Source organism: Schistocerca nitens, chromosome 8, assembly GCF_023898315.1.
Source record: "Schistocerca nitens isolate TAMUIC-IGC-003100 chromosome 8, iqSchNite1.1, whole genome shotgun sequence".
NCBI classification, from domain to species: domain Eukaryota; kingdom Metazoa; phylum Arthropoda; class Insecta; order Orthoptera; family Acrididae; genus Schistocerca; species Schistocerca nitens.
In genome coordinates this window covers 219,539,930-219,612,018 of record NC_064621.1, presented here as the reverse complement: position 1 = coordinate 219,612,018, position 72,089 = coordinate 219,539,930, and positions in this window count along the sequence as shown.

Genomic DNA, 72,089 nt, shown 5'->3' with positions numbered 1-72,089 from the left:
GGGCACCAGTTCTGCTTCCACAATGAACCGGCCCGTAATTTACGAGAATTGCGTGACCTAAGCGTGGACATCTGCTGCCACGTAGCTCCGGAAACCTAACCACGTCACGCAGAACTGCTGTTGTATCGCATGCAACAAGTGGACTAACACACTGCAATTCACGCTGCCATGATCTTCTGGATCATAAGTGTACACCCTGTACAAGAACTTTTGTTGAAAATTTTATCTGTTATTTGGTGCAGCAATTAAACATGCTAGTTCGAGAGAAGCCCAGTTGCAATATTTAACCTTAGGACGAAGATTTTCTGCATAGACATTAGTGCCCGAAGATTGGGCACCATTCCTGAAATAATTAGTCACCAACACTTCAACTTGAGTCGACTAAAGTCTATTCAAAATGGTGTACGATCATGGAGTACTTGAATTTCGACATGTTGCAGGAAGTCATAATACGTTGCTTTATTAATACTTGTACTTCGAAATTTATTCGATTAGCGCTAGGGCTTCAGACTAAGCACAAGGAACATATTAGGTTTTTGAGCAGTGCCTGCAAATTTTCTGGCACCCAACCTTGTGACAAGCTGGCTAGTAAGTTAGTGCTATGTTCTAAGGATCATTTGCACACTGAATCGTACTCTTTCTTTAATTTCTGTTATTTATTTTAATTATTATTTAATATACAGTTAGTAATTCCTCCCAACCACCTTTTACACATTTCAGTAAGAAAAATTCTCCTTCAGAATAGGAGTTTTCAAGGAGAAACTTATTCACTTTGTTTTCAAATTTTTCTTCGCATTTTATATCACTGGATAAGTGATCAAAAATTTTAGTTACATGCATTATCCACTCTTTTTCGTGCTAAAGACAATCTTAATGGTGATTAATGAATGTTAGATTTCCTTGCGGTATTTTAATTATGTACGTCATTGTTCCTTTTGAACTGCAGTGGATTATTTACAACAAACTTCATGAGGGAATTTAATATGCTGTGTAGCTGTAGTGCCCAATTCCTTAGTAGATGTCTTCAAGATGACCATCGGTGAGCATCACATACTTTTTGAGAAATCAAGACTTTCCTTTTTAAAAATAAGTTAACCCAGAACATTATTCCACATGACATCACTGAGTGAAAGTATGCATAATGCCTCAACTTACTGATTTGTCTCTCCCCAAGACTTGCAATGATTCTCCGCCAAAATGCTGCTGAACTAAGTTGTTTAATGAGTCCCAAAATGCGCTGTTATCAGGTTAAAATCTGACCAGTATGGACACCTAAAAACTGTGAAGTTTCCATCCTATTTATTATTTCCTCGCCGTGCGTTACACGTATCATTGGTGCAGTACCTATAGATGTGCAAAACTGAATACCTCGCTTCTTCTTATAATTGAGAAAGAGGTTATTCGCAGAAAATCAGTGACTGACACTGTTAAGAACATTATTTACCATTTCTTCTGTTGCTACATGTATTACTTACAATACACCCTTGCTGGATTTAAAAAGAATATCTACGAATGTACGGACACCTGACAGATAGTTACTTACCAAGTACAAAAGCAGCTTCAAAAAAACACAGACATCATTCCCATCCGACTGAAGGACGTTATGTCAGGAGTCGTTTCATGCGCATTATCAGTGGGAACACGAGTTTTATTTGCTAATCCGAAGAGATGTGAAGAAACACGGGAAAGCGACGTGAATGTGAAACTAACTGGGGAAGTCTGTGGTGCTTCCAGAACGAACAGTGAAAGGGTACGTCGGTTCGCTGACCAAGATTAGTCGCGGTAGCTAGGGAATACGCTTTTACCGCAAAGCACTTGCTCCTAAGCGGCAATAAAGAGAAATCCAGTCCAATTAAGAGAGGTTTAACGAGACTCAATAACCAACAGAGTGGCCACGATATCCCCCTTGCGGCACAGTGAAAGCTCTGCGGAAGCCCTGGTTTATGCTCCTACAGACCCATGCTTGAATACTTCGCTCGGCGTAGACAGGGGCAATAACCTTTACCCTTTTTATTTGCAGGATATTTTTCGTGCTGTAGGAAGTTCCCATTGCAATTCACGTTAAATTTTCTGGGTATCATACAGTGTCGTTATAATTAATCTTTTGATATTTGATCCACTGCACACGGAAAACTATGTACCGTATGAGTACCCAACTGTATAGGAATGATGTTCAGGCTGTGCATTGGGGTGTTGCGTTGTTAAGTGTTAGTGTTATGACTTTCCATTAGGCGCCAGTACCGGTACGGCGACGTAAGGTTAAAAAACGATCATCAGTGTTCAAGTTGCAGACAGTCAGGGTGAGGCTGGACAATGTGAGCAGGACTTTACTCGTAAGGCTGTTTTATCAAAACAGCAGTAACAACGCCAGTGCTCTTCGCGACGAGTATTGACGCTTTCCGTGTTGATGAACGTGATTTGGAAGTTTGAATGAACTGGCGATTTGTGAATTGGTCCTACGAGAGGCTGATGGCCCATCGCGTCACTAATTGAAGCGTTGAGATCAAAAAGGGGATATGTCACTCAACTGATGTTCTGAGATATACTGAAAAAACTGTATAATTCTGAATGGCGTTATTCCCAAACCTTATAGTTAGTCCCAAAGATTCGTGAGGAAGCATGCAATGTCATACCAACAATCTGTAATCAAAGGATGAAGACAACTAATGGAAAATGGTAATAGAAAATGACTGACACATCCCCTTTTAGATTTAAACAACAGTCATTGTATTGAAATATTGACTTAAGCGGCACACTCGACGTTTTGATATGCCATGGAGTGCAATAATTAAGCTTTCTTGCATACCACAGTTTCCTTGAAGCTAACTTTAACCTGCAGATACAAGTGAATTAGTATCATAAAACAAAAATTTACATAATCGTAATACTGTAACCCTATTAAATATATGCCTTAACTATTTGCCTTAAAGACTTTACAAAACGTGGAATAAAGATGTACATAATTCGGGAACGAAATTATTAATAAAATAATATCACAATTGTCATGCCAGTTACCTTATAATAATAATTTGCTGTCCTTACACGACTGGTAATGGAATTTGGGAGTGATCTCGTTGCTTTTGGAAAGAAGGGAAGAATATGAGCACTCAAGTACCCATCCTGTCTATCTTTGTTGGGCATATTGTAGAATTCTGTCAACAATAGTTCCTTCTCAACAAATGAGAACTTCTCAAAACATTTACGCCGGCATCTGTAAACAGATATTAGCGTATTATTAACCTATATACTTGGCGAATAACATTTTTACCGATTTCCTGCATTACAACTCAAACATATATTTCAACTTTGCGTCCATGAAAGGAATTTAGTCTAGTGTTTCTACACAACTTGCCTCTGCTACAGAATATTACATTATGTACAGGGAATTCAAACAATGAACATTGTATGACTATTTACCTGCAGTCTGCGCCTGTTTCCCTCCTAGGAACAATGTTTCCTTTTTTAGTTCGCATGCTCCAAACCCTTGACCTTCTTTTGTTTAATCACGTTCCTCTTCCACAATTCTGGGCGTCTTTTCTTCCTTCTAAATTCATGTAGATCGTCTTCAGACTCGTCTGACGGTTCCGTCACCGAATCCATTTGGAAATCTCACAGCTGATTACTGCAAACCGCTACAGTGATGCCCTCACGCCTCACGTTCTTTCGCGTAATATAGGGACTTGCCTCTGTGACAAGTCCTCTTTCTGCATGAAACGTAATTTCAACACTCATTTTGACAGGGAGAAATCACTGAACAAGTCCCATTTTAGAACCAACAGACGCGGAATCGTGTGAAAACACCAACTACAGTAATAACTCATTTACCCCAAAAATGGTCCCGTTTCTGATCTCAGCGCCTCATTTTTTGAAGAAGTTACTGTTGGCATGGCTGAATATGCTGGACGCAATAAGCGATCTTCAAGCGGTGCACGAGCTATGGCACGACATCTGAACATTCCATGGTCCACCGTTCGGAAAGTCATGTGAACAATTGTTAAATGGTATCTATACTGCGCAGTTGGTCGTCACATTGAGCAACGTGTGTAGCTGTGGATGTAAACATGGATCACAATTAACAAATGTTACCCCCTTCATGAGGAAATTAAAATCTATTTCTTTCAAAAGTTGATTCGTTATTTCTCTTTCGCATCTCCCTACAAATGTTTTCACAAAGTTTCATTGACATATGATCACTCGTTTTTCATGCGAGCCGTTTCAAGTATCGAAAGCTTAATTATAACCACTCTTTATATCAGTACCATTCTATAATCTATATCAGTTAGAGCAGCTGACGTTCGCGGAATCGTAACGCCTACTCCGTTCGCAGCCACCACCTACCATCATGGTATGACGTCTCGAGATGGTGAAAAACAGACCGAAACCGCTAACAACAAAACAAGGTTTCTTGCGGTCGAGGCTGTTAATGTTCATTTTAAAGTACTAAACAGACCGCTGTTCTCCACGAGAAATGTTCTCAAAAATTACTGTGTCAGTTAATTTCATCTCCAGAGGCAGGTATGGTTCTTTTTCTGTTGAATTTGTTCCAGATCCAATTTATGCAGACGATGAAATATGAGTCTATACTCTGCTTCTTGTGTTTGTTGAGCTAGTATTAAGTGCTTAAGGGCCTACTACTTTTGTTACTGCGGACTTCAAAATTTTGTTTGTTTCTGTTTTGGATAATCTTTCACTTAAAATTAAACTATAGTTTTCAGCAAGGAATTTCAAAGACCTACACTGGTCACATATGGAATTAGTACCAAATGAGGTACATATACTGCGAAATAAAAATGTATCTCACTTAGTCAAAAGTTTCAGTAGCTACCCATTTATAAGTTAAAAATAGTAGCCGCTTTGCGAAAAGTCAGGTATATGCAAGAAGCTGATGCAGTACACACGTAGTACTTATGAGACTAGACTAAAAAGATGTAGATGCCTTACCTGTGAGCAACCAACCTAAATCCACATGTGCAGGCCATACCGTAGCTCTAAACATACACTATGTGATAAAAAGTATCAGTACACCCCCGAAAATATACGTTTTTCATGTTAGGTGCATTGTGCAGGCATCTACTGCCAGGTACCCCATATCAGCGATCTCAGTAGTCATTAGACATCGTGAGAGAGCAGAATGGGGCGCTCCGCGGAACTCACGGACTTTGAACGTGGTCAGGTGATTGGGCGTCACTTGTGTCATACGTGTGTACACGAGATTTCAACACTCCTAAACATCCATAGGTCCACTGTTTCCGATGTGATAGTGAAGTGGAAACGTGAAGGGACACGTACAGTACAAAAGCGTACAGACCGCCGACAGTTGAAGAGGGTCGTAATGTGTAATAGGCAGACATCTATGCAGACCATCACACAGAAATTCCAAATTGCATCAGGATCCATTGCAAGTACTATGACAGGCGAGATGTGAGAAAACTTGGATTTTATGGTCGAGTGGATGCTCATAAGCCATACATCACGCCGGTAAATGCCAAACGACGCCTCGCGTGGTGTTAGGAGCGTAAAAGTTTGAGGACTAAACAGTGGAAAAACGTTGTGTGGAGTGACGAATCACGGTACACAACGTGGCGATCCGATGGCAGGGTGTATGTGTGGCGAATGCCAAGTGAACGTCACCTGCCAGCATGTGTAGTGCCAACAGTAAAATTCGGAGGCAGTGGTGTTATGGTGTGGTTATGTTGTCATGGAGGGGGCTTGCAGCCTTTGTTGCTTTGCGTGGCACTATCACAGCACAGTTCTACATTGATGTTTTAAGCACGTTGTTCCTTCCCACTGTTGAAGAGCAACAGTGATTGCATCTTCAACACGATCGAGCACCTGTTCATAACGCACGTATTGTGGCGGAGTGGTTACACGACAATAACATCCTTGTAATGGATTGACCGGCATAGAGTCCTGATCTGAATTCTGTAAAGCACCTTTGGGATGTTTTGGAATGACGACTTCGCGCCAGGCCTCACCGACAGACACCGATTCCTCTCCTCAGTGCAGCATTCCGTGAAGAATGGGCTGCTATTCCCCAAGAAACCTTCCAGCATCTGACTGAACGTATGCCTGTGGGAGTGGAAGCTGTCATCAAGGCCAATGGTGGTCCAATTCCATATTGAATTCCAGCATTATCGATGGAGGGCTCCACGAACTTGTAAGTCATTTTCAGCCAGGTGTCCGTATACTTTTGATCACATAGTGTATCTGCAATGGTCGCATCCGGTAAAAGAGGGTAGGGCAATGACAGCAGGCTTAATTGTAAATTTACCTAAGTAGATTTACATGGCAGTGTTCGCCTGCATTCGTGGATTTTATGTCAATATAGCAACTGAATCCAGAAAGATTTTCACAGTAATAAGTCATCCTTTTGTGGAAAGCAGCTTGACGTAGTCTAGTAATCATTTAAGAGCAGTCGAGAACACAACAAAAGGAGAATTATTGTCGACGTTAAGTGCAATTTGGCCAGGCCTACTCTTTGCGATCACAGACTGACTCTTGCTATTAGTTTCCTTAGCCTGCAGCAGGCATAACGCGGGAGCACATGGCCAATGACAAACACAGGCCCGAGCGCACGTTTGTGCGACGTCAGCATTGTTGCGTTCCCATTTCTTCTGGACTGTGGGCATGAGGCCAAGTCTACTTGTAATGTAGTTTTTACCCGTGGGTGCATATCCTACCACTGAGATGGAGTTGTGGGTGGGATGGACAAATACTCATGAAAGTTTAAAAAAAAGGCCTTGAAGGCCCTACGGTACTGACTGGCCGCCGTGTCATGCTCAGCTCATAGACGTCACTGGATGCGGATATGGAGGGGCATGTGGTCAGCACACCGCTCTTCCGGCCGTATGTCAGTTTCCGAGACCGGAGCCGCTACTTCTCAACCACGTAGCTCCTCAGTTTGCCTCACAAGGGCTGAGTGCATCCCGCTTGCCAACAGCGCTCGGCAGACCGGATGGTCACCCATCCAAGTGCTAGCCCAGGCCGAAAGCGCCTAACTTCGGTAATCTGGTGGGAACCGGTGTCACCACTTTTTTTTATTACTAATCTCATTTTGTTCGGTTTTGTTCGTTGTATCTGCTCGGGGTGGACGTCGCAAGACACCCGTTTCAGTTCGTTGTTGATCCATTAACTCAGTATTTTATTACAGAGGGCAGCTAACCCTCCCACCGAACACGCTGAGTAACCGTGCCGGCAACCACGGTGGCAAATCCGTTGTCACTTGTAAATGTCCTGAGGTCAAGTCTTTGACGGTGTAGTAGGGTAGCTCTTAGCAAAGATCTTTGATAAAAGTTAGAGCGAGGGTCATTGTTTATATAGCGCCCCACTTACTAAATGTATTTAAGCTATAGAATGACGAAGTATATTTGCTGCGTGGCTACTATCGTCTTCAGCGATGAGAGTCGCTTCTGCCTTGGTGCCAATGATGGACGTATGCGTGTTTGGCGCCGTGCAGGTGAGCGCCACAATCAGGACTGCATACGATCGAGGCACACAGGGCCAACACCCGGCATCATGGTGTGGGGAGCGATCTCCTACACTGGCCGTACACCACTGGTGATCGTCGAGGGGACACTGAATAGTGCACGGTACATCCAAACCGTCATCGAACCCATCGTTCTACCATTCCTAGACCGGCAAGGGAACTTGCTGTTCCAACAGGACAATGGACGTCTGCATGTATCCCGTGCCACCCAACGTGCTCTACAAGGTGTAAGTCAACTACCCTGGCCAGCAAGATCTCCGGATCTGTCCCCCATTGAGCATGTTTGGGACTGGATGAAGCGTCGTCTCACGCGGTCTGCACGTCCGGCACGAACGCTGGTCCAACTGAGGCGCCAGGTGGAAATGGCATGGCAAGCCGTTCCACAGGACTACATCCAGCATCTCTACGATCGTCTCCATGGGAGAATAGCAGCCTGCATTGCTGCGAAAGGTGGATATACACTGTACTAGTGCCGACATTGTGCATGCTCTGTTGCCTGTGTCTATGTGCCTGTGGTTCTGTCAGTGTGATCATGTGATGTATCTGACCCCAGGAATGTGTCAATAAAGTTTCGCCTTCCTGGGACAATGAATTCACGGTGTTCTTATTTCAATTTCCAGGAGTGTGTATAAATGCGCGGTGTCTGTTCTGTCGAACTTGTTCGAAAGAACAGAAACTATACATTCATATAACTGATTCGTTTGGATGGGCATAGGATCCACCTTCTTCAGTGCGGATGGACAAGTATGTTCGACCTCCTGCGGGAATCTCAGAGTAGCGAGTATGGAGGAAATAGACGGGGGCTGAGGATAGATAGCACTAGGTGGGGATTAGTGTCGGCCGTGAGGCGTGGCGAGATAGTTGTCATAACACTGGGTCCCGGATGGCGTAGTGGTTAATGCACCTGTCTAATGAGAAGGAGATCTCTGGGTCCGGTACACATTTTCCCTCGTCGCCGCTGATTCCGCGTAATGTCCCAGGGCAGCTAACATCAGTGATCCATTCCCTTTCCTTTCCTTTCTGTCCACCCTCCCCCCCCCCCCCTTCCACATTCAATTTACATATACTTAAATCATGAATGATACCAATTGCAGGCTTTCCAGAAACACCGATTGCGATGAATGAAATTAAGAAACAGCGTTTCTTAAATGAGTATCGTGTATGCAGATAGTTAAGTCCACTTTCATGAGAGAAACTGTTTGTTCACCCGTTCTCAAATAATTTTCGTTGTTCTATATGTTCTCCCACTATAGCTAACGAAGAAAATTCTAGTGAACATTTTGAGCTTCTCCTCTCGCTATCCAAGGTTTCACTCATAGTCATTTCCATTTCTCTTTCTTTTCAGACAACGCATTCGCCACCAACATATGCTGTTGTAAACTGTTTGGCATCCATTCCTGAACATTTGTGACGAAAAATTTTACGATAGTATAATAGCGCCAGCAAAGCAGTTTGGCCAAAGAAGTTTGACGAAATCTTTGATAAAGCATTTTTCATGTCAGCTGGCTGTTAACACTACATTTCTGACGTCACAAAGACATACGCTCAGGCCTGTATTTATTGTAGCGCAAGGGTGCAGAAGTAGTGATCTCATTTATGTTCCATGCGGAGGACATTTCTTGCCAGGAAAATGCTACGGTTCACCACAGGCTCTGAAATGAAATGATCGTACGGCATTGTTGGCCGGGAGACTCCATGCGGGGTGTTCGACCGCCGAATTGCAAGTCCTAAAAAGCTGACGCCACTTTTTTTTTAATCTAATGAACCGCTGCAGGAGCAGGACGACGGGTAGGGCAGGGGTCGACACCCGAAGCCTGGCCATCCCGCCGCCACGCCCAAGCAACGTGTTCGAGTTCGAGGATCGAAGGATCAGGAAGAGGATGTAGTGGGTTTGTCGATGTTGTTTTATTTATTTATTTCTTTAATTTTTATAACATTTTTTTGTATTATAGATTTATTTTTGTTTCATTACAAAGAAAGAACCTACAACTGCCGTAGCCGAGCGTCCGAGTCGTCTTCTCGCCTGTTGGGAGGGGTTCCCCCCTATTCCGTCCGTAGAGGATCAATATGCTCCAGGATTCTTCTTCATTTTCAGCGTCTCATACCCGGAACGCCCCAGTGAGCAGGAGGATCCGCAAATAATGAACCTAAATAATTTGCGAAACGAGTTCTGTACTTCGGGTGGCGGCTGAAAGCTGCATGTGTCGTCATCAAAAGGGACCAAAAGTCGAGTGTGCCTTTGGGAGCATCGCAAAATATGTAGTAAACGGTCATGCCTTTTAGCCAGTTAACGGTGTTCGTTCTCGTTGATGGAAAGTATACGCCGTCGGGGCGCAAAACGTCATCAGGGGAGATAGACTCCGGCAATCGCCGCAAGAGTAACGCCAGCATGCGCTGCGTCAGTAGCCAGCACTCGCCGGTCGCGGCACACGTCAGACGGTGTGCATCCGAGTTAGCGACTGAGCGTGTCGGACACAAGGGGTCGTCCGTCAGATGTATGGAATATAGCCTCTGACGAGTAGCGAACTTCCCATTCACAACCACGTACCACAATGAAAGCACCGTCGTAGGTAGAAAAGGCGTGTGTACCGCTCGCCACACCGTGTTCCAGGCAACTTCAGGATGTCTGTGGGTGCAAACTTCGGCGACTTGCGAGTCACTGACGATGAAATTATGATGAAAGACACATAACACCCAGTTATCACGTGGCAGAGAAATCCCTGACCCCGCCGGGAATTGAACTCGGGACGCCGTGCGCGGGAAGCGAGAAACGTTACCGCAAGACCAAGAGCTGCGTACGCAACAGGTTCTAATGCTATGGGTAACAAACAGGATGATGGTTGAGTGGGGAAAAACGGTGGCTGGAAGTGGCTGACAACAAGCTGTTCCATCCAGCGTGCATGATGCATCCCTGATGCTATCTCCATAACTTATTTCCAGGCAAATGAAAAATATCTCTGTACATCGTGCACAGCTAGTTAGTGGATGCTTTCTCCTCCACGTTTAAATAACTATCAAGGATATTCTCTTCCAGCATACTTATTCACCCTCTCAGACGTGGCTTGTCCTTACTGACGAGGCACCCTGTGATTGATTACTGCTTCAGTACTACACTCTCATTTGCATGTCCCTGAGTCCACTTTTACCAACGCCACAGATAGATACTTGCCCTTCGTGATCTCCTGTTTATGAATGTCAGCCTCTCCCATTCCGTTGTTCCTATTGTCAATCTGCATACTCGTTCCTCCAGAGGCAATTCTGTTAGTCTTGTTCATGTCTCTCGCTCTCACTTTTTAATGACTCTCCAGCAATGCCTGTCGCCTGCTTGTGCTGCAAGTCGACAGTTTGCTTTCTGTCGCCATTAGTGTTGGCATTTCTACGCGTGGTTCGCTTAGCACCCAAGCCTGTTCCGTAAGAGTCTTTTCTTTCCTGCACTGTGCGAAGACTACAAACTTGCTCCGTCTTCATTTCGATCCGTTCCCTCACATCCATAGACTTTTGGTGTGTAATTACTTACGTCTTCATTGTCCTTGACTAAATCTCTGCCCACCACTCCATCACGTCTTCCCCGGCTACGTCGAAACAATGCCTCACTTTCATTACGCTTCTCGTTCGTAATTCGAAGGTTACAGTTCCCTCTGTCTTCACAAGCCCATTACCAGGTCCCTGAATCCTAAGACCTTCAGGCGGATTACGCCTCCCGCCATATTTCAAGCTGCTTCTTCGCACTGGGCTTCTTCGCACTCGGTTGTCCACAAGATTCTCGTGCAGTTCTTTGGGTCTTCCTGGTACTCCAGCTCTACAAATTCATTTCAGTTTTCGCAGTCGTTTGTCAATACGTTTCCCGGAAGGCGTAAGGTGGCTCCTTTCTCATGCCCTTAGTTTCCTTGCAATATTCTGTTTCTCTGTGCTTGGCAGGCGGACTCCGTGCAGTCCTTCGCGTACTAACCAGTTCGCTTACATTTGAAACTTGTCACAGGCTTCAGTCAGCACACGCACCTCTGTGTCTACGCACGTTACTCTACGAACACCTCACTACCTGCAGTCTGCCATTTTTTCCCTTTTTTTAAATTTTTAACATATACCAGCAGCTTATTAATTTCACATAAATATAGAATAACTTAAGTGAACTGAGGCTACTTCCTTTGTGCACTGAATCGTGCTGTCGCAAGTCAAACTATTCACGTTGAACTACCAGTGGAAGTATCTAGATTGCTCACACTCACATTTTAAAACATCGCAGGATTGTTTTGATACAGATTTCATATAAATTCCGACTGAGTTAGCCAACTATGTTGTTGTTGTTGCTGCTGCCTTCAGTCCTGAGACTGGTTTGATGCAGCTCTCCATGCTAATCTATCCTGTGCAAGCTCCTTCGTCTCCCAGTACTTACTGCAACCTACATCCTTCTGAATCTGCTTAGTGCATTCATCTCTTGGTCTCCCTCTACGATTTTTACCCTCCACGCTGCCCTCCAATGCTAAATTTGTGACCCCTTGATGCCTCAGAACATGTCCTACCAACCGGTCCCTTCTTCTTGTCACGTTGTGCCACAAACTCCTCTTCTCCCCAATTCTATTCAATACCTCCTCATTAGTTATGTGATCTACCCGTCCAATCTTCATCATTCTTCTGTAGCACCACATTTCGAAAGCTTCTATTCTCTTGTTGTCCAAACTATTTATCGTCCATGTTTCACTTCCATTCATGGCTACACTCCATACAAATACTTTCAGAAACGACTTCCTGACACTTAAATCTATACTCGATGTTAACAAATTTCTTTTCTTCAGAAACGCTTTCCTTGCCATTGCCAGTCTACATTTTATATCTTCTCTACTTCGACCATCATCAGTTATTTTGCCCCCCCAAATAGCAAAACTCCTTTACTACTTTAAGTGTCTCATTTCCTAATCTAATTCCCTCAGCATCACCCGACTTAATTCGACTACATTCCATTATCCTCGTTTTGCTTTCATTGATGTTCGTCTTATATCCTCCTTTCAAGACATTGTCCATTCCGTTCAACAGCTCTTCCAAGTCCTTTGCGGTCTCTGACAGAACTGCAATGCCATCGGCGAACCTCAACGTTTTCATTTCTTCTCCATGGACTTTAATACCTACTCCGAATTTTTCTTTTGTTTCCTTTACTGCTTGCTCAATATACAGATTGAATAACATCGGGGACAGGCTACAACCCTGTCTCACTCCCTTCCCAACCGCTGCTTCCCTTTCATGCCCCTCGACTCTTATAACTGCCATCTGGTTTCTGTACAAATTGTAAATAGCCTTTCGCTCCCTGTATTTTACCCCTGCCACCTTTAGAATTTGAAAGAGAGTATTCCAGTCAACATTGTCAAAAGCTTTCTCTAAGTCTACAAATGCTAGAAATGTATGTTTGCCTTTCCTTAATCTATTCTCTAAGATAGATTAAGGAAAGGCAAACCTACATTTCTAGCATTTGTAGACTTAGAGAAAGCTTTTGACAATGTTGACTGGAATATTCTCTTTCAAATTCTATGTACCATTCATTAAAATAATTTAGCCTCTTGGCCATTGCACCAATTTCATTTTATCTATACAGATTATCCAATGTAATTGATGACTTATTTTATTGTTGTAAACAGTTAATTATGTTGCCCCTGTTCTTCTTTGGTGGCTCTGGTTGTCAGCAGGAATGCACTGTCGCCCCACCTAGTGACCATGCGTTGTACCTCTCTGTACTCATAGTGTGAATTCTGTCAGCCTACTCATGTTCGATGCAAGACAACAACGTAACTATGTAATCCTGTAGTTTTTATCGGAACCAGGAGGTATTCTTTCGTAAAATTGCGGATGTTTCTAGTTTTCATGTATAGTGTCGTTCCATTTTCCTACATGTGACTCATCTGTAATTATTTGACATAATAGAAGCTTTCGAAATGTGGTGATACATAAGAATGCTGAAGATTAGATGGGTACATCACATAACTAATGAGGGGGTATTGAATAGAAATGGGGAGAAGAGAAATTTGTGGCACAACTTGACTAGAAGAAGGGATCGGTTGGTAGGACATATTCTGAGGCATCAAGGGATCATCAATTTAGTACTGGAGGGCAGCGCGGAGGGTAAAAATCGAAGAGGGAGACCAAGAGATGAATACACTAAACAGATTCAGAAGGATGTAGGTTGCAGCAGGTACTGGGAGATGAAGAAGCTTGCACCGGATAGAGTAGCAAGGAGAGCTGCATCAAGCCAGTCTTCGCACTGAAGACCACAACAACAACAACCTTTTATTTACCATATGCTAGACCTGACTGCCGCCACATATTTGTATTACATATGCATAAATTATTTATGTACAGATTCTGATGATGGCTAACGTCGAAAACCGTAAAAATGGATTAATAAATGAATGAATACACTTTTCTAGTTTTGTCTGCAGTACAAAACCCTCATTTGCGACCAGTTCAGCAAATTGCTGACTACGCAAAATATTGACCATGGTCGCCCCCTCCTGCGTGCCTGTATGGCATACCTTGGCTCATGCCACTTATTTTGTGCGTTCAGCCATGTGCTGTAGTTCAGTCTGGGCTGTATCAGGTTACGAGTACAGTTTTCGTAACACATGGGTGCCATATATTTTGTTTCACGTGTTTCTCTATTATTTAGTAGCTTCATTATTTAAAGCTATCGCACCTGATTAAGAAGTGGAGTTGACTAATACATCTCAAATCCACATCTCAAACACGTATTCTGCTACTCTGAGTAGTACGATGTGTTTTTCACCACAAATTTATTGCTAACAGCATGCTTTTTTTCGATTAATGAACATCATGTCATTGAAGTTCTGCTCCTAGTATACTGCATCACAAGTTCGAAGTATGAAACATAAGTCATCCGTGCAATAAATGTCATAACACCTCATTATTCCATAGCAGACCGACTAATACCTACTGCACTTTACTGATAATGATTAATTAACTGAATTGCTAAGAAGTTCGCTTACCAGTCCTGTTTGTCAGGACAACTCTAAATTCTTAAAAACGGGCTTCTTACGTAAATGGTGACTCTTGCCAAGGATTCTGGCAAATGTTCAGAGAGTGCCACAGCAAGGTTATTTGTACTATATAACAGTCGACTTTTGAGGACTCGAAGCTTGATTAGTGGCACAACCTGATTTGTTATTTTTGATAATACTTTTTCGTTAAACAATTCCATATCACGCGCAACTAAACAACTGATTTACAGCAAATCAGCTTTTCTACGAACATTTACAAGTAGCATACTATAGAAGATTGTTCTAACATCTAAACAAGAGAGTGTCAGACCACGACAACAGTCAGAGAAACTTTACACAAGAGAACCCGAACAGAAGTGGTACTGGTGTGCAGCGCTAGTATTTTTCACCTGTAGTTTCCTCCATTGTCTATCCAACAGCAGTTACTTCCTTAATTTTGATACAAATGAACGTTCTGTGCTCTATTACGATTGAGATTACTGAGCTACATTTCTTACATTTCTCCACAGCAATACATTTAATATTTTGAATTCGTTTTTTTGGTATAATGAATTTAAAAATAGTAATACAAAAATACTACTAAAACTGCAGAGTAGGTACTTACATAATTTGTAAATATTTATGAAAATTATTAATTTGTTTCCAGAATTATAGGAGAGATTACCATTCATACACAAAAAAGTATATAAACACATCACACAAAAACCTTAATACCTACTGTAAATAACTGTAAATATTACGAATTACTTTCTCTATATGCATTTCATCCACATTTTTGGAATAGTCAAAAATGTATAAAATACATTATCTTTCTTGTGTCCATTCTGCCTTTATTTCTTTTGGATGTACAAAGGCACTCAAATATTCAGATATTTATTCTCCTATTTATACACAGACAGCATAGATTCAAATGAAAATGTTACTTTCACTTTATGCAAATATCCAAACGAAAATGCAATAATTACATTTACATTATTCTCAGTATGCATAAGCACCTGTATTTGTTCATTAGACTCGATACAGTATGTATATTAACAAAACACTTTTTCACTCGTTACAAACTTCACATTCTTTCAGTGTTCAAGAATATACATCGTATCTTTAGAAAAACTGCCACCAATTGCGAGCTATCATTCAAACTTGGCGAATGAAATAAAATTTAATTTATTTACGTTCAGTCCTTATCGTGAGTAAGTAAGAAACGTCTCTGCTGTTCACTACACTTGCACTTAATGCCACTTGACTCCTACATAGGTTCAAAAAAAAATACAAAACAAATTAAGTAAATGGCATATGTTGACAAACTACTAGGAAGCAAATGTAATATACTGAAAGAGAAACATATATTACATATATTGTACAGCATTATAGCCACGTCGTTTTGTTTTTGTTTCATTTTTATTTCATTTTATTTATTTATTATGACAAGTTGATATCCTTAACACCTATACACTTCATCTGAAAGTAATAAATAAAAAATGCTCTAATTTTTATTCTTCCTAATAATTCTACTCACTGTCACCTCAAATGTAAAGTTTTTGACGTCAATATTGCTAAGAAGGACTACTGTATCCTCAAATTAAAGGGCACAGGGGACATCGTGCGTACACTGGCAACATAACTCGTGTGCTTTCTTGAAAATCACGTTGCTTGTGAAGCTTCACCGCTCCCTTCATTCCCCACAAGGCACTGCAGATACGTCGTAGTCGTGCATGTGAAATGTGACGACGCTGCCATACCTCGTAACAGCTCTGCATTCTGACAACTTGTAAAGTACCTGCCCGCGTGTGTCCGAATATTTTTGTCATACCTACCTTAAGTACTCACCCTCACAACAATATAAAACAAAGTGCTCTGGTCCTTGCCCAGTCTTTTTTTTTTTTTTTTTTTTTGTGGTGGTGCTGAAGTCTGATCAACTTCGTTGATTTTTACTTCTGTAGGGAATGGAAGGGGTAAAAATTTTCTCTTTATTTATTTATTCTTCTTTCAGCTTTAGTTTGGGCACACAGAAGGGTCCTTTAACTCGCTGCTTTTGGTGTGTGTTTGAAAACATGTGTGTAGAAGTGCTAAAGGACGATATGTCCTTAAATTATGGAGAATTCCGTAGGGATATCATTTACGGAGGCTCAAATACTATCGCCTTCGGTACTTTATATTTGTGGTTGCGTAAGGGTTCTACTGCACCTACTGTGGTGAGTTGTGGTGTACTGTCACGTATCATGTCCAACTTCCGAAATAAGGTTCGTGCCTTCTCCTTGACCTTGTCTGAGAGGTAAGATTCGCTTAAGGCTCGATGAATGTCATGGTTCCGGATCCACCATTGGGCTCCTGTGATCCATCGTAGGCATCTGCTTTGTACAACCTGTAACTTCTTGTAGTTAGTGGCACACGTAGTACCGCAAGAGGTCGATCCACACAAAATAGATGGTTCGACTGTGGCATGGTACAACTGGAGTTTCGTGCGTTGGCTGAGGTACGAGCTCTTCAGAAAGGGGAGGAGAGCTCCCAGCATTTTGAGGCCAGACGTCTTCTTCTCCATAATGTGATGACTATACAATAGTTTGGCGCCTAGATGCACTCCCAGGTATTTTACAGTTGTTGCCCAGGGGAGTGGCTAGTCTGATATCCGCAGGCGGTCATTGACGATGGGTCTCCGACGTGTGAAGACAATAACTTTGGTTTTTTCTGCATTGACCGTTATTTTGTTCATGTGGGTCCAGTGGTCCACTAAATCTAGTTGGCGCTGCATCCTTGTGACGAGGTGGTCCATTCTGGTGCCTGCAGTCAGGAGCGCTGTGTCGTCGGCATAGAAACTGGCAGTAACATGTGGCACCGTCGGGAGGTCGTTAATATATAAATTAAACAGCAGTGGAGAGATGACCGATCCTTGTGGAAGTCCTTCAAGGACAGGCCGTGTTGTTGAATTCTTGTCATCAATACGAACATATAATCTGCGATCCTGAAGAAAATTGTCAAGAAGTTTTAAATAGCAGTCTGGTAGGGGAGTGGTACGTCGGAGCTTGACGATCAAGTTGCGTCGCCATACTTTATCGTAAGCCTTCTCTATATCGAGAAAGACTCCAATAGTATGTCGTTTCTTGTTGAAATTGTCTTGGATAGATTCCGTGATGCGCAGTAGTTGTAACTCAGCCGATAGCTTCGCCTGGAAGCCAAACTGCTCCGGTCGGATGATGTTGTGTGCCACAAGTATGTCCAGCATGCGTTTCAGTAGGACACGTTCCAGTACCTTTCCCAGCGTCGGCAGTAAACTTACGGGTCTGTAGCTGTCAGGGTGTGAGAGATCCTTGCCCTGTTTTGGTATTGGCACTATTCTGGCAATCTTCCATGCCTCTGGGAAGTATTCAGTCCTGAGGCAGCTAATCACTATCCGTGTGAGAAGCACAACAGGCTTTCTCGGGAGGTGTTTCACCTCGCCCAGTCTGTGAAATAACTAAAACATCACAGAAGTGCAGCAGTTCATAGTATAACTATGGTGAGCCCTGGACACTCCTCGGTGCTTATATATGTTGTGTATCGTGCCCGGTACCGTATCCATTACGTCCCATATACAATTTGCCTACATGTAGGAGAAAGAGAGAGAGGCAAGATGCTTTGTCAGCAGAAAGCACGCAGTTTCGTCTGCAAAAATTCCACCTCCTCATTGAATTTCCTCTGCGCCCCTCTCCCTCATACAAGCACACTACACGCATGCGCACACGCACGCACACACACACACACACACACACACACACTCGTATTACTTATCAAGAATATGTAAACTTTTCCAACAACACACACTCTCTCTCTCTCTCTCTCACACACACACACACACATACACACACACACACACACACACACACACACACACAGTATTTATGTCAGCTGTCACGAAGTCGCTTTCATGTCTAAGATGACAGAATTAAAAAAAAAAAAAAAGTTCGCATCGTCAGACAAACACACACATTGTTTATATCAAGTGTTCAGAATGTTATTTCGACTTCTAAACTGTCAGTATCATAAAAAAATATGTAAAGATATTGACAATATTGGTCTAATTTATAATATTCCCACGTTCAAAATGTATGTCTTATTTATCAAAAATATGCAACATTCATCAGAAAAACAGTGTTTATGTCAAGTGTGACAATGTTAGTTCCATATCAATGTTTGAATTATTTATGAAAACTATGTAAAGATATTGGTAATATTTGTGTAACTCATTGGTGGCTGTAGCGACATTCCACTGGCTGAATAAAAAAAATCTTCGTTTTATGGCGTCAAACGTATTAGGAAATTTTGTCAGTAATGCATATACTTCATAATATATTTATCAAATGAAGTGTTTAGGGAAAGAGAAATAAACGCTTATTACAAAGACGCCGCTCTTATGCACAGAGATGGTTACATTCCTGGTCAGCATGACGGGAAGCGTTTGTATACGATTTGGTGAAAGAAGAGAGAAATAGAGAGAGAGGGAGGGAGAGAGAGAGATATTTTTCTTTAGCTATCTTTTTCTCTGTCTGCATGAGAAATAAAACGTAACAGCGACTGCGTCTCCATCGCACGCACAAATATACGGGCGAGCGCACATATCGACCGCGCAATTCCTCACTGTTTATAAGGTGCGTGCGGACACGTTTATGACAGTCTTAAGTAGTAGGTGTTTTGATGTATGGCTGCGCTACATACCGGTAGAGGTCGGGTCTGAACTACCATGTTTATGACACTGCCAACAAGCAGTTGCGCAGTAGCCGCTACCGAACTCGATGTTTACTCCGCTTTACTTTGTGTTGTCCTTGCGCGTTGTTCCCTGTTCTTATTGTGACGTGAGTGCAGAGACCAATCTTTGCCACGAGGTTTGAGTACAACTCTCAAAACACCAGATGCGATCAGCGATGCACACCATTACGTCACTTCTGCCTCTGCAAGGGAATAGAACAGGGACGTAGGCTGCAAACCCTGTGAGAGCGAGGCGTGGCTTGTCGCACCACACCACTCTTCCCCCTCTGCCAGCATTTGTGTACGGTCGCAGCCAACTGCCAGAACACTGTCAGAACAACATGAATGCCATTAGTGCGAGAAATAATAGGGCATGCGTAAATAATTTAAATTTGTAACCTAGATTTTAGGAAACAAATTTAATCAAATTTCCAATATTTAAAACTACAAGTGTTATACTTACCAAAAGCAGCAAATCCATGACTTTGAGACGACAGCTTTAAAACAGTTAGTAGAAACGGTATTGGAAATCGATTCTCCGCTCCTTCTTGTTGGTTCACCGGGTGCAAGCCTTTCGATTTGACGCAATTTCGGCGACTTGTTCGTCAATGGGGTGAGACGATAATGATTAGGACAACACAACACCCAGTCGAAGAGCGGAGAAAATCTCCGACCCACCCGGGAAGCGAATCCTGGCCCTTAGAATTGACATTCTGTCCCGCTGACCACTCAGCTACTGGGAGCGGACTTCTTGTTGGTAAACAAATCTGTCACTCTTGAATTGGAATTTTCAGTTTTACGCATGAATGGTCCGCAGCTCGTGGTCTTGCGGTCGCGTTCTCGCTTCCCGCGCACAGGGTCCCGGGTTAGATTCCCGATGGGGTCAGGGATTTTGCTGCCTCGAGATGACTGTCGTTTTCATCATCATGATTCATCCCCATTACGGCTGGAGGAAGGTAATGGCAAATCACCTCCGCTAGGACCTTGCCTAGTACAGCGGTGCGAGTCTCCCGCATCGTCCCCTACGCTCCCCGCAGTATGGGACCTCATCATCATCAACACACATGAATGACATTTGACACTAGGCCTATAGCATCCCTCAATCGCTCAGTCGTTCTTCTTTCCTAGCGTTCCGTAAAAAAGTTCCAATTTCCTTGAGCACTGAAAAACACTGCTCGGCTTCTGTTGTCGAAATAGGCATCGTGATTAGCAGTTTCAAAAATTTAACAGTCTCTTCGAAAGTATCACAAAACTCATCCTCTAGAATCAGCGAAAGAAATGTAACTGAGCCGGAAATTGTCCTCAGCATTGCAGACTTCAACTTTCTTTTTTCCAGAAATGAGTATGTGTCCGTAATTTCAAGGTATTTGTCTGGAAAATGTGTGATATATTTGTCAAACTGATTTACATTAAACAAACTGGCTGCAGTGAGGTGTCCAGTGAATTGAAAACGTAGTTTTATTTAAAAAAGGATGGTATCGGCCATTTGCAAAGTGCCTCTTTGTTTATAAAGTGCCTTTTGTACTTGGCAGGAGTTGTTTCGTCATTTTCACACTGTTTTCGTTAATGGTGGAGTCAATATCATCTCCGATGCTTTGCATCGCTGCTTCAAAATTCTGGTTATCATTTCAGTTACCATCTTTCGAAACCGATCAAAAAGTATGTCCACATGAGCATTATCTTATAGAAAAATGATAGCCAGAAAATTAATTCCTTACCATACAGTCTTTGTTTCCACTAACTAGTTAACTCAAGAGTAGAGGATTGTTTTATGCCAGGGCTTAACAACTGGCCGGTTTTGAGCGCGAGTACTCGCGTCTGTTCAGCCACGTGCTCGCGAGCAGGTGCAAGGTCGCGGAGTAGGGAGGGGGAGGAGGGAGGGGAAATGCGCGCGCACCTTTCCTTTGAATAGCGTCGCAGCGTGCCTATTCAATTCGCGCCGACTGTGTAACGTTTAAAGTACTACGATCAGCTCTAACAGTCACTTCGCTGGTTAAGAATCATGTCAAGTCGGTGTTGTGTAACCCCAACCATGCTTTCGCAGTTCAACCCCCATTGGGAGGAATTGTATCTGTTTACAGAAAAAGATGGTGTTGCAAAATGTTTAGTATGTCACAAAACGCTGAATTCTTTTAGGAAATTTAATTTGCAGCGATATTATATGTCGTACCACGCGGAAGACTACGGAAATGGAAAATGTGATGGACCAGATCGTACACAGGAAGTTATTAAACTTAAAAGGAAGATATCCGAAGAAGATCTGGACGACGAAGAAAGATCAACTGAGGCAGCTCTCAGAGTGAGTTACAAAATTGCTTTGCTTTTAGCAAAATCCCTGCGCCCCTTCACTGATGGCGATTTAATAAAAGAATGTTTGGTAGTTGCAGCGGAACATTTGTGTCCATCTCAAGTTGAACAGTTTCGGATTGTGCCATTATCTAACATGACCATGATGCGTTGCATACAGGACATGGCAGACGACGTCCAGAGCCAGCTTGCAAATATCTGTAAAGATTTTATGGCGTATTCTCTAGCTCTGGACGAAAGTGTTGATATCACTGGAACAGCGCAGCTTGCCATATTTATTAGAGGTGTTAATAGAGATCTTCAGGTGAGGGAGGAGCTCCTCGATGTAGTAGCCATGAAGAACACTACAACCGGAGGTGATATTTTAAGTAGTGTTGAAGAAATGTTGAAAATATACGATTGTCGTGGAATTCTTTAGTTTCAGTGTCTACAGACGGTGCACCAGCGGTGACAGGGGAAAAAAATCAGGTTTCGTTGCGCTGTTGAAGGAGAAAATGCAAAAACTGACCGTGCCGAATGAAAGAAGGGGCGTTCACTGTGTGATCCACCAGAAAAACTTTGCAAAGAGTATCACTCTAAAAAATGTGATGAGTGCTGTTCGTACAACCAATTATATAAGGAAGCATGGGCTACAACACAGGCAATTTAAAAGCTTTCTTGAGGATGTAGAAAGCCAGTATGGTAGCCTTCCTTATTACAGCGAGGTTCGCTGGCTTAGTCGTGGCGAATTATTAAATCGATTTTTTTGCCTATTAGATGAGATAAATATGTTCATGGAAATAAATAACATGCTTGTTACTGAATTGAAAGAGCCTTCAAGGAAATGTGATCTCGCGTTCTTAGCAGATTTAACTAGCCATCTGAATGCTTTGAACATTTCACCACAAGGTAAAGATCTGCTAATTACTCATTTCATAGATCGAATACGAGCTTTTAAAATGAAATTGACACTTTGGGTGAGTCAGCTGGAAACAGGAAGTCTAGCTCATTTTCCTAAATTATCATCCGTGCAAGATGTTCACAAAGACTGTGAACGTTATTCACATAGTTTAGTTGCCCTTAGCCGGCCGCGGTGGCCGAGCGGCTCTAGGCGCTATAGTCTGGAACCGCGAAAACGCTATGGTCGCAGGTTCGAATCCTGCCTCGGGCATGGATGTGTGTGATGTCCTTAGGTTAGTTAGGTTTAAGTAGTTCTAAGTTCTAGGGGACTGATGATCTCAGATGTTGAGTCCCATAGTGCTCAGAGCCATTTGAACCATTTTAGTTGCCCTTAAGGAAGAATTTGATCAACGCTTTCAAGATCTGACAGCACTAGACAGTCATTTTGATCTGTTCTCCTCTCCATATTCCGCGAATATTAATGAGATTCGTCCTGAGCTGCAACTAGAAATTATTGACTTGCAGTGTGACAGAGAATACAGAGGCAAATTTCAGAACAAGAAAAATATTTTGGAATTCTACAGACACTTCCCTCAGTATAGATTTCCTCGTTTGCACAAACTGGCGGCTACAATAATATCAATGTTCGGTTCCACGTATGTTTGTGAACGACTGTTCTCTGCAATGAAATGTTACAAGACGCGCCTGAGAAACGCATGGTCTGATCGAAATTTAAACTGCACGCTGCGCCTACAATGCGGAAGAACAATTACTCCGAACATAGACGCAATTGTAAAGGGCAAAAAGTACAAGGTAACCGAGAATCCCACACTTCAGTGACACCTTTTATTGTGTAACAGTTCACAAATTAATACGAATGTAAAGACATACACTAAGCTAATAAAATTATGTAGCACGTGTACGTTCTCCTTTATTTGTTTCATTTGTCACAGTAATAATTCGTGAGCGATATCCCTGCAGGTGGCCGCGGATTTACATTGACTGGCGGCAGCTGTTGTGTGTCCCACGTGACTCTCCCCACTCTCCGCTCTGGTCCGGTAGTGGGGGTAGCGTGCTCTATGTCATGCGAGACACGAGGGGCAAGCTTTCCTGAATAATGCTATGCAACACTTTCGATCTCTGTGGCGAATTTGAAAAGAATGAAGAAATATTTCAAAGACGTGCAGAGAAGATGCGAGATTTGCAATTAACATAAGCTGCCATAGACACAATAAGGTTGAACTGGTGCGCATAACAAAGGATGTAATTTGCATTTCGATATTCATCTTTAATTAATTTCCGTACCCCATTTGACTTGCCGCTCATAATATTTACACTGTCGTAACTCTGAGCTATTAGTTTTGATCGTTTATCACAAATTAAGGTTTTTTTTTGGTTTTTCTTTCTAAAAAAATGGCTCTGAGCACTATGGGACTTAACATCTATGGTCATTAGTCCCCTAGAACTTAGAACTACTTAAACCTAACTAACCTAAGGACATCACACAACACCCAGCCATCACGAGGCAGAGAAAATCCCTGACCCCGCCGGGAATCGAACCCGGGAACCCGGGCGTGGGAAGCGAGAACGCTACCGCACGACCACGAGATGCGGGCACAAATTAAGGTTTCAATTTCTTTCAGAATATTTTCTAATATAGTGTGAGCGTTTTGGATTAACAAAGTTCCCCAAAGGGGTTTTCCGTCAACAATATATCACAAAACAATAACCAATTGGAATTCGCAAGTCACATCTGTAGGTTTATCCGCGATTGTTGCAACACAATTTTTTTACGTAGTTCCTCTTGGTACACTTCCAATGTGCATTGCAGTAGTTCGTTCTGAACAGTGTTCCAAATGACACTGAATACTGATCCTTGACTAAGATGAACTTAAGAATTTATCCAGTTCCGCAATAAACTGACCTATCTCACGAGAACCCTCTTATTTTGAGATGGATCAGATTCAGTGTGACCTCTGAGACCCGGTTACAAAGCGCCACAGAACCCAGTACAGTTTACAATTAAATTCAGTAAATATACGTTCTTTTCTACTTGTCAGTTGTGGCTATCATATGTTTGTCTATAGTGCTCATCTAATTTCTGCTGAATGTTCCTTTTGCTTTGAAATGATAGACTCAGAACATTATTCACGTGTCGCTTTGACATTGCATATACTTTCATTTTTACCCAACATCAGTTCTTCCTGTCTTATAACAATTATTATCTCCCCCAAATAACACATGAGAAAACAAAAAAACAGCAATGTTTTCTTCACAGTCACAAATCCATTTATTCTTTTGGTAAATTCCCGGACTGAGCTTACAGCATCGACCTTTGGTTTGTTGCTGCAGATTCAGATTCGGTAGTGGTCTACTTAGTGCTTTTATATGCATTTTTTCACTGACAGTCCTTTCGCTAAACGGAGTTTTTAATAATTCGTTTATGTTTGTAAAATTGCCAGTTAAGTGAAGTTTGCACTTGAAGAAAGCACTCTGCGCGGAGCTATACTATTTTATTTACCTGACCTCACAATGAACTACAATGTGTTTTGACGGTACTATATTACACGAACACGGTAAACATAAAATGAAACAGTCCGCAGCTCGTGGTCTCGCGGTAGCGTTCTCGCTTCCCGAGCACGGGGTCCCGGGTTCGATTCCCGGCGGGGTCAGGGATTTTCTCTGCCTCGTGATGACTGGGTGTTGTGTGTTGTCCTTAGGTTAGTTAGGTTTAAGTAGTTCTACGTTCTAGGAGACTGATGACCATAGCTGTTAAGTCCCATAGTGCTCAGAGCCATTTTAGCCATAAAATGAAACACTACATTGTAGTTTTGAAAACAGATGCTCAACTCGTGATGAATACGTACAAAAAGCCTTGCTGTTGTGAAACATGCGCCGGCCGCGGTGTCCGAGTGGTTCTCAGCGCTTCAGTCTTGAACCGCACGACTGCTACGATCGCAGGTTCGAATCCTGCCTCCATCATGGATGTGTGTGATGTCCTTAGGTTAGTTAGGTTTAAGTAGTTCTAAGTTCTAGGGGACTGATGACCTCCGATGTTAAGTCCCATAGTGCTCAGAGCCATTTGAGCCATTCGTGAAACATGCTAATATTGATGTTTGCCTCTAACTTCAAAATATGATGGTATAATTATATTCAAATTATATACAGTCATTTATAATAATATTTACGAGTATTATTTATGTATCCGATTTAATTAAGCATTAATTTGCGTTTCCAAATGTATTACCATTAACTTGCAGGAAGATTGTACCTCTGGACTACAGGAAGTCTGAGCCCCGAATGTATTCTAACAGTGTCGCTAGATGGCAGAGTCGTGCTTCTGTAGTCTGTACTTTACTGCTCTCTTGACAAGAGGAACGTAAAGCTCTGTCAGAGAAACCTTGGCCTTAACCCCCCCACCCCCATTAGCAGCCTGTAGAAACCGACAGAGTAGCCTTTTGCACATCGTCTATGAGCGCAGACGATGTCAATCAGGAGTTGGCTCCAACCTTCGGAAAATTACCCCATTCTCCTAACGCATGCGTTCGTCATACGTCCCACATTGATTTTTGTGGTAATTTCGCACAGTGCTGCTTGTCTGTTATCACAGACAACTCTACGCAAAGGTCGCTACTCTCTGTCGTTGAGTGAACGCCATCGACCACTACGTTGTCTGTGGTGAGAGGTAATGCCTGAAATTTGATATCCTCAGCACAGTTGTGACACTGTGGATCTCGGAATATTAAAATCCCTAACGATTTCTGAAATGGAATGTCTCATGCGTCTAGCGTCAACTACCATTCTGCATTCCATCTATGTTAATTCTCGTCGTGCGGCCACAATCACGTTGGAAATCTTTTCACACACACTACTGGCCCCGTTGAACTTGCTACACCACGAAGATGACGTGCTACAAACGCGAAATTTAACCGACAGGAAGAAGATGCTGTGATATGGAAATGATTAGCTTTTCACACAAGGTTGACGCCGGTGGTGACACCTACAACGTGCTGACATGAGGAAAGTTTCCAACCGATTTCTCATACACAAACAGCAGTTGACCGGCGTTGCCTGCTGAAACGTTGTTGTGATGCATCATGTAAGGAGGAGAAATGCGTACCATCACGTTTCCGACTTCGATAAAGGTCATTGTAGCCTATCGCGATTGCGGTTTATCGTATCGCGACATTGCTGCTCGCGTTGGTCGTATCACTAGCAGCGTGGCTGTAACGGATCGTGCAGCCACGTCACGATCCCTGAGTCAACGGATGGGGACGTTTGCAAGACAACAACCATCTGCACGAACAGTTCGACGACGTTTGCAGCAGCATGGACTATCAGCTCGGAGACCATGGCTGCGGTTACCCTCGACGCTGCGTCACAGACAGGATCGCCTGCAATGCTGTACTCAACAACGAACCTGGGTGCACGAATAGCAAAACGTCATTTTTTCGGATGAATCCAGGTTCTGTTTACAGCATCATGATGGTCGCATCCGTGTTTCGCGACATCGCGGTGAACGCACATTGGAAGCGTGTATTCGTCATCGCCATACTGGCGTACCACCCGGCGTGGTGATATGGGGTGCCATTGGTTACACGTCTCGATCACCTCTTGTTCACAATGACGGCACTTTGAACAGCGGACGTTACATTTCAGATGTGTTAGGACCCGTGCCTCTACCCTTCATTCGATCCCCGCGAAACCCTACATTTCAGCAGGATAATGCACGACCACATGTTGTAGGTCCTCCACGGACCTTTCTGGATACAGAAAATGTTCGACTGCTGCCCTGGCCAGCACATTCTCCAGATCTCTCACCAATTGAAAACGTATGATCAATGGTGGCCGAGCAACTGGCTCGTCACAATACGCCAGTCACTACTCTTGATGAACTGTGGTATTGTGTTGAAGCTTCATGGGCAGATGTACCTGTACACGCCATCCAAGCTATTTTTGACTCAATGCCCAGGCGTATCAAGGCCGCTATTACGGGCAGAGATGGTTGTTCTGGGTACTGATTTCTCAGGATCTATGCACCCAAATTGTGTGAAAATCTAATCACATGTCATTTCTAGTATAATATATTTATCTACTGAATACCCGTTTATCATCTGCATTTCTTCTTGGTGTAGCAATTTTAATTGCCAGTAGTGTAAATCGCCTGAGCATAAATGACAGCTCACCAGTGCTCTGACCTTTTATATCTTGTGTACACGATACTGCCGCTACCTGCTCATGTGCATATAGTAGTGGTAGTATGTTATTCTGCCTTACGGCAGGTCTTGTCATGGGTTAAGCCTCTTCCACTTTTGTCTGTCCATAGCCAATCTTTTCATTTCTTAATATTTGTCGCCTTTCATTTTGTCCAGCATTTTATATCTTCTTTTTCCTCTTCCCCTTGTTACCTTCACCGTTCCAGCTATTCCTTTCTTCAATAAACAGTCCCTCCTCAAACAATGTCCAATCCACTTCCGTTTTCTCTTTCTGATAACGTTCAGCATGTTTCTTTCTTCTCCAACTCTTTTTAATACTTCTTCATTCCTTACTCGGTCTTCCCGTTTCACCTTTTCCATTCTTCTCCATATCCACATCTCTAGTGCCTCCAATCTTCTTTCATCTTCCTTCCTCAATGTCCAGGTCTGCGCACCATATACTGCAACGCTCCAGATGTAACATTTGGCAAGTCTTTTCCTCAGATCTTTGTTTAGTGGTCCACAAAATAATTTCTGTTTCCTCTTGAATCGTTCTTTTGCCATTGCAATTCTTTTCCTAATTTCTGTAGAGCAATACATATCATCCATTATTACACTTTCCAAGTAATTGAAATTATTCACTTACTCTATTTCCTCTCCCCCTATTTTCATAAGGCATTTTCTCTACTTTCCACCAATTACCAAGCTTTTCGTTTTCTTCTTGTTAATCTTCATTCCATATTCGTCTAATTTTGTGTTTAGATCATCTAACATTTGTTCCATCTCTCTTGCATTCTGTGCCATCACAACCATGTCCTCTGCAAATCTTATACACTCCACTCTCCGACCCCCTATAGAAGCTCCTCTCCTTCGATCAAAACTTTCACTAATAATTACCTCCAGTTATATTTTGATATTTTGACCAGTCTTACACCTCTTCCCAGTTCTATTTCTTTACTCGTCACACCACCTATTCTTACTCTTGCTCTCTGTTTCAAACATAAATTTCTAATTATCTGTCCTATCCCTCCAGTCAATTCCATGTTTCCTTAGGATTTCCATCAGTTTGTCCCATCTGACACAGCCAAAAGCCTTTTCAGGATCAATGAACACAACATACACCTACCTTTTCTTCTCCATGTACCTCTCCCCTATCACTCTCAGAAGCCCAATGGCCTCTCTAGTTCCCACTCCTCACCTGAAACCAAATTGTTCATCTCCTATTACATAATTCAGCTTTCCATATAGCCTTCTGTTGAGCGCCCTCAGCAAGACTTTGGCTGCATGCGATATCAGTCTCACTGTTCTATGTTCCTCACACTTTTTGCCGTTCTTTTTCTTTTCTATAGGTATTAAGATACTTTCTGTAAAGTACTTTGGCCATTTTCCTGTCATGTATATTTGATTACACAATTCAGTCAACTCCCTTTTCCCTTCTTTGTCCAAAGACTTTACAGTTCTGCAGGAATCTCATCAATTCCCATTGTCTTTCCATTTTTCATCTCCTTCATAGATTCTTCAGTCTCACTACTTAGTATTGCATTTCCTTGGTCATCATCTGCAACTTTATCTTCTTCTTCTATCCCAAGGTCTTCTTCGAGTTGCGTTCCACTACAATTTGTACAGTTACAGATCATTGCCACTGGGTTTTATTATGGTGACCACGATAGCTACGATGAGCGGGTCAAAGTAGACGACGATCGTGCCCTCCGTACCAGCCACTCGGCAAGTACATTGCTGAACAGAATTAAAGGATCATTTTTTCTAAACCCCATGATTGTCTCCCATTAGGACTCGTAAGTCTGAAACTTCGCTCAAAGGTGGCTACAATCTTCTTCTGTAATGATGAAAAAGTGTGACGTCCTGTGACGTCACACTCGGTGTCGACGGCGCTTCAAACCGCAAGGTGTCGACACATGCGGAAGGAAGCCAAGAGCTCAGAAGTTCATGCGAGGTGTTAGTGGTTAAATATGTCACATTTGCAGCAAATTTCAGCATAATTCTGCTCAACGCCATACGATCGGAAGATCGTCACAGTCCCTTTTCTCCGACATTTTTCCCAAAAAATAAAATTTTCAAATGTGTGTGAAATCTTATGGGACTTAACTGCTGAGGTCGTCAGTCCCTAAGCTTACACACTACTTAATCTAAATTATCCTAAGGACAAACACACACACCCATGCCCGAGGGAAGACTCGAACCTCCGCCGGGACCAGCCGCACAGCCTATGACTGCAGCGCCCTAGACCGCTCGGCTAATCCCGCGCAGCTGACATTTTACCCCTTCTTTTGACGCCTCTGCGATGGAGGTCAGAACCGCGACGCCCAACCTTGAAATCACGAGGTTTTCTTGTGGGTGGCCGAGGGAAATCTTTCAGACACACCGTCGCTCAGAATCGAAAAGAAAAGGTCTCAGGGAGTGGCTTAATGGACGTCAATGAAACCACTCCTTTCATGGGGCATTGTTTCCCACACATTTCGCATCCAAAAACAACAGTTACCAGTTCGATGGGCAACAGGAAGACGTTCTTAACAACCTTTGATACTGCTGACAACCTTGGACTTTTCGACCTTTCTCTATGTACATAGTGGGGCTCCATCCACACAGAACGTGATCACACCTGTTTGGACTGCAGCAAGGCCGTAAATTTTGCGCTCGTGTACAGTTTGGAACCGCTAGAGGCCGTTAAAAACCATTCGACGAAATTTGAAGGGGTTCTGGGTGCAACAAAGTGTCCTTACGCTTTTTTAGTGTACCTATTTGACGCCCTCCTGTGGCGTAATCACAGATGGGTCCGACATTGATACATACATGAATAAAATCGCGAACGATCCCTCTAAGACTTCCCAGTTCACCAAAACACTCGGTGGCACCTGCCCACATTTATTAGTTTAGAAATGTAGCTTTACAGAGAAATCCTGTGAAATACTCATAAGCACCTCTAGGCAGGCAACTAGGCTCGGATGTGTGTCAAGTGGTTGCGACCTCCTTGGGCCACTTGCAATTTTTGTCTGTGAAGGTATATTTTTAAAATTCTCAATGACTATGGTCAAGTGTCACCGAGGGTTTTGCCGACTGGGAGGTCTTAGAGGAACCATTTGCCATATTATTTGCACATGTGTGAATGTCTCATCCTTCCATGATCACTCAATAGGTGAGTTTGAAACAGGAGCACTGAAACAGTATAAGGACCCTTTGCTACCTTTACTGCATCGGATCACTTTCAAATTTCGTCGTATGGTTTTGAATAGTCCCAAGTGTTTCCAGCTAGTACGGGAGATCAAAAATTGTAGTTTCACTGAAAACCAAAAGGTTGCGACTACATTCAGCGGGACCGAGCGAGGTGGCGCAGTGGTTAGCACACTGGACTCGCATTCGGGAGGACGACGGTTCAATCCCGTCTCCGGCCATCCTGATTTAGGTTTTCCGTGATTTCCCTAAATCGTTTCAGGCAAATGTCGGGATGGTTCCTTTGAAAGGGCACGGCCGATTTCCTTCCCAATCCTTCCCTAACCCGAGCTTGCGCTCCGTCTCTCATGACCTCGTTGTCGACGGGACGTTAAATACTAACCACCACCACCACCACCTACATTCAGCGGAGCCCCATTATGTCCATACAGAAAAGTTGACACAGGCGACGCAGCTTCCAGTGACAATTATTGTTAATAACGTCTTTGTGTTGCTCATCGCACTCCAAATTGTTGTTTTCCACTGTGAAATGCGTGGACATCAGCGTCCAAGGAAGGAGACAGTCTCATTGAGGCCCTTCATATCACTCCCTAAGGTCTTTTCATTTCGATACTGAGCGACGGTGTGTCTGAAATACTTTCCTCCGTCACTCATAATAAACGAGTGATTTCAACAGTGGGTGTCGCGGATCTGAGATCCATCACAGAGGCGTCAAAAGCAGGAGTTAAGGGGGGACGTTGATGATAAACAGAGACTATTTAAAAAATGCACCAAATCCACAATTTTGGAGATATGTCAATGAAATTTTGTCTCACGCTTTACATGAAAATCCTTTGATTATATATATTCAACTTATTTTTATTGAAATTTGAAGTTTTACTTTGAAAAAATAATATATGTTCCTTTTTCTCAGAAAGTATTCAAGAGATTTCTACAACAATTTCTCTGTTTCATCTCTTTCATCTCTCTTCTCTCGTGAGGTTTTTGCAATAGGTCAAATAGGAGAATTTTCATAAGTTTTTAATTATAATTCCACAAGTACAATTATAAATTCACGCAAAATTCCAAGACTTTGCTCTATATCTCAGCTTGCAATCAGAATTTCAAAATTTTTTCTCGAGACATCGTTTATTAGGTTCACAGAAATATGTGTACAAAATTTCATAATTCTAGCATTCATAGAATCTGAGGAAAATGTACAAAAACTTTAAAAAACAAACTTTTCAGGAAATGCAATTTAAAGTTCAACCTAACTTTTTTCCTTATGTCACTTCTCCAGATGGCACCACATTTGCACTCTGGGTCGTCTTGCCCTTCGAGGCTTCTCTTCTGGTCTGCTTTCCCTTACCAGGTGTTCAACTGACTTTTCAGCTGCAGAGATGAGCTGTAAATCTATTTTTCTCTGGATGTCTTGAGTAAAATTTCCTATCTTGAAGCCCATTATACCTAATACCTTCATCCTCCAGACGTTCCCATCATTAAGTACAATAAGTGCATCATAAGTTGCAATTCGTGACAACTGTATCAGATGCAAATGTGTTTTTAGAGCATCGTATCCATATGATTGAATTTAGAGACTCATTTGGATTTTGGGTTTTGCCATGAACACACTTTTTGAGAAGTGCGGGATCGGCCAGAAACCTGCAAGTGGGGCTGACAAGATCGAGGATAAACGTTTGGTTGAAAGTAATTGAGCCGTAGTAAAATTCGCTGTTTTGAAGAGCGCGCCGCAGCGCGTTGTGTTAAACAATCGCCCTCCGTTTCCGGCGGTGGCGCCGTTGTGGCAGTCGCAGCTTTGGTGTCTCCCTCTGATGGGAAAAGGGAAAAGGTTGCCTGTTCACGTGCATTTAAGGGCCTCTGTAAGCTCGCCAGGTTCCCCCCTACCCACCATCTCTACACCCTACATCTCCTTTCCCAAGGTGGCTTCCATCAACTCCCCCTCCCGGATGATGCCCTCTCTCCCTCCATTTATCCCTCCTATCAACTCTGATCCTCACTCCCCCTCCTTTCCTCTGTCCTTTCCCTGGGCTCCCTCTTCCCCCCTTCCGTTCTGTTTTCTCCCCACTAAACCTCTCCCTACCTTCCTTCTCCCCCCCCCCGGAGTCCTTTTGTATTCCCCTCCTCTGCCTACCCCACTCCCTGTCGCGTCTGCCCAGCGCCCTCCACCCCTCTTATGGGTCCTCATCCTCCATCAGCTCCTTTCCCGGCTCCCCCCCCCCTTTTTTTTTTATTTTCCCATCATCAGTTTCCCCCCACCTGTTCTCGGCTGTGGTATGTCACATTTGCCAACTTTTTAGTGCAGTGTTCCAGTGACTGTTCAGTGTTGTTCGTCTTTCTCGTGTAGCGAACAGAAACCATGCTGTCGCTGGGTGTGAATTTTATGTCTTTTGCGAACGGAAACCAGACTGTCGCCGTGTCTTTTTAATTGTCTGTCTATTGTTTTACCTGTCTGCTTTGTATGTATTTTCTTAGCGTCACCATCCCTCTGTTCTTTGTTTTAAGTTCCACGATTTCTTTTCGCCATGTTACTCTTTAAGTCTCCGATTTTATCACCTGTTTTTATTATTTATTCTCTTCATCATTCTAACGAAGTCTGTAGGCTGAAGAGCGGCATACTAAGCTGCTGCCAGCCCGCCCCCTTCGGGGGGAATTAAATTTCAATAAAGGAAAAAAAAACTCGCCAAGTAGTCAGTTGGAGCCAAGGAGGCAGTCTGTCAATCTCAGCGAGTATGGTCAGTTGGTCAGCCGGGTTAGTGTGGGGCAGTCAGTGACTGTCGGTCGTCCGGAGTGCTAGTATGTGTTAGGCCGCCATTCTACTCGAGTTTGCTCAGGCAACGGGCATTGGCGGTTGGATCGATCGGTTGGTCGATCGCGCACTGGGACACAAGATGACTCGTCCGCCTGTGAGGTCGCCACGGGAGTCCAGTGGCCGCGCCGTATAGCGAGGCGTAGTGGCTTCGCGTCCGACACGGTCTGTCCGGGGCGAGCTGCGACGCCGTGAGACGGGAGATAGGCGCGCCGTCCTTTGAAGGGGCTGGCAGCGGACGGATCGGGAAAGCGTTTTGCGGGTGCTGCGCCAGGTCCTTGACAGAAATCGCAGTTATTAGAAGTTGATTAGTGATATGTTGTTTCAGTTACTTGTTAAATTCTACTTGTGTTCTTGGTCAGTCTCTCGTCCCCAACTTGCTCGTTTGTCTCTAGTCAGCATTTGTTAGGCAGTTAGTGTCGGTCTGTCTGTTTGTCGGTCTGTCGTACGTTAATAGGTGCCTCTGTCATGTTTGTCGGATTCGGTGTGTTAACGAATTTATTACTTGAAGTGACGGTCGAATTCTTGAAATATGTTTTTATCTTACCTATCACCTTGCGAGGTGGTATATGTGTAATGTAGAGCCTGTTGCATTTTATGGATTTTATTTAAATAGTTATTTTTATAAAGTTGCCACCCGTCCTTTTAAAAACAAATTGCACATTCGGTGGCAAATATTTTCTTAGTCGAGTGTTGTACCATTTCCATTCCTCTTACGCGGGGCATAGTTAATGTGTCTGTGTGAGTTGTTAGAATTTTTAGTTTAAAGTAATCTGGTGTGTTGCAGATCTGCACCAGTGTACTCTTTCAGAGGTTGTTGTGAGCCGTCATGACTACGGCCGTGTTGAAAGGGATCAGGCAAGCTTCTCAACCCGAAGGCTCCTACTGTTAATATTGTTCTCTGCCTCTAAATAAAACTGTAACTTGATATTTCGCGGGGCTTCTCTGCTTATAATTTTAAATCTGTTTTGGAAAGGCTTTTAGGAATAAATTCACATGTGTTAAAAGTAATTTTCCATCAGTTACATCTTGGCAACTACTTCCACGCTCACCTAGTGTGATTAAATGTGTCAATGTTCTTCATGAATCGCCAGTAAATAAAGTAAATTCTTTAAGAAAAGATTTTGAAAGTAAATTCACGGTTCAGTAATACACAGAATCGTTGTTCACTGAGCTGGTATTGAAGTGCTGCTTCGTAACGTGGGCGCGGCAGGGAGGCCGCATCACACTTTTAATTAATTTTCAGGAACTTCGGATGCGATTTCAACATTAAAAGTTTGGGATCTTATTGTCAATGAGTTGTACTAACAAATAAAAAATAAACCGAAAATTGACATTTTTGGTCAATTTCATCAACGTCCCCCCTTAACTGGGTGTAAGAAGGGCCATGACGTCCTTCCCGTCGTGTGAAACGTCGTCAATGGCCTTGGGCAGTATTGTGGCGAAATTTGGTGCCAATGTGGCATCATTAAACCACTTTACACCTCACATGAACTTTTGAGCTCTGGCCTTTTTTTCGCTTTTGTCGACACCTCGATGCTTGAAACGTCACCGAGCCAGAGGGTGATGTCGTAGAGCGCCACGCTTCTGCACCATTACAGATGGAGGCTGTCGGCACCTGAGAGCCTAATTTAAAATCTATTCGTTGGAATGGGAGATAATTATGGGGCTTTCTGAGAACTGATTCTTTAATTCTGTTGCATGGAGTCTAAACAAAGGACGCCGGCAGGAGCACCGAGTACTGCAGACCACCATAGGTGGAAGCACAAGCGGCCAAAGACACGACTAGCTAGGGCATAGCCACCGATGTAAGCTACCATACACCAACAGGCGACAAACGTCGGCAGGCCCCAGCATATCAGCAACACTGACTGGAAATTACCAGCTGCTATTAGAGCCGACCAACAGGCCACAGCAGGGAAACCGACGAGCTCGCCCACTGACGCACAAACAATTCGCCAACATCACCCTGTACTGTGCATCCGATACATGACCTATCGGACACATAAACGATGATAAACCTAACTGTTGCAGGTTGCTGACGCTGATCGAGAGCTCAACACTGGCAACCAGCGGCAGCCGCCGAGCAACAGCACCTCACAACGTCAAAGGTATCGACATGCATGATACCCACTACTAACAAAGCTCACTCTTGCACTACCTATCGCAGGCAGCAAGACATCCGCTACTGTTCTTACCACCCGACCTAACTATCGCAGAGTTTTTTTTTTCCCCTTGGCTCTTGTCTTGGCACTTTTTTTCCTCTGCCCTTCAAACCGCTACCCTTCGTTCTACTTCGACCCAATCTATCTCCAGATGAGCGCGTATAAATGGTTAACCTTAACCAGACGTACGCAAACATCGCAGTACCCACATCCTGCGACACCTCACCTTAGTGAATACTAACCCTTATGCAGAGATGGCAGTAGACCTTTTGAGTTGGCCATCATTCCGGCGTGGGCGTGGAGGGGCTCCACCAATGTTAAAAAAGAAAAGAAAATGCAGACCACCAGGTGTCTCGCGAGGTATGAGCAACAGGTCGCGCCTTCATCCAGCCACGAGTGACTACTGGCCGGCACTTCTCCTCCTGAAGAGTGACCATTCAAGCCAACCCACGGCCACTGCGGACAGTTCTCGTTAGCGAGATTTGGCCGCGTCACGCGCCGACGGCTTGCAGTCCATCACTTAAGTTCTCGTCGACGTGCCATCGTAGAAAACTGTGTTACGCTGAGAAGTTGGGCATTGTACTAGGTAACAACAGTTCTTCGAATGCTAGTATTTCGCGTTTTAGTTCCACCTCACAACTACACTCCTGGAAATGGAAAAAAGAACACATTGACACCGGTGTGTCAGACCCACCATACTTGCTCCGGACACTGCGAGAGGGCTGTACAAGCAATGATCACACGCACGGCACAGCGGACACACCAGGAACCGCGGTGTTGGCCGTCGAATGGCGCTAGCTGCGCAGCATTTGTGCACCGCCGCCGTCAGTGTCAGCCAGTTTGCCGTGGCATACGGAGCTCCATCGCAGTCTTTAACACTGGTAGCATGCCGCGACAGCGTGGACGTGAACCGTATGTGCAGTTGACGGACTTTGAGCGAGGGCGTATAGTGGGCATGCGGGAGGCCGGGTGGACGTACCGCCGAATTGCTCAACACGTGGGGCGTGAGGTCTCCACAGTACATCGATGTTGTCGCCAGTGGTCGGCGGAAGGTGCACGTGCCCGTCGACCTGGGACCGGACCGCAGCGACGCACGGATGCACGCCAAGACCGTAGGATCCTACGCAGTGCCGTAGGGGACCACACCGCCACTTCCCAGCAAATTAGGGACACTGTTGCTCCTGGGGTATCGGCGAGGACCATTCGCAACCGTCTCCATGAAGCTGGGCTACGGTCCCGCACACCGTTAGGCCGTCTTCCGCTCACGCCCCAACATCGTGCAGCCCGCCTCCAGTGGTGTCGCGACAGGCGTGAATGGAGGGACGAATGGAGACGTGTCGTCTCCAGCGATGAGAGTCGCTTCTGCCTTGGTGCCAATGATGGTCGTATGCGTGTTTGGCGCCGTGCAGGTGAGCGCCACAATCAGGACTGCATACGACCGAGGCACACAGGGCCAACACCCGGCATCATGGTGTGGGGAGCGATCTCGTACACTGGCCGTACACCACTGGTGATCGTCGAGGGGACACTGAATAGTGCACCGTACATCCAAACCGTCATCGAACCCATCGTTCTACCATTCCTAGACTGGCAAGGGAACTTGCTGTTCCAACAGGACAATGCACGTCCGCATGTATCCCGTGCCACCCAACGTGCTCTAGAAGGTGTAAGTCAACTACCCTGGCCAGCAAGATCTCCGGATCTGTCCCCCATTGAGCATGTTTGGGACTGGATGAAGCGTCGTCTCACGCGGTCTGCACGTCCAGCACGAGCGCTGGTCCAACTGAGGCGCCAGGTGGAAATGGCATGGCAAGCCGTTCCACAGGACTACATCCAGCATCTCTACGATCGTCTCCATGGGAGAATAGCAGCCTGCATTGCTGCGAAAGGTGGATATACACTGTACTAGTGCCGACATTGTGCATGCTCTGTTGCCTGTGTCTATGTGCCTGTGGTTCTGTCAGTGTGATCATGTGATGTATCTGACCCCAGGAATGTGTCAATAAAGTTTCCCCTTCCTGGGACAATGAATTCACGGTGTTCTTATTTCAATTTCCAGGAGTGTATATTTCTCTGGAACCACTGAAGAGGTGGAGATAATTTCTTGTTATCTCCATTGTAACTACCATTGTTTTCCTTGCAAGCTAATAATGGAGCTGTCTGTAACCGGGGCTCTAATTAATTAGTAACCAAAAGAAGGATTCTTCAGGTTTGTTACATGTATGTCCATCCTAGGTTACATATTACTCTACTTATGTTTTTATATCGGCATATATTATTGCCTACGCTATTGCTTTTAAATGTTAATAGATTTCTCTGTTTAATATTTTCAGATGTTTGTCAATATTTATTCAGAGATCTGAAGTTTTTGCGGTTTACAGGGCCGCAGGGGGTAACAACGCGGTCAGGGGCGCTTTGCCAAGGTTCGTCGTGCGGTTCCCTCTCACCCACCGTCGGAGGTTCGAGTCCTCCCTCGGGCGTGTGTGTGTGTTGTCCTTAGCGTAAGCTAGTTTAACTTAGATTAAGTAGTGTGTAAGCCTAGGGATCGATAACCTCAGCAGTTTGGTTCCATAGGAACTTAACCACCACCACCACTGGTTTACATACTCCATGTCAAATTGGAAGTTATCTCTATTCCTATCATTACTATTTGTATATCATAATTGCAAGTTTTATTAGAGTTTTTTAAAATGTTGTAGTTACCACGTACAGCTAGTTTACTGCATATAATTCTCTAATTTTGGCAGATGGAGTATGATTCGAGTCTTTGTGACTCAGGCGGGCTACTGACTGTCAACTCCTTGCATTAACTCAAGTTGTAAATTCTGTAAATGCCGGTGTATTTCTTTTCATTTCCTACTAACAGAAACTGAAAAGAAATACCTTACCACGCCTAAGAGCACATCCAAAAATACACAAGGATGGAAATCCAATACATCCCGTGGTCAACTCTATAAATAGTCCGAAATACAAACCATCACAAAATCTAAATAACATACTCATGAAAAATTATACATATGAAGCAACTTATTCTATAAAAAAACAGCATGATAGTAGCTAAAGAACTAAAAACCAGAAAGCTCTCCCAAGATGCTAAGTTTATACCACTTGACATCACCAACCTTTACTCAAACATACCCATACAGGAAGCTGTAACAGTAATACAAAAGAACCTTATGAAACACAAGAAACTTTCATACAAATAAATTATTGAATTTATGGAACTCCTTCAGCTAACCCTAAGTTACAACTACTTCACTTTTAATGGCAACATTTATAAACAACCAGATGGCCTAGCAATGGGATCATGTATATATGGTACCATAACTGATATATACATAAATGACTTAGAACAAAAGTTATTTAACAGCCAAGATCCTTAAAGAAAATTGAGTTTTATAGGAGATATGTAGATGACACACAACTGTTACTGGAAGGGGATACTAAAGACATCACAAACATTCTAAACTACTTCAATAATCTCCATGAGAAAACCAAATTTATAGTGGAACATGAGCAAAATACAAGCATCAACTTTCTGGACCTAAATATTACAAGACAACACATGCACATTCTAAATTCATAGGAAAAACACAATGACTGACACCACAATCCCTGCAACATCATGTCACCCAAATATCCATAAACAGACAGCATACAGGTCAATGTTACATAGGAAAACTAAAGTACCATTGAACCAAGAAAACATGCAACAAGAAATAAACACAGTGAAAAAGATTCGAGTTGCCTTTGGTTACAATGCTTCCATGGTTGACACTATCCTAGGCAAAGTGAAGAAAGACCCAGGTACAAACTGCATTATAGAAGAAAAAGAGAAAAACAAATGTATATCTAGTATCGCATACATTGGCAATGTATCACAGAAGATTGCAAATATTTTCAAAAATCACAAAGTAGAATGTGATTTCCAACATCTAATAAACTACAACAAAAGCTAATACATAATATAAACTGCAAGAATGATCCATAGTCAGACTCTGGAATATACAAGGTAACATGCCAAGAATGCTCCATGTTCTACCTAGAACAAACAGGCCGAAATTTCAACACCAGGTACACAGAGCACATTAAAGCCTACACACACAACAGACACACTATATCAGCCATAGCAACACATATACATAATACAGGACACACAATTGAAAAATATAGCAAAATGTCAAAGTACTCCACCGACTAAATAAAGGATATAAAATGGATTTGCTAGAAGAACTGGAGATATATTCACATTACAGAAAATATGAAGATAAAATATTAAACAAAAAACTTGAAAGTGAATTTCAGATGTTTCGATAGTATACTTAAATAAAAATAGTAAGACGTAGAAAAAAGAACTATTGTAAAATAGATATAAGTAAATTACGATCCAAACTGTTAAGGTAAATAACCTCTGTACAAAAACATACCATACTCTGCCGGCCGCGGTGGTCTAGCGGTTCTAGGCGCTCAGTCCGGAACCGCGCGACTGCTACGGTCGCAGGTTCGAATCCTGCCTCGGGCATGGATGTGTGTGTTGTCAAAAAATGGCTCTGAGCACTATGGGACTCAACTGCTGAGGTCATTAGTCCCCTAGAACTTAGAACTAGTTAAACCTAACTAACCTAAGGACATCACAAACATCCATGCCCGAGGCAGGATTCGAACCTGCGACCGTAGCGGTCTCGCGGTTCCAGACTGCAGCGCCTTTAACCGCACGGCCACTTCGGCCGGCTTGTGTGATAGGTTAGTTAGGTTTAAGTAGTTCTAAGTTCTAGGGGACTGATGACCACAGATGTTAAGTCCCATAGTGCTCAGAGCAATTTGAACCATACTCTGTGGAAGACCTATAATGTCATCTCTCTTGACTACTTATAGGAACATCTATGTAACTGTTTTGTTTATGTAAAATGTTTTCGACGTTTAAGTTTTGTGTGATGTTTAGTGTGTGTGACTCTGCACAAATGAACCATAAGGAAACTTAAAGTCAACGAAATGAAGCAGAGTCTCACACATCGACATCACCACACAGAAATGGCATAACAGACACAAAAAAACGCACTTGAAAATGGGAATCATTTCCCGAAATGCGTCGTGCGAAAAATAAAATAAAGAAAATAGTGACTGGCAGCAGATGAGTTATTTATAAACAAACCTATTAATGAATATACACTCCTGGAAATTGAAATAAGCACACCGTGAATTCATTGTCCCAGGAAGGGGAAACTTTATTGACACATTCCTGGGGTCAGATACATCACATGATCACACTGACAGAACCACAGGCACATAGACACAGGCAACAGAGCATGCACAATGTCGGCACTAGTACAGTGTATATCCACCTTTCGCAGCAATGCAGGCTGCTATTCTCCCATGGAGACGATCGTAGAGATGCTGGATGTAGTCCTGTGGAACGGCTTGCCATGCCATTTCCACCTGGCGCCTCAGTTGGACCAGCGTTCGTGCTGGACGTGCAGACCGCGTGAGACGACGCTTCATCCAGTCCCAAACATGCTCAATGGGGGACAGATCCGGAGATCTTGCTGGCCAGGGTAGTTGACTTACACCTTCTAGAGCACGTTGGGTGGCACGGGATACATGCGGACGTGCATTGTCCTGTTGGAACAGCAAGTTCCCTTGCCGGTCTAGGAATGGTAGAACGATGGGTTCGATGACGGTTTGGATGTACCGTGCACTATTCAGTGTCCCCTCGACGATCACCAGTGGTGTACGGCCAGTGTAGGAGATCGCTCCCCACACCATGATGCCGGGTGTGGGCCCTGTGTGCCTCGGTCGTATGCAGTCCTGATTGTGGCGCTCACCTGCACGGCGCCAAACACGCATACGACCATCATTGGCACCAAGGCAGAAGCGACTCTCATCGGTGAAGACGACACGTCTCCATTCGTCCCTCCATTCACGCCTGTCGCGACACCACTGGAGGCGGGCTGCACGATGTTGGGGCGTGAGCGGAAGACGGCCTAACAGTGTGCGGGACCGTAGCCCAGCTTCATGGAGACGGTTGCGAATGGTCCTCGCCGATACCCCAGGAGCAACAGTGTCCCTAATTTGCTGGGAAGTGGCGGTGCGGTCCCCTACGGCACTGCGTAGGATCCTACGGTCTTGGCGTGCATCCGTGCGTCGCTGCGGTCCGGTCCCAGGTCGACGGGCACGTGCACCTTCCGCCGACCACTGGCGACAACATTGATGTACTGTGGAGACCTCACGCCCAACGTGTTGAGCAATTCGGCGGTACGTCCACCCGGCCTCCCGCATGCCCACTATACGCCCTCTCTCAAAGTCCGTCAACTGCACATACGGTTCACGTCCACGCTGTCGCGGCATGCTACCAGTGTTAAAGACTGCGATGGAGCTCCGTATGCCACGGCAAACTGGCTGACACTGACGGCGGCGGTGCACAAATGCTGCGCAGCTAGCGCCATTCGACGGCCAACACCGCGGTTCCTGGTGTGTCCGCTGTGCCGTGCGTGTGATCATTGCTTGTACAGCCCTCTCGCAGTGTCCGGAGCAAGTATGGTGGGTCTGACACACCGGCGTCAATGTGTTCTTTTTTCCATTTCCAGGAGTGTATATGTTACCTAACATATGCATTCCGAAATTTCATTAGTCTGTTTTAATTTTTTTTTTTTTTTTGTGTTGCAAATTTTTTTTTTTTCAAAAACTCACTTCGTGCGATAAAACTTTCCCAGATTGGGGCCCCAATATAATTTAAGCTTTTAAACACTTTTCTATTGGTCCAATGTACAGTTCCGCGAGAGTTCAACAGTAGATATACACTTTTGTTGAATTATCCTGCTGGCGAGAAACCACTGGTAGCAGTAACTGCCATAAACTGCGTAGGAGTAACTGTCCGGTGCAACCTAATATGGAATGACCACATAAAACAATTTGTAGGAGATGTAGTTTATAGACCAAGATTCATTAGAAGAATGTTAACAGAATACGAAATAAATGGCTTACGAAACATTTGTCCAACTGATTCTTGAATACAACTCATCAGTCTGGGAAGAATAACAGCGTGTTTTGGTACGGGATCCCTTTGTCGGCGCAGAAACATAAGGTTGGTTGGTTGGTTTGGGGAAGGAGACCAGACAGCGTGGTCATCGGTCTCATCGGAGTAGGGAAGGATGGGGAAGGAAGTCGGCCGTGCCCTTTGAGAGGAACCATCCTGGCATTTGCCTGGAGTGATTTAGGGAAATCACGGAAAACCTAAATCAGGATGGCCGGACGCGGGATTGAACCGTCGTCCTCCCGAATGCGAGTCCAGTGTCTTACCACTGCGAAACATAAGGGAGGTGCTCAACGAACTGCAGAAGCATACGCTATAAGAGAGGAACTGCGCGTTACAGAGAGGTTTGCTACTGAAATTCCACAACACACGTTCCGGGAGTAATCAGGCAATATATTCGTCTCGCGAAATGCCCCTAGCGAGAAAATCAGAGAAATTAGAGCTAATGCTGAGGTTCGCCGAAATTTATTCTTCCCACAGGCCATTCGCTAATGGAACAGGGAAATGGAAAATGATAATGATACTTGAAGTACATTCTGGCGGAAACGAAGTGTGGAATGTAAATGCAAATGCTGACAGGTCGCCGGATGCTTGTTCTGAGGAGTTTCACTCTGCATGACTGCGCCACTTCACTCGCTGTGAATACTCCCGAACCCTCTAAGCGCTGTTCTGCGGAGCTTTAATAATTTCTGGACTGGAAGCTCTTTTGCAGCACGACAGCTTTATAAGTACGGACAACTTGCAGTATCGGCGCGTGAGCGAGGAGCCGGCGTTGCATACAAAATTAATCCGTCCATGTAAGTCGTTAGCCGGTCGATGGCGGCAGTTCCAGCACGAACACTCTGACACCGGCGAAATACACCGCCCCACGCCTCCTGCTCTCTGCTATGCTATGGAAATTAACTGCTTCACTTGTTCGCTAACGAACGCTTGTCTGAACATTGTAATAAAGAGAGCTTTACAACGTCGCCTTTGCATGTTTATTTCCTCTCAGATTTCACCACAGACAGGTAGGTGTCCTGTAGAGGAAAATGCATATAAACTGACGTAACGGAGTGAGACTATGTTGTTATTCGAAACTTCCTGGCTGTGTGCACTGCGCGTACCCGATTTCTAAACACTATCTTTCAAAGGCCGTGTTGTGGCATTTGAAATAACCTGTTACACTACGTTCACCGCCGGTCTCCACTTAATTCCTCTTACGTTAGTACAGAGAGAACTATTTGGAGGAAAGGAAATAACAAAGGTTGCATTTAGGTTCTGCATTACGTATGTAACTAAACAGTTCTGCCGTCCCTAAGACTTTTTAACAGACTAAGTGCTGTAGCATAGTAAGAAAGCATCGACATATCTTTCAAATTTTGTTCTTTCATTTTGCTATTGCTTTTCTGCTATTTGTTGTATCTGAGTCACTGTATTCCGCATTTTCAAATCAAACAAATGTCGAGACTTATTTAACAAAATCTAATGAACTATATAGAATGTTAGAGAAAAACATCACTGAACAAATGAGAAAGGAAATGCGAATTAGATTTCAGAATTTCGTTGGAAAGGCTGTTACTGTACGAGTAAACGAACGTTAAATTATTCATGTGAATGATAAAGCAAGAACAAATGTCGCAAAGGTGAAATTTTTACGTTGTCTATATGTACATGAATATATTAATGAATATGTATATGACAGACAAAGTGAAGATATGACAAACAGCTGCATGCGGAAGAAACGACACTTGAGGTCCAAGATAAGCTGAATGGCATCAACACTTTTTTTTTTAAGATGCTGGAAGATTGGTTGCCGCATAAAGCGTTCAGATATAAAGCGTTACCTTTCATTCTTTCTTTAACTTATGTTCACAACGATTGTGTATAAAGAAAGAAAACACGCTTGTTCTTGAATGTATTTGATGAAATACTTTGTTGGAGAATAACTTCTCTGGAAACCAGCGAACACTTTTACGATCGTGATGAATATATTTAACGAGATTTCTAGAACTGTGTAAAATTGGAGTTCATGTCTCTGAAAACAAAAGATAAAAGTGATTTTACTTGTCTTCTTCCTGCCTCTTTACTCTTCTGCTCCCTGAGCTTGTACTGACAACATGTAAGCTTAATCCGTTTGTAATTTCTGGCTTAATAATTATCTTATATACTATATTTAGCTGTGTTAGCCATTTAAAGTGATTATCATCCTATCTGCTTCTCGTACAAACAACATTTGTTGTGTCTTTGAGATTTTACAGCGGATGACTAAGAGAGATTGGAAGCGAACTATTTCGCGGTGAACAACCGAACACCATTCGTGTTTCTTCGTTAACCGCTTCTTCAACGGAAGCTAGAAACCCCCCGAGACATTTTTACAAATAGTTTTCATTACCTTACATAACATTTTTTTCGTAAGAACTATACAGGTTTGATCGGTCACCCGCCACCGAACAATGACGCTAGCCAACCTACTCATTGGTTTTATACCACCCCGATTATAAAAGATTAGATAACGGACCAATACAGGTATGTAAAAATTCAGTCGAAACTTCAAATTTACCAGTGTACTGTACCGAGCCGTGCGCTTAAAATGAAACTGTTCCTTCATCATCAATGTGGCGTGTCTTCTTGTCACGTCAATTAACCTATGTAAAATCAGATACCTGTCACTCTGATGTCACCCGTTCAGAAATTTTGAATTAAATATCGCACTGTGAGACAGAAGATAAGGCTACAAAAATCAAGCCGAATAAAAGTGATCCCCGAATTTAACAGTTTCTGTAGTCACAGTAAGGAAACGTAAAATTTTGGAAAGGCATAGTGGAGTTGCAAAGAAAACATGTTCAAGGCTTTTGTGTAACCTACTGACGATTGGAGCTCGAATTGTTGGAATTCGCATTAAGTCTGATCAAAGAAAATAAGAAAAATCGAAGGCCTGATGCTAGCCTTGTAAGTCGCAAGTTGAGCTAGCACGACATTGTTTCCGACGTGCGGACATCTTAAACGGCGGTCACCATTAGCACGTCTGAAAACGTCTGCACCCTTGCTCGCTGCACGGTACTCTGGCATGCACCAACACACCTCTGCGCATTTGGACCGCTGCCAGCGCCACCGTGCGACGACCGCAGGTCAAATGCACCGCACGGTCATACCCCGAGGTGATTTAGACCCGCAAAGCGCCCACCAGAGCGTTGTTTCACCATGTATCAGCATTATCCTTAATTTATGAGCAAGAGTGTAGGTAGTTCATGCATTCTGGGACTCTTTTTCGTGTGATTTGATTACATATTAACAATTTCCGGATTTTTTCCCTTTACTTATACTGTGAAATCTTACTTCTTGCCAAATTTCACGACGCTACGTCAAAGAGAACAGCCTGTAGGTTTTAATGAGTGACTTAACCAGTGTCAAAATATGTGACATAAATGGCCATATCTTTCGACTACACTGACTTAGAAGATTGATGTTTCTTTCACGACGAAACGACTATTGACCTCAAATGGTTCAAATGGCTCTGAGCACTATGGGACTTAACTTCGGAGGTCATCAGTCCCCTTGAACTTAGAACTACTTAAACCTAACTAACCTAAGGACATCCACACATCCATGCCCGAGGCAGAGTTAGAACCTGCGACCGTAGCGGTCGCGCGGTTCCAACTGTAGCGCCTAGAACCGCTCGGCCACCCCGGCCGGCGACTATAGACCTCAGTGAAATAAATTTCAACTTGTTATTTCTACCAATTCCTGAGAAAAAGAGGTCTTAACAGATGAACGGACGTACAGTCTGATAACAAATAACAATTTTTTTCGTGTAGTATAATTACAAATTACAATTTAACGTTTTATCCGTTGTTTGTCTGCTTATCGGCAAATTTCATGCTCCTAGGTTTTGACGAGTGAGTTTGCGAGCATCATAATGTGACATAAATGGCCGTATCTTTTCAAATGGCTCTGAGCGCTATGGCACTTAACATCGGAGGTCATCAGTGCCCTAGAACTTAGAACTACTTAAACCGAACTAACCTAAGGACACCACACACATCCACGCCCGAGGCAGGATTCGAACCTGCGACCGTAGCGGTCACGCGGTTCCCGACTGAAGCGCCTAGAACCGCACGGCCACACCGGTCGGCGGCCGTATCTTTTGATTTGATATACTTACTAGCTTCACTTCGCATTCGGGAGGACGACGGTTCAATCCCGCGTCCGGCCATCCTGATTTAGGTTTTCCGTGATTTCCCTAAAATCGCTCCAGGCACATGCCGCGATGGTTCCTTTCAAAGGGCACGGCCGACTTCCTTCCCCGTCCTTCCCTAATCTGATGAGACCGATGACCTCGCTGTCTGGTCTCCTTCCCCAAACAACCCAACCCGACTCAACCCCCCCTAGCTTCACTTTTACTGTACATATTATCAAGTAATCTTAATATGTGACACAAATTTCAACTTGATACGATTTCTCGTTTGTTAGAAAAAGGATTTGGGAAAGTCGGAGAGACAGACGGACAACAAAGTGATACTATGAGCGTTCCTTTCTCCCGATTTAGGTACGGAATTACACTACCATTAGCAGAGCGCCGCTTCGTAGGCATGAGATTCCGGGATCATACCGCAGTTCACATGCCATGAGGTGGGCGTGTCCAGCTGCGAGTTGCGACGAATGGCAAAGAAAGACCGCCGCCGCAGCACTCACCTTTGCCGGTAACTTTGCCAAGCTGTTCGGCCCGTGTTGCCCGGGTCGATCTCCTCTTAACGACCACTACGTTTTCTTGACGTCGCTCCTGGATTCTTATCGAATACGTCGTCACTGTGCTACTAACTACTTTTCGCTGCGAACTGGTTTCGGCGAGAAACGCGGCTGCTAATCTATCCACCGTTCCTCGAATTGTGCTTTGCACTTCTTTGTGTATCGACACATTTATGACTGCGATAAATTACGATACAGTGTCGATATTTAACGCTGGGTGCACATAAGGTCTAATCACAACGAAAAAAATCAAGCTGCGATCGGGAGACTTAGAAATGGTGTTATTCTTTCTCTACACATTCACCTTTCGTAAGCCCCGCCCACAGGCCGCGGCGGGTCTATTGGCACCGACCGACCGCCGTGTCATCCTCTACCAGTGGCGTCATAGGATGCGGTATGAAGGGTCGTGGCGTCAGCAAACCGCACTCCCGACCGTTGTCAATGTTCGTGACCTGGACCCGCTTTTACTCAGCCGAGTAGCGACTCAAATGGTCTCACGAGGCTGACAAGGGAACCTCCCCATCGCACCCCCCTTAGATTTAGTTATAAGTTGGCACAGTGGACAGGCCTTGAAAAACTGAACACAGATCAATTGAGAAAACAGGAAGAAGTTGTGTGGAACTGTGAAAAAATATGCAAAATATACAAACTGAGTTGTTCATGGGCAGATAGGCAACATCAAGGACGATTGGGACGCAGGGGTGCCGTGGTCTCGTGGTAACGTGAGCAGCTGCGGAATGGAAGGTCCTTGGTTCAAATCTTCCATCGAGTGAAAAGTTTAATTTTTTATTTTCAGTTTATGTGACAAACTCTTATGTTTTCATCACTTTTTTGGGAGTGATTATCACATCCACAAGAAAACCTAATCGGGCAAGGTAGAATAATCTTTTTAACCATTCGCCAAGTGTACAAGTTAGGTGGATCGACAACATATTCCTGTCATGTGACGCACATGCCGTCACCAGTGTCGTATAGAATATATCAGATGTGTTTTCCTGTGGAGGAATCGGTTGACCTATGACCTTGCGATCAAATGTTTTCGATTCCCATTGGGGAGGCACGTCCTTTCGTCTACTAATCGCACGGTTTTGCGATGCGGTCGCAAAACACAGACACTAAACTTATTACAGTGAACAGAGACGTCAATGAACGAACGGACATATAATAACTATGCATAAATAAAGAAAGTGGCCCATGGACTACTCAGTTTGTATATTTTGCTTATTTTTTCACAGTTCCACACAACTTCTTCCCGTTTTCTCAACTGATCTGTGTTCAGTTTATCAAGGCCTATCCACTGTGCCAACTTATAACTAAATCTGAGGGGGGTGCGATGGGGAGGTTCCCTTGTGAGTACACTCCACGCTAATATTTCCCCTAAGGAAAATTCGCTGGTAGCTCCAAAAATGGAGCCCATGTCATCTGCATGGCATCCACACAGACCACTCCGCTACCGAGATAGTCATTCGCCTTTCACAGAGATACATTTTTCCCAGCTGTGGATGACCTTCCAGAGGTCAGCATGTAACGTCTGGATTTTGACGGTTCAGGAAATGTTCCCCTCCGTAATCATCCGATTCACCGTTTTGGACATTTCTGCAGCACAATAGTTTCTTTATCCGAGTGGCTCAGGTGACTGTTAACATAGGGCGGTTATGTAGGGATTTTCCTAAATAGGATCAGGTAGTGATTGTGGGTGGGGCTGGTAATAGTATTGACAGGGATGGGGAGTATGACATAGATTGTGACCTGGAAAAGATAGCCACTCAGACTGGCAACACGAATGTGCATTTCGTGGAACTGTTTCAGCGTCACGGTCGGCCTCATCTTAATACAGCCGTTAGGCGTAATAACATGAGACTTGGGGGTGCGCTGATGACAGAAGGCATGAGTCACATTTTAGTGGTGTCGGTGGAGTCTATCAGCAGGATGGGTTTTACTATACATGGCCTGCACCTCAACAGGTATGGAAGGGGGAGGTTGGCAAAGCTTATAGGTGACAGCATAGGTGGGGGTGGTGGGATCACTCATGGGAAAATTCCGGTAGTTGTGGGTGTTAGAGCTGTACCTTTTTTAGATTGAAGTCAGCTGATAGGTATTCCTGCTTAAGGGAAATCTCTCTAACAAAGAAACCACTTTCGACAAAGCTTAGGTATCCGATTAATGAGGGAATTAGTATATTTCATCAAAATATACAAGGTATTAGAGATAAAGTTAGTGAACTGCTTATAGATGTTGACTCTGAAATTATTGGTATATCTGAACACTTCTTAAATAAGGAGATAATTCAGAGGCTTCCTTTACCAGGATAGAGGTTGGCTGGCAGCTTTTCTAGGAGCTCTTTGCGGTGTGGGGGAGTAGCCATGTATGTGAAAAACGGCAGCCCGTTTGAGTCAATTGATGTTTCAAAGTACTGCACTGAAAAGGTGTTTGAATGTTGTGCAGGTGTGGTTAAATTTAGTGGAGCTAAACTTCTTACTGTTGTTATTTATAGAGCCCCAGACTCCGATTTCACAACATTTTTGCTAAAGCTAGAGGAGGTTCTTGGTTCACTTTATAGGAAATACAAAAAGTTAGTTATATGTGGTGACTTCAATATTAATTGTATAAGTGATTGTGCAAGGAAAAGAATGCTGGTAGACCTCCTAAATTCATATAATCTTATGCAAACCGTATTCTTTCCAACGAGAGTGCAAGGGAACAGTAGAACAACCATAGACAATATTTTTGTTCATTCCTCATTACTAGAAGGGCATTCTGTTAGCAAAACGGTGAATGGCCTTTCAGATCGTGATGCACAAATTTTAACTCTAAAAGATTTTTGTGCTGCAACACATTTTAAATATAGTTATCAACTGTATAGGAAAGCTGATCCAGTTGCTGTAGAGACCTTTGTAAACCTTATCAAGGAACAAGAGTGGCAAGATGTCTATAGTGCTGATACAGTAGACGATAAATATAATGCTTTCCTCAAGACTTTTCTCGTGCTCTTTGAAAGTTGCTTTCCGTTAGAACGTTCAAAACAGGGTACTAGCACAAACAGGCAGCCTGGGTGGCTGACTAAAGGGATAAGAATATCTTGTAGAACAAAGTTGCAAATATATCAAAACGTTAGAAATAGTCACAATCTAAATGCAGCAGCCCATTACAAACAGTATTGTAAGGTGCTTAAAAAAGTTATTAGGAAGGCAAAAAGTATGTGGTATGCAGATAGAATAGCTAAGTCGCAGGATAAAATTAAAACCATATGGTCAGTCGTAAAGGAAGTGGCTGGTCTGCAGAGACAGGTCGAGGATATAGAATCAGTGTGTAGTGGGAATGTCCGTGTTACTGACAAGTCGCATATATGTACAGTATTTAATAATCACTTTCTGAATATAGCAGGTGAACTAAATAGAAACCTAGTCCCAACAGGGAGTCATATAGCGCTCGTAGAAAAAAGTGTTCCGAGACTGTTACATGAAATGCTCCTCCATGATACTGACAAGAGGGAGATTGAGTTAATAATTAAATCACTAAAGACCAAGAACTCTCACGGATATGACGGGGTATCTAGCAGAATACTGAAGTATTGTTCTATGTATATTAGCCCAGTAATTAGCCATATCTGTAACTTTTCCTTTACGAGTGGTCGGTTTCCTGACCGATTAAAGTACTCGGTAGTGAAGCCACTTTATAAAAAGGGAGACAGGGATAATGTTGACCATTATAGATCTATTTCTATGTCATCTGTGTTTGCTAAAGTTATCGAGAGGGTTGTATATACAAGGTTACTGGAGCATTTAAATTCACATAATTTGCTGTCAAATGTATAGTTTGGTTTTAGAAATGGTTTAACGACTGAAAATGCTATATTCTCTTATCTCTGTGAGGTTTTGGACGGATTAAAAAAAAGGTTGCAAACGTTAGGTGTTTTCTTTGATTTAACGAAGGCTTTTGACTGTGTTGACCACAAAATATTACTGCAGAAGTTGGACCATTATGGAGTAAGGAGAGTAGCTTACAATTGGTTCGCCTCTTACTTTAAGAACAGAAAGCAGAAGATAATTCTCCGCAATATTGAGAGCGGTAATGATGTTCAGTCCCAATGGGGCACTGTTACGTGGGGCGTTCCCCAAGGGTCGGTTCTGGGGCCACTACTGTTTCTTATTTATATAAATGATATGCCTTCTAGTATTATAGGTGACTCAAAAATATTTCTGTTTGCTGATGACACCAGCTTGGTAGTGAAGGATCTTGTGTGTAATATTGAAACATTATCAAATAATGTAGTTCATGAAATAAGTTCGTGGCTTGTGGAAAATAATTTGATGCTAAATCACAGTAAGACTCAGTTTTTACAGTTTCTAACTCACAATTCAACAAGAACCGATATTTTGATCAGACAGAATGGGCATATTATAAGCGACACGGATCAGTTAAAGTTCCTAGGCGTTCGTATAGATAGTAAGTTGTTGTGGAAAGCCCATGTTCATGATCTTGTTCAGAAACTAAATGCTGCTTTATTTACCATTAGAACAGTATCTGAAATAAGTGACAGTTCAACACGAAAAGTAGTCTACTTCGCATATTTTCATACGCTTAGGTCATATGGTATTATTTTTTGGGGTAATTCTTCTAATTCAAGAAGGGTATTTTTGGCTCAAAAACGGGCTGTTCGAGCTATGTGTGGTGTAAGTTCGAGAACCTCTTGTCGACCCCTATTCAATAGTCTGGGAATTCTGACATTGCCCTCACAGTATATATTTTCTTTAATGTCGTTTGTTGTTAGCAATATTAGCTTATTCCCAAGAGTTAGCAGCTTTTACTCAGTTAAAACTAGGCAGAAATCAAATCTGCATGTGGAATGCACTTCCTTGACTCTTGTGCAGAAAGGAGTGCAGTATTCTGCTGCATCCATTTTCAATAAGCTACCACAAGAACTCAAAAATCTTAGCAGTAGCCCAATCACTTTTAAGTCTAAACTGAAGAGTTTCATCTTGGCTCACTCCTTCTATTCTGTCGAGGAGCTCCTGGAAGAGCTGAAAAATTAAGCAAATTCCAGTGTTACATTCTTGATTTTCCTTATTTAAACTTATGAATTGTCGCCTGAATATGTTTCTTAAATTTCATTTTATCTGTTTCCACTATCGAGTTATAATTTCATGTATTGACTCGTTCCATGACCATGGAGACTTCTCCTTAATGTGGTCCCACGGAACAATAAATAAATAAATAAAGTCACAGGGTACGATGTCAGGAGAACACGGGAGGGAGGGGGATCTGGGGTGTGTGAAGGGAAATGAAGCTGATACCTCAAAGAAACAACAAGTTACAACACTATTTGTTTATGGTTTCTCTACATTTTTTATAATTTTTTTTGCTTTAAAATTTTCGTATATTAGCACTATATTTTCTGTATACGTAAAGTAAGGTGTGCTGTACTGGAGGTTGAAGTACTTTGTATTGTATGTGAGTAATGTTTGTAAAACACTATGTAAATTGTTTATTACGTTAAATAATTTTCTGATGACATTATGTATTTAAAAATATTTGTGTGTATAAACTGTTCATGTTGATGTATGGCTCTGAGCACTGGGCGACTTAACTTCTGAGGTCATCGGTCGCCTAGAACTTAGAACTAATTAAACCTAACTAACCTAAGGACATCACACACATCCATGCCCGAGGCAGGATTCGAACCTGCGACCGCAGCGGTCGCTCGGTTCCAGACTGTAGCGCCTAGAACCGCACGGCCACTCCGGCCGGCTCATGTTGATGTAAATTTGACAACTGTAAGAAATGCTCGCGCTTAGGAATAATGCAAGAAATAGGTGTTATGTAAAAGCCAGTGCTTTTGTTTGAAACGAAAGTCGCTCTGGGGAGTGGAAAAGGTGGCAAGGGCGAATTGGCGCGCGATTTAGAGCAAGTGCGGGAAGTAAGTGACACAGTCTATAGTCAGTAGTGATTGAGGCAACACGTTTGTGGAGCAGGGGAAGCTTTGCCTGTGAATTTGCACAAAAATGCCTCGGATCAAGACTAGAAACAGCTTACGGCATAGCTGCGAGTTGTTGGGCTACTGTATGTAAAATTGAACGACGCCAAGAACAGAAATTGAATCCATACAGCAAGATAATTGCAGGCTGTTCTCTGGGTAGTGTATTAGTCAGAACTGTTCGCCACACCCAAGCCTACAGCCACCAGAGAAGATTATTTTTTTTTTTTTTTGTATTTTACTTTTGTATAGGGTGAACCATTAATTTAAACTGTGTTTTATTAGTGAATAATCATTCTTGAACTTTAAAGAATCTGTTTAACCCTGTCATTTCATCCTAACCATACATCTATACACGGTTCCTTCCTGGTACTTGACTAATCCGAGTATCCTGTTTTACAGACTTCTGAAGCGCCAAGTTAATATAAAGAGTCACCATATAAATTGTTTTTGTGTAAATAAAGATATATATGTGTGAGGGACTAAATCCAGTAGTAATGAAATTACGTCTCAGCAATGGAATGTGTACATTGAATAGAGTGAATTTAAATGTAATCTTGCATCATGAAGTTAAACAGTTCGTAAATATTTTCGTCTTGAGAAACAGTTAAGGAAAAGTTCTCTTAGTTGTTTCACTGAAAGGCGTAACGAAAATTTTAGTTAGAGTAATAACACGTCCATGCTTTAGTAGATTACAGAGAAATAAAGTCAAACTATTCTTGTTTTAAACGTTTTCTTAACTATTGCAAAGTGTTGTGGTAAAAGTTTGCTTGCGTAAAATTCAGTCAAAGTGAAGCAAAGTTACTAGAATGTGTTAAATGACTATACAGAGTTACTTCAAAGAGTAATAACTTTTGAAAGTAAATTCCTGTAAGAAAGAGGTTTTCTTGAAGTGAAACGTTCAGTATAAAAAGTGTGTGCTTCAGTATCTAAGTATTTTAGTACTTAAGTTTGTTGGTTATGGAATTTGCCTTTCTAAAGTTCCCCCCTGGCCAATTTTTTTTAGCTTTCTTGAAGTTATCTATTGTGCTTTTTCTCTTTTAAAAACGTAATATAGAAGGGTTTACTAGTCAAATAATTCCAGTGTCTGCAGCAACATTGTTTACATGGAGTAGTATTTATTTGAAGAAGCAACTTAAACAGTAGCAAGAAAGTAGGCAAAATTCGTACTTCTGCTTTTCCAATACTTCACTGTTTCATTGCCTGGACAGGCAGGCGACCGTTAGTACATATTTTAAACCACTAAATGAACTTGGAACTAAGTTGTCCTAGCTTCAGTATAATACTATTCATACTGCGTTTCTTTCAAACAACTGGGTAAGATCTTAGGAAAAGTATTGAATAATCTGATTTACACACCCGTTAGACACAACACACGGTCAAATCCTCTAAAAAGGGTAACTCTATTGATTAGCTTTTCCTATTAACAGGACTATCCTCCCATAGTGTACTTCATTTGGAAATGAAACCAAATTTAGTAAGAAGGTTACACGTGGCAACATAGACAGAGTTTTCTGTAATTTAGGTAAAGGCATACGAAATAAGAATGGTAGTGGTAGGGTTATGAAGTGTGACTATGTTCTGTGCAGATTTGAGTGGGGACTTGCTATCGAGCAACAGCCCTGACACACCTACCCGCGACGACTCGTCTTGATAGCTTGCCATAACCTCATAGGGAAATTTTCATGGTACGCCTCCTTGACGGTTTGCCCTTATAAGTATTTCTGTTAGTACCAGGCAACAGTTCCAAGGAATTTTCATCATCGCCTTGCCCGATAATGGTTAGGTCCTCACCTCCTTTGACGTTGGTAACTCCACTGGTTTCCGCTGTTTGCTTTGTTATGGACTGAGGATAAAACACCCAGCATTCGTCTATTGTGACTTTATGGCTAAAGAAATGATCTGGATTGGCTGAAAAATTCTCGCTGCTGCCCAGGCTTAGCAGGCGTTTTGAAACCCAAGTAGCGGCGAGGTTTCGTCTTGATCAGAATGTCGCGCAGGCTATTGAAGACTTATTCATGACTTATTTTCAGATTATCCAATACGTCCTCTGTTGTGATACGTCGAATTAGCAGGACCAGGGCCTCACATCTGTTGTGATTCCCGGTTTATTACAGTGAGATGGCCTACCACTCCGTTCTTATTCATCACCACGTGTCTGATCACATTTGAGGCACCAGCCACCACTTAAACTTCCTCCCATTTTATGGTTCGTCTCTGCCGTGCATTTTCATTAAGTTGTCATGAATTGTAGCAGCGTTGTTCCCCTCCAAATATAGAAAACGAAGTGCCTCAAAATACTCAACTTTATCAACGGGTCTTCGCCATTTACTTTTGTTTCTTCCAGCGGCGTGCTACGGTATTGTGGCGGCGGGATTTCATTGTACGAAGACTGCAGAAATATATCTGGAAGCAAACAAAAAACAAATACGTTGCTTCATTTTGTCAAGGTGACAATGGAAACCTCATGGTAACCCCTGCACAGACATTGATTTATTTTTTCTATGTTCTCGAATACAGTCGGACAAAAAAACACGTGGAGAATACGTGGAGATATAGCCACCGGGTATCCAGGGGACGCAGGAAGAGCTAGACGTTGTCGGCACGCGGTCGCGGTACCACGCTTTCGATTGTCTATTAGCAAAAGTCGATCAGCAGTACTTACCTCTCTTGGCTCAGTCTAGTAGATATGTGGGTAAGTCGAGGACTATCTGCATAATACCTTTCTAATTTATCTCACCAACGGAACACAATGTACAGCGACATCTGTTTTCTATGTAGTCTGCGTTTAAACGCACTTGGTTCATTAGTGCGCTAATTTTCTAGTACCTTCACAAGAAGAGTTTTTCGGTTGAGCGGAAGCCAAGAAAGCATCGTTTCTTTCACCTTGAATCAATGGCTTCCTAGAGCAACTGTAAGATCTCCAGATGCGTATTCTGAAGAGTTTAAATAGTGTGGGCTGCGATATATGGATCCGCACTGTCGTCTGTCACGCATAAAGAAAGTCTTTTGACAATACACCTCAGCTTTTGTTTAGAATTACAGATGTCAACTCGCTGCAATGCGTATTTCTGCAACGTTGATTGTTTACTGTTGACCTCCTTTCCAGATAATGTTCCAGAATTGAATATTGTAGAGCAAAAGGATCTGTGAACATCCCTTTTCCTGCAGAGGGTGCATTCTTGACTTTATCTTTGGTAGGAGATTCGGTGCCTTTCCATTCCATGCCCTTGAGTCTGCTCTCTGGTTCACAGTGATGAACCCATGTTCCATCTCTAGTTATGATTCGTGTCAAAAAGATTTCACCTTCATTAGCATGATGAAGTAGTTGCTGACAAATTCGTCAATCCTTTCACTTGACCCTTAATTTCAGTTCTTTTGTGACCTACCTTACGCAGGCGTTACAAACGTTTACAGACTCTTATCGATGATATGCAGAACCTTGACTAACGTGCCTTTACTGAGTGGGGCAAATATAAGTGACCGGGACGAGGGGATACATTTAGAAACCATTTGTCGCAGCATTACCGGAGGAGGAAAAGACCTACAGTTACGTCCAACGGGATGGAGAAACTGCCTGCACAGCCAGCCGAACCTTGGAGCTCATTTAAACATTCTTCATGCCTGACAGAGTTGTTAGCAAAGGTCGGTCTGGTCGCAGGGTTAGCTGACCATCCAGGTCAGTCAGTGTGCGATTACTTTGTGTGGGGAGCCCTCAACTCTAAGCCGTATCACAACGACCCTCAGTCTTAAAGAACTGCAGCAGAACATTTCGGATGAGACTGCAGCAATTCCAGCAGTCCAGCTTCGCTCCACCTTCAGAAACTTGCTGACCAGGGCCCGAAAGTGTTAAGAGGTGACTGGTGGTCACTTTCAACATCTACTATGGTCAAATCAGTACTTTATTTCCTTTCCTCTGCTGTGTTTCTTTGTGGCGTAGAACTCTGTTCTCTGGGCCACTTGTATTTGCCCCACCCTGTAGTCTGCTATTTCATCGCAGTCACTGTTGGGTTATTCAAAATCGGGTCAAAACCTCCAAATTGTTGTTTTGGATGTGGTCTTCTCACCGAAGACCCATTTGATGTTGGTCTCCACGCTAGTCTATACTGAATAACCCCGTTCAGCACCGTATAGCTGCTGAAACCATCATCCTTATGAACCTGCTTACTGTATTCATTTCTTGCTCTTGATATACAATTTTTAACCTCCTCATTTCCCTTCATTGCCCAACTGATGATTGCTGGATGCCTCAAGTTGTGTCATATGAGCCAAGCTCTGATTTAAGTCAAGTTCTGCATCAAATTTATTTTCACACGAACTCCAGTTTAGTACCTCCTCATTGGCTGTTGAATCTACCCGTCTACGAGGAGCATTTGAAACGTCTGTGCAAAAATTAAAACTTCTTACTTATTTGGAGTAATCGTTTTTTATTTTTCGATATAGTATCCTTTTACACTTATACACTCGGTCCAACGCTGTTCTAATCTGTTGTTCCCTTCCGAATAATAGGAATTGTCCAAGTCTGCAAAATAGCTATTAGTTGCTGCAATCACCTCCTCATTTGAATAAAATCTTTTTCCTACCAGCCACTTCTTCAAATTGGGGAAAAATAGTAGTCCAAGAAAGCGAAGTCTTGAGAATAGGGGGGATGTGACACGAGTTGGAATCCTATTTCCATTAATTTTGCAACCACAACTGCTGAGGTGTGTGCTGGTGCATTGTCGTGATGGAAAAGGACTTTTTTGCGGTCCAATCGCTGGCGTTTTCTTGTAGCTCGGTTTTCAAAGGGTCCAGTAACGATTAATAATATGCACCAACAATAGTTTTTTCCTTTTCCAGATGGTTGACAAGGATTATCCCTTGCGAATCCCAAAAGACGCTCGCCATAACCTTTCCAGCCGAAGGAATGGTCTTCGCCTGTTTTGGTGCAGATTCTCCCTTGGTAACCCATTGTTTAGATTGTTGTTTGGTCTTAGGAGTATAGTAATGTATCCATGTTTCATCCACAGTGACGAAACGACGCTTAAAGTCCTGCGGATTCTTCCTGAACAGGTGCAAACCATCCTTGCAACACTTCACACGATTCCGTTTTTGGTCAAGTGTGAGCAATCGCGGAACCCATATTGCAGATGGCTTCCTCATTTTCAAATGTTTATGTAAAATGTGATGTACACGTTCATTCGAGATGCCCACAGCACTAGCAATATTACGCACCTTAACTCTTCTGTCATCCATCACCATAACACGGATTTTATCAATGATTTCTGGAATCGTAACCTCCACAGGGCTTCCAGAACATTCAGCATCACTCGTGCCCATATGGCCACTCTGAAAATTTTGAAACCATTTGTAAACTGTTCTAATTTAAGGTGCAGAGTCACTGTAGTGTTTATCAAGCTTCTCTTTAGTCTCCTGAGGCGTTTTGCCTTTCCTAAAGTAATGTTTAATCACCACATGAAATTCTTTTTCGTCCATTTTTTTGACAATCACTCGACTTCCTTGATTCACACGAATGCCAAACACAAAGCAATAGACCAATATGGCTGAAACTTGGTGTGCGTTCTTTCCAAAGATGATATTAACTAAACATGACCTCGATACGCGCCGATGGTTCCATCTCTCGGACTTTGCACGGACTTTTCAAACGCCCCTTTTCGTAATCTTCATCATTCTTTTGTAGCAACATATTTTAAATGTTGGTATTGTCTTTTTGTCCAAACTGTTTCTAGTCCACCTTTCACTTCTGTAAAAGGTTACCCTCCAGAAGCATACCTTTAGAAAATACTTGCTAACACTTGAGGTTTATATTCGATGTTAACTAATATCTCCTCCTCATATAGGCTTTTGTTGCCATTATACGAAGTATCAGCTGTATAAGGAAATGACTACAATGAAAATTTGTGTCGGGCAGGGACTCGTATCCGGATTTCCCACTTTATGCAAGCGGTCGCCTTAATCGCTTTGGCTATACCTGCATGACTCACGGCGATACCCAAGCTTCCCTACACGTCGTCTTAATTGCGCCACAACCTGTACTCGTACGAGCATACACATTATGGAACTGCCGTACACGGGAGGATATTTTAGCTGAAAGTCGCTGCCTCGTATCGACGCATAAATACGACATTGCAGTGCCTGTGTTAAGAAGAACGAAGCAATGTTCCTTTGGACATGCATGCATACATTGTAACATCGTATTTCTCGCTATTGTCCGTCTGCGTTTTATATCATCACCACACCCAAATAGCAAAAATCATCTACTATTTTAAGTACATCATGTGTTAGTGTTCTTCCCAAACAGTCACCCGATTTAATTCGAGTACATTCATTAACCTTTGTTTGACTTCTGTTGATTTTTATCTCATGGCCTTTATTCGAGATACTATCCATTCCATTCAAGTAACGTTCCAAGTCCTTTACCATCTGACAAAATTTCAGTGTCTTTAGCAAGCCTGAAAATGTTCGTTTTGTAAATAAAATACGCCTTGCTGCACTGTTTCACCATTTTTCACTTTAAGGTATCATCAGTGGGATCTATGATGATACGGTTCTGTTTTGATATGTATTATTCGTAGATTATAAAAAAGTTCACTTCTAATTTTTGTGTAAATAAGTGATAACTGACAGTTCTTCGCGTTTTTAGTTGGCAGCAGCGTTTACTTTCATCTGCTCACATGCTGGAGGTCGCACTACAGCTTCTGAAACTTCTTTATTTAAATGAGTGTGTCTGTACTTAAATTGCAGAATGACTGAGAAGATGAAACTTCTACGTTATTTGATTCTGAAACAGCTGAATAAAACTGAACGTACTGAGCCTACTTTCTCTTTACTTTTCCTTATCATGTCAAAACTGACCCACAATATTCTAGCGCAACGCAATCTGACTGCTCAAAAAAATTACAACCTGACTTCAAATAATTAATACAAAAGAATGGCCCTGAATAAGAAGCAATCCTGATAATAACCTACACATTTCGTTAAGCACTTACCTCACAAAAATCTTCACTACGCGAACTACTGAAATACAGCGCTCGTCAATACTGCCAGCTAAATAAAAGATTCTAACTACTAAAGCCACTAACTACGAATAAGCATGTGGTTACCAAAGGAAAGATTTTGTTGCAAACCAAATATTGTATTTTTTACCTTAATAATGTGACATCGAGTTCAAACACGAATATAAATCGTCATTGACATCCAGTACAAAGATATATAATCGTGAATAATTTTTAATCTCGAAGTCAGATACTTCCAGATCGTTAGCCTACGCTAACACTTCAGACCTCTGCCCTCCATCAATGCTAACTTCTGCCATTTAACATCCATCACTGCTGGCTGTTCACCTCCAACTGCCCAACAGTACTTTAATCACAGCTGGCGACTAACTTCCAGCTGCCCAACAGTACGTCCATGAGTGCTGGCGACTATCTTCCAACAACGAGTCCAACCAGCCACAGAGTCTCTTACAAACAAAGTGCAGTCAGATCCAATGGAAAGCGCTACACTGCGCTGCCAACACAGAAGCAGCTCACTTACACTTTTCATCTTGTTTGTCCTTCTTTTCGTAGTGCACTATTAGCAAAAGATGATGGTTTTCCAGTCGCATAGGGTCCACCTGATATCGTCATGAGCCCATGTCGTGCTCTTAGCAAAGGCATTCGCGTTAGTCGTCTGCTGTCATAGCCCATTAACGCCAGATTTCCCAGCACTCTTCTAAGGGATATGTTCGTCGTACGTCACACATTGATTTCTGCAGTTACTTCACCCAGTCTTGCCTGTCTGTTAGCACTGACAACTCTACGCAATCTCCGCTGCTTTCGGTCGTTAAGTTAAGGTCGTTGGCCACTGTATTGTCCATGGTGAGAGGTAATGCCTGAAATTTGGTATTCTCGGCACAGTCTTAGCACTTGACACTGCGTATCGCGGAATATTGAATTCCCTAACGAATTTCCGAAATGGAATGTCCCATTCGTCCCCAACTACCATTCCGCCTTCAAAGTCTGTTAATTCCCGATAATTAATTAAGGCTGGGTCCGCCATTTTGCAAGTACATAAAATATTGTTTTGTTTTATCACCCAAACATATTTAACCACATTTGTGACATCCTCAGTTGGTGTTTTATTATTTTCATGAAATCTATATATATAAAACAAAGTCGTGTTAGTTACACTATTTATAACTCATGAATGGCTGGACCGATTTGGCTGAAAATTGGTGGAGAGGTAGCTTAGAACCAGGAGACGGACATAGGATACTTTTTATCCCGTTCGTAAGTGCATACTAACCTTATGCACCAAAGTACCGCAAATAAAATTCTGGGGCAGCAAGTCATATCCATATTAAGCTCACGTACCTAAGTCTTGCACTACGTAATCCGATCACTGATAATAATGCTAAAAATGTACATACGAAATAATAAATTTACTGTTTTAATTTCAGGTGAAGAAAGTACAAAGAAAGTTAGCTCGATGAATTATTACGCATATCGTTTGCTGATTCGTCAAAATTCTGACAACTATTTGCTGCGGTTTCGTAGATTGTTTCAGCAGTATTGTGTCGACTTGTACGTCAAAATAGAAACGGAGCGTTTAACTTTCATTAGGTTAAGTCAAGCCAAACTGCGTTCTGAGGAGTATATCCATTTACGTGATGCAGTTGGTACTGAAGGAAATGCAGCTAATATTGGTCGATTAACTATTCTGCCGACCACGTATATAGGTAGTCCACGTCATATGCATGAATATGCGCAAGATGCAGTGACATACGTTCGTCATTACGGTCGGCCAGATCTCTTTACTGTTTTTAACTGTAATCCAAAATGGATAGAAATTGTTCAATTGCTGCTTCCCGGACAAACATCAAGTGATCAACACAACGTCACAGCTCGCGTATTCAGGCAAAAAATGCTGTCCCTCATGAACTACATTGTTAAACAACGCTTCTTTGGAGATACACGATGCTGGATGTATTCAATCGAATGGCAAAAACGAGGCCTGCCGCACGCACACATTCTTATTTGGTTAGTGGAAAGAATTCAACCAGACCAAAAAGATGATATCATAAGTGCAGAGATTCCCGGTCACGAAGCCTATCCAGACCTACACGATGTTGTAATTACAAATATGATTCATGGAACGTGTGGCGCCATCAATCCCCAATCACCTTGCATGGTCGACGGAAAGTGTTCAAAACGATATCGACGGGAATTAACGGCGGATGCTGTCAAATGGCAACGATGGTTATCCACTGTATTGACGTTGACCACCCGATGATAACGGGCGAACTATCATAACAAAAGTGTAAAGAATGGATTTCGATGTCGACAACAGTTGAATTGTTCCATATTCGCTACTTATTTCCAAAACGTACAAGACACATTGCAACGTTGAGTACTGCAATTCAGTAAAGTCCATAAAATACATTTGCAAATATGTCACGGAAGGCAGCGATATGGCGGTTTTTGGCATCCAGTCCTCCAATACCTCAAAATACTTAATTTTTTATTTGTATTTCCTAATAAAAAATTGAACTTAACATCCAAAATCTCATTATTTATTGGCTTTAAGGCGGAACAGACTTCGCCGGGTCAGCTAGTACATACAGGGCTATTACAAATGATTGAAGCGATTTCACAAATTCACTGTAGCTCCATTCATTGACATATGGTCACGACACTCTACAGATACGTAGAAAAACTCATAAAGTTTTGTTCGGCTGAAGCCGCACTTCAGGTTTCTGCTGCCAGAGCCCTCGAGAGCGCAGTGAGACAAAATGGCGACAGGAGCCGAGAAAGCGTATGTCGTGCTTGAAATGCACTCACATCAGTCAAACAGTGCAACGACACTTCAAAGATCCACCAACTGCTAACTCCATTCGGCGATGGTATGCGCAGTTTAAAGCTTCTGGATGCCTCTGTAAGGGGAAATCAACGGGTCGGCCTGCAGTGAGCGAAGAAACGGTTGAACGCGTGCGGGTAAGTTTCACGCGTAGCCCGCGGAAGTCGACGAATAAAGCAAGCAGGGAGCTAAACGTACCACAGCCGACGGTTTGGAAAATCTTACGGAAAAGGCTAAAGCAGAAGCCTTACCGTTTACAATTGCTACAAGCCCTGACACCCGATGACAAAGTCAAACGCTTTGAATTTTCGGCGCGGTTGCAACAGCTCATGGAAGAGGATGCGTTCAGTGCGAAACTTGTTTTCAGTGATGAAGCAACATTTTTTCTTAATGGTGAAGTGAACAGATACAATGTGCGAATCTGCGCGGTAGAGAATCCTCACGCATTCGTGCAGCAAATTCGCAATTCACCAAAAGTTAACATGTTTTGTGCAATCTCACGGTTTAAAGTTTACGGCCCCTTTTTCTTCTGCGAAAAAAACGTTACAGGACACGTGTATCTGCACATGCTGGAAAATTGGCTCATGCCACAACTGGAGGCCGACAGCGCCGACTTCATCTTTCAACAGGATGGTGCTCCACCGCACTTCCATCATGATGTTCGGCATTTCTTAAACAGGAGATTGAAAAACCGATGGATCGGTCGTGGTGGAGATCATGATCAGCAATTCATGTCATGGCCTCCACGCTCTCCCGACTTAACCCCATGCGATTTCTTTCTGTGGGGTTATGTGAAAGATTCAGTCTTTAAACCTCCTCTACCAAGAAACGTGCCAGAACTACCAGCTCGCATCAACGATGCTTTCGTACTCATTGATGGGGACATGCTGCGCCGAGTGTGGGAGGAACTTGATTATCGGCTTGATGTCTGCCGAATCACTAAAGGGGCACATATCGAACATTTGTGAATGCCTAAAAAAATTTTTTTTTTTGAGTTTTTGTATGTGTGTGCAAAGCATTGTGAAAAAATCTCAAATAATAAAGTTATTGTAGAGCTGTGAAATCGCTTCAATCATTTGTAATAACCCTGTACATATAAGTTTTTTTAGGTTAAGGAATAAGATACACCGGATTTTGCTGTCAGTTAAATTGTTTGCGCACTTTACCTTTTATTTTCATTGAGTGTTTTCTGTGGTTAGCAACCAAAATCAGCAATAAGTCTAAATTAGGGCACCATGTCATCTGCGAACATGAGGGATGCTAGAAAATCGTCAGTATTGAATTTTTTGCTTATTATCTGATCTTTAATACGTATAATTCGTAGCATGTGAAATTCGTAGCATATGCCCGTTTTTGTCCTTGGCATTGTAGTATTTTCCTATTCCTTAGCTGCGACACGTTTGTTTTATGTATCAAATGAGTTTTTGTGTTGTTGAGCAGTGTCTGTGGCCATCGATAAAAGTTTAGTGAAGGTCTGATTTGCGAATTATTTCGTGTGGTTTGTATATTCATGCATTGTGTTTTGTATTTGGATAGCGTTTACTCACGGTTTCCGTTATTCGTTTGTAAATACTGCGTCCTGTTATGTTGCTGTCGCTTCGACACACGTTTCACTGCACAAATTTACGTCTCTGATGCGTTTCCAAGTATCGTTCGTACTGTTTTGTTTTAGTTTGACGTCCGCGAACTTTGAATCTGTCATTCTGTGTGCGCGCGAGTTTGTGTGTGTGTGTGTGTTTGTGTGTGTGTCTTGTTTTGTTTTGTCCGATAATTCGTTTAGGGTGTTCAACAGTATTTTGTTACACAGTATTGTTTGGTCATTGATAATTTTTTTGCCCTGTATCATAGGTTTCTAGACGTAGCAATTTTCTCCTAATGTTAAAAGTTGATAGGTATCGGTCCTGTGTTTTACGATTTGCAGATGTGGAATGTGTGCTGTCACTTTTCAGTGCTCTAAAATGCTCTGAGTATGTTATCCTGAAATTTATATATGTCTGTTCGATGTATACTGAATCACAGTATTCGCATTTACTTGGTATATACCTGCTTTATTGAATTTATTTATGGTGGTGTTAGATATTTTAGTCTTTTTTGCAGAGTGTTGTTTATTTTAAACGTCACATTTACACCTTGAACCTTCATGACCTATTCTGTGTTATTTGTTGTCAAACGGCAGGGTATACCACGTTTTCTTATTGTTTGTGTTTTCTTCATCTTCTGTGCCTGTTGTGTGGTTGTTGCTACTGTGTTTTGGTACTGTTGTGTGTGTTCTACGTCAGTTGTGTTTTTATTTTATGAGTTAGTTTATCAACAACGTTCATTTTGTAACCATTTTCTGTGGCACTCTGTCTGATTATGTTTATTTCGTGTGTGCTGCTATCTTTGTCCATTGGAAATCTGTTTAGTCTGTGTATTACGTATCTGAGGCTGGCCTTGTTGGAGGCTGTCAGGTTGTTTTGACTGCTGTGAATGACTTTACTGGTTGATCTTGGTTTTCTGTATATTGAGAAGCGGTGTTTTTGATTTTTGTATTCTATTGCGATGTCTGGAAAAATCTGCTTGCTATCCCTTTCATTTTCAAGGGTGAAGTGTATTTTTTGTTGAATAGTGTTGATGTCTGGTCATGTGTTTCATCTATGAAGCAAATTATCTGGTCAACATAACGGTACCAATATATTACTCTGTACTGTCTTAGTTCAATTATTTCTTCAAAGATTTCGTTTTCAAGGTGGTGAGGAAGATATTGGCCAATTTGGAACTTATGGGTGACGCAATGGGGGATCGTTCCTGATGAATGTAGAATTCATCTTTAAATCTGAAATATTTTTGTCCCGTGAATACCTTCAAAATAGTTGAGACTTCCTGTGTCTATGTTTGTGGGATAATGTTTGTCAGCCTCAGTTGTCTTTCAATCATTCTGATTGTTTCTCCACTTGGTATGTGGGTGTGCGCTGACGTGACGTCGAATGGGAATAGTGTAGCTGTGTTAGGTACATGCATATCTTTGATTTTGTTGATTAGGTGATTAGTGTTTTGTAAGCTTTCAGTGTTTGTAGTGTTCTTGTAAAAACATTTGCATGTGGCTGACTGAATGATTTGCTGGTGCAATCACAGGCCTGACTGGAGTACTGGCCTTGTGAATCTTTTGTAAACTTGTGAGTGTGATTGCTGTGGGGTTCTTTTGTGTTATTATTTCCATCTGACTTGGTGAAAGTGTAGACTTAATGGGTTATTTAGAAGTTTTTGTATGTCTCCTTGAAAATTTTGGTCTGCATCACTTTTTAGATTTGTTATTTGGTTTTCTCTCATGAAACTTAGTGTTTTATCAGTATAGTCCCTTTCATACTTGACAACCAAAGTTCTTCCCTTGTCTGCCCTTGGCACCATTACATTTTGCGATTTCAGTTTTTTGTGTATGTCTTGGCTGTTTTCTCCTCTGTAGTCATCTTGTTATTGCTGGTGGTATTTTTGTTCTGTCTGATGACCTGTCCGATATCATCTGCTATTTCTTTCTGTAATGATATTTTCAGTTGTTCTTTGTGTGATGGGTGTTTATACTGTGTTTTGTTCTCATTCAGAGTTGTTCTTCATTCATAGAAAGCATGTTATCTGTGCTGGTGTCTGTTGTTGCTGTTGTGTGGGTCTGTATTCAACAGTTTGATTTCTGGTCTTCTTTCTCCAGCTTCTGTTGTGTTTCTGTTTCTATGTGAGATTTCACTGACTCTGTAATGCCATAGAGTATTGCAGATTGTTTAATGTGGTTGCCTAGTTGTAAGTGTGTTTTGTATAGTGTGGTACTGAGCATTCGTTTCTTTGAATACAGTACTTGCATCTCCTTTGTCATCCATGCAAGTTCTACATTTCTCTTCGCATATCGTTATTTCCCGTCGTGCGACCATAATGATGTCGGAAACCTTTCCACACGAATCACCTGAGCACAAATGACAGCTCCCCGATGCACTGCCCTTTTATACGAGGGCAGTTCAATAAGTAATGCAACACATTTTTTTTCTCGGCCAATTTTGGTTGAAAAAACCGGAAAATTCTTGTGGAATATTTTCAAACATTCCCGCTTCGTCTCGTATAGTTTCATTGACTTCCGACAGGTGGCAGCGCTGTACGGAGCTGTTAAAATGGCGTCTGTAACGGATGTGCGTTGCAAACAATGGGAAGTGATCGAGTTTCTTTTGGCGGAAAACCAGGGCATCTCAGATATTCACAGGCGCTTGCAGAATGTCTACGGTGATCTGGCAGCTGACAAAAGCGCGGTGAGTCGTTGGGCAAAGCGTGTGTCATCATCGCCACAAGGTCAAGCAAGACTGTCTGATCTCCCGCGTGCGGGCCGGCCGTGCACAGCTGTGACTCCTGCAATGGCGGAGCGTGCGAACACACTCGTTCGAGATGATCGACGGATCACCATCAAACAACTCAGTGCTCAACTTGACATCTCTGTTGGTAGTGCTGTCACAATTGTTCACCAGTTGGGATATTCAAAGGTTTGTTCCCGCTGGGTCCCTCGTTGTCTAACCGAACACCATAAAGAGCAAAGGAGAACCATCTGTGCGGAATTGCTTGCTCGTCATGTGGCTGAGGGTGACAATTTCTTGTCAAAGATTGTTACAGGCGATGAAACATGGGTTCATCACTTCGAACCTGAAACAAAACGGCAATCAATAGAGTGGCGCCACACCCACTCCCCTACCAAGAAAAAGTTTAAAGCCATACCCTCAGCCGGTAAAGTCATGGTTACAGTCTTCTGGGACGCTGAAGGGGTTATTCTGTTCGATGTCCTTCCCCATGGTCAAACGATCAACTCTGAAGTGTATTGTGCTACTCTTCAGAAATTGAAGAAACGACTTTAGCGTGTTCGTAGGCACAAAAATCAGAACGAACTTCTCCTTCTTCATGACAACGCAAGACCTCACACAAGTCTTCGCACCCGAGAGGAGCTCACAAAACTTCAGTGGACTGTTCTTCCTCATGCACCCTACAGCCCCGATCTCGCACCGTCGGATTTCCATATGTTTGGCCCAATGAAGGACGCAATCCGTGGGACGCACTACGCGGATGATGAAGAAGTTATTGATGCAGGACGACGTTGGCTCCGACATCGACCAGTGGAATGGTACCGTGCAGGCATACAGGCCCTCATTTCAAGGTGGCGTAAGGCCGTAGCATTGAATGGAGATTACGTTGAAAAATAGTGTTGTGTGGCTAAAAGATTGGGGAATAACCTGGTGTATTTCAATGCTGAATAAAACAACCCCTGTTTCAGAAAAAAAATGTGTTGCATTACTTATTGAACTGCCCTTGTATCTTGTGTGTGCGATGTAACGCCGTCTGTATATGTGCATATCGGTATGTCGTGACTTTTGTTACCATGGTGTATATTATGCGATGCAAGATGAAAATTTACGTACCCAGAAGCGTTTTTGATGGTTGATAAGGCGCCAGGTGCTTAGCAACTTGGACTTGTTCGCCCCGCCTCCGACAGCTGTTGGCAATGCGTCGGCGCGCGACATCCCCCTGCCCCATTCAACACACCACGTACCCCTCCTCCGGCCCGCGTTCCTCAGCCGTGACTCGGGCAGCAATGTGTCTTTTACTGACTGTTGCTGCAGCAGCGCACGACGCTGTAGAGTTTATGACGGCAACTTCATAGTGGCTGAGTTACGGCATGTAAACAACCCTGCTCCCCCATCCTGTTAACGAGCCTTATTTGTAGCTAGAACAAAACCGTGTTGAATGTGAGGCAATTAAAACACCAGAATAAGACGTGAGGACCAAAATGCTGAGTAGTTTTAAATTCTCTGGCAAAGCGGTGGTGTCTCATTCATCCACTTTTAGTTTCATTTTTGCATAAAACCGCTAGATAATGTAAAAACACCTTAGGAGAGAATAATACTGAAGAATTTTCATATTCTCGCAAAGCAATGGCTGATCGATTAGGTTTCGGGCGTGCAGACGCAGAAACTCCATTTCTTTAACTGATATTTCGCACGTAAATGGTCCAGCAAACTTTAGAATGATCCGACAGACTCAATTTACAGTATTCGCGCCCATAATTTTAAACCAGTGGGTTGCACATGCACCCGAAGGTACATAATTGTCAGAGATGTTCTTAGGTGGCACAGAGCTTTTCGTGAACTGAATCTGTGGTATAGCGCTCGATCCATGCTTAGTTGTCGAAACTTCATCGTGAGCTTCACTATAACGATGCCTTTGCGGGTTGATAAAAAAGAAGCACCGGGTCCAACGCTTTGTTCAGGGTGAAATTGCTATCTCTATTAATTAAATTTTTCATCAGACGAGTTTCCACTGCTCCATCCACCATTTAGTCTCTGAATGACGAGGTCGACGTCTCAAATTTGGACATTGTCATACAGCATAGAACAACTAGTGTCGATACAGTGCAATTTCTTCAAATAAGTCAGCCGCTGGTAGCTAAGTGGTCAGCGTGAAAGAATGTGAATACTAAGGGCCCCGGTTCGAAACCGGCTGGGTCGGAGATTTTCTCTGCTCCGGGACTGGGTGTTGTGTCGTCCTAATCATCATCATTTCATCCCCATCGAGACGCAAGTAGCCGAAGTGACGTCAAATCAAAAGACTTGCACCTGGCGAACGGTCTACCCGACGGGAGGCCATATTCACACGGAATTTACATTATTTTTTACGAAGACATCACTACAAGCGGCTCCCGTTCATGCATCGACAGCACATGGATCGACCACAGATGCAGTCCATAGAAAATTTAAATGATACCTGTCGTCTTTCACTACTGCTTCGCGAAATATCTCTTTTCTGATTTACTAAATCCAAGAATGACTATGCAAGTAGAGCCCACATTCGCTTGCCTCGAACTCTGATTAGTGGGCCAAATTTATTTACATATTAATTAATGAAACTTATAAAAGGGCGCCACCTCTGTGATCATTTGATGATATAATAAAATACCAATCAATATATTGGACATACCCTAATCATGATAAATTTCATTGAAACATTATTACAGAGAGGTGGAAACTGACAGCCGGCCGCTGTTGCCGAGCGGTTCTTGTTGCTTCAGTCCGGAACCGCGTTGCTGCTACGGTCGCAGGTTCGAAACCTGTCTTGGGCATGGATGTACGTGATGTTCTTAGGTTAGTTAGGTTTAAGCAGTTCTGACTCTAGGGGACTAATGACTTCAGATGTTAAGTACCATAGTGCTTAGAGCCATTTGAACCGTTTTGGAAACTGACAGATTTTAAGGATCCTGACTAGGAAGCGGAATGGCGCTGTGAGATGTAGTAGCAACGAAATGAGCAATAATTGACTTTATTCCCTCATTAGAAGAAACACACTCACATGTGTCAAGTTAAAACACAGTTATTTGGAATGCTGGCGCATGAATCTCGACACATGGTATATGATACAACGCAAAAACTGAACCGACACGCTTGGGGGCAAGTCCGCTAAATTACTGGTTACAGTTCATCAGGAACACAAACACCACCTTCACACTGATCACTCACACTGCAAAAGACAGAATTTAGAAGAAAATTTCCCTACTCCACATGAGGCTCACTGGGTCAGAGCGCGATTAGCTTTGACAGCCAGTTTCAGAGAACAAAGCCCACTTCCGAAATGCCGTACAACTGAATAATTTTGTAAATACATTTGCCAAACAGGAGCACATCTTCTCTTCGATGAAACTGAGGCTTCAATTCGAACACGAGAGATGTTTACGTCGAAGTGAAACGTCATGGTTTACAAGGAAACGCACATGGTGCAGCAGAGTACGGGCTACTAAGTCCGTGGGAAGGAAGCACAAATTGGACGGTAAATTAAATAAAACTTAACGCAAGCACTCCACGAAGTACCAACGCATTCATACATGATAGACGCCACTAACTAACAGTACATCACGTGGCGGCACCGCTCGTCCACGCTAAGTTACATTTGCACAAAATATCTCGTCTAATAACCTGAATGGCAATGAAATTAATACCATTCCCTGACTGAATTAGTTGCATCTTCGCTCTATCCAATCCAAAGCCCACAGCCGCCTCCAACTCCTCAAACTCCTCTCTGGCTGGACATGGGGGTTGAACCCCTCTACCATCCTCCACACCTACAAATCCTTTATCCATCCCATCCTCTGTTATGTCAGTCTCGCCTGGATATCCGCCCCCCCCCCCCCCCCCGCCAATTCTATAAGTCTCTCCAGATCCTCGAGCGCCACGCGCTCCACCTCACCTTCGTATATGCCTCCCATCCCCCATGCGGATCCTCTACGACCTGGTTCCTTTCCCCCATCTGCTCCTATTCCTCGAACATATCTGCATACTCTACACCTCCCACTGCCTTGATCCGCCTCATCCCCTGGTTGCTCCTCTCCTCTCCAGCCCCCCACCCTCTGCCATGCCTTCACTGTTGTGTGCCCCCTACCCTCCACCTCTACACCCTTCATCTCCTTTCCCAAGGTGGCTTCCATCAACTCCCCCTTCTGGATGATGCTCTCTCTCCCTCCATTTATCCCTCCCATCAACTCTGATCCTCATCTCTCCCTCCCTTCCTCTGTCCTTTTTCTGGGTTCCCTCCCCACCTTTCCATCCTATTTCTTTCCCTGCCTACCCTCTCTCTGCCTCCCATCTCTCCCCTGAGTCCTTTTGGATTTCCCTCCTCTGCCTTTCCCCATTCCCTCTCACATTTGCCCTGCCCTCCAATTATGAGTCGTCTCGCTGCATCGGTTCCCCCCCCCCTTTCGTTTTTCCTCTCCTCCCGCCTTTTTTCC